Here is a 50,886-nt window from a genome sequence, read left to right as displayed (position 1 = left end):
GGACACACCTCCAGGCGTGCCATCTGCCGTGCCGTGCCGTGCGGGTCGCAGCTGTCCCACCTCAGCCGCTCGCTGTCCCCGGCGGGCCCTGCTGCGCTTGCGCGGCAGCGCGAGAAGTAGGGCACGTCTCACGGGAGCCCGCGCGCCCTCCGCTCCCGCGCAGGCGCACTCCCGCCGGGGCGCTGCGCCGCGAGGCGCAGGCGCAGAGCGGAGGTAAACACTTCCCTCCCCGCCCTCTTTCCCCCCTCCGCGCCGCTTCCCTACACAAACCCCAGTGCGCATGCGTGCTACCCCACCGCCGCTTCCCCCACCGTCCCTGCGGCCCTTCGCGCGTGCGCAGTGGGTGCGCGCTGCCGCCTCGCGCAAGCGCCCTGAGGGGGCCGCGGCCTTGCCCCTCCCGCTGCCGGCCCCGCCGAGCACGCGCAGTGCGCGCCCTCCCGCGCCCCGCGCCTGCGCAGACTGCGCGCGCCGCCCGCCCGCCTCATTCCCTGAGGAGCCTCCCGCGACCGAGCCCGTTGTTCCCGTTCCACCGGCGCCGTCCCGGCCGCCCGCGTCCCTCGCTCCCTTCCCGCCGAGGCACACGCTTCCCCTGCCCCCGCGGCGGTCCCGCGGAGCGGGGCGGCTGCGGGCGGAGCGGCGCGGACCGGTTGGGGCCGGTTCCCCGCGCAGGCGCAGCGCCCCGTAAACAGGAAGCGGCGGCGGCGGCCCCGGAGCGGCGGAGACAAAGGGGCCGCGGAGCGGGGACGGCAGGGACCCGGCTCGGCTCGGCCCGGCCCAGCGAGCGGCGGCGCTGGCGGCGGGCGGCAGGATGGTGCAGAAGGAGGGGCAGGCGGCGCTGGAGGAGCCCCAAGGCAGTCCCAACCCGGCCGGGGTGCCCGGCGCCCCCTTAGAGCCGCCGGGCGCCGCGGCAGGGCCGGTCCCGGGGGGCGAGGAGACCGACACCGAGACGGAGACCGCGCTGGGCTCCCGCCGCTTCCTCTGCGGAGTCGTCGAAGGTGAGAGCTTTCAGAGGGGGTCTCCCCTGGGAGCCAGGGCGTACGGGGGGGGGTTCGGTATCCGCGGGAGACGAGGGGTGGGCTGGTCCCAGCTGGCTTCGCTTTGCCGTCTCCTCCCCCGCCCGGAGGAGCCCGCTCGGCGGGGAGGTGGCGTGCGGCTCTTGGCCGGGACTCCGCCAGGGTGGGGAGGAGCCGCGGCTCCCGGGCGGGGCTTCTGCCCCCGGGGCTGGTGGCGGAGCGGGGAGCGCCCTTTGATGGCAGCTGTGCGGCGGGGCGAGGGCAGGCCGGGACCCAGCGCGCCCGTGGTTCCTCCGGGAGGCTGAGGCCGTGCTGCGCCTCGCTTGCTCCTACGTGTCCAAAGGGGGAAGTGGGAGAGCAGAGCTCTCTCGGCTATCTCGGCTGTGCGTGCTCTTCCTGCGCTCCAGAGGCTCACATTCAGTCCCGAGTAGGAAATAGGTGATTCCGTGGACTTCTGCTCAGTAATTAATATTAAATGCACCTTGTTCTCTAACATATTTCATAGTATCATTTTACTTGAAGAATAATCCTCTGTCTTGTAGTGTAGTTGCACCATTAAAATGTTTAAATTGTTCTTGAACTGCAGAGTAAAGGGACTTTTTGTAGTTCTCAGTAATGCATTTCTGAGAGGTCAGTTAAGGTAGGTGGTTAAAACTCAGCAGGAAAAATGGTTTATTCCCAGTATAACGGTTGGTTTTAAATTGTTTATTTCCTGCACCAATAATGATTTTCCAATAGGAAAACAAAATTATTAGCAGATGGAATGGAGAGGGGAACAGGCAGTTTATCAAAGTCAGTATCTGCACTGCTTTGCAGACTGTTTTCTGTTTGTATCTTTTTAAAAAATCGTTCAGGTTCTGTAAATATGACCATGAGAGGTGAATTGGTAGTGCTTGAATACAATCAGTGTGGAGAAAAATGCCTCCTTTCTTCTGCTAATGGCTTTCATTCTGTGAAGGTAGATACCAAATCAAGGGCTTGGGAGACACATAACAGTGAAGAAAAACACAGATTGTAGCAACATGTTTTCTCATGTTCCTGCTGATACACCTGGAACGTTTCTTGTTCATCCAGGTTTCTGTTGGAACCACTGAGAATACCATAATAAATTTTCTTGTCGTGTTAGTTACATCGTTGGTTGCCTCAGCATATATTTTGTTGCAGGTGTTCCTGAGTGTACTGTGCACAAAACAAAGCAAGAAAATGGCCTCTGCCTGAAGAAGCTGTCAAACACTGGTTAGGAGTTACCAGTCTGACAATAATATGTGTATGGGAGAAAAGAAATAGGGGAGTGTTGAGAAAAAAGGCAAACAAAAAACCACCACCAACAGAAAAACTTGTGGTGAAGGAGGTAAATGGTAGTGAGTGAAAACATCTGTCTCATTAGTGACTCAAGGGAATTCTAGAGTTAAGAGAAAAACAGGAATTAACTTCAGAAGTGTAGATAAATACTTAAATATAAAGTAGTGGCTAACACAGACTAAGGTATGGTGAGGAGAGAGTGCTGAGATGGAGAATTTGGATCTTGGTAGAAATGGCACAGGGCAATTGGCCAAACACTGGATGTGCACTCTAAGAGTGTGAAGAGTGTGTGCCACTTCCCAAACTCACTGTTTTGCCCAGTAACAAGGTCTAAGAGATTGCTGAATGCAAAGCTTTGGTGCACTGCCTCTAGGATGTCCTGACTTTTAGTGATGGAGAGCGTGGTAATGGGATGAGGTATTTTGGCTTAATCTCTTGACTTTGTATTAACCTGACACACAGTCCTGAGGGAGTAATACAAAACTAGGTCGATTTTTTTAGTTAGAGAGAAAGATCCAAGAATTGTGCTTGGCTGATGACAGTAGTAACCTAAGAAATGTGACAGATGGAAAAGTATTGCTGCAGATTAGCCAGTTCTGCTCAGCCTTATTTAATTCGTTTTTGATAACTGATTTTCTTTTTTGTTCTTTAATAGTAGGCTGTGCTCTGCTTTAGGCTTGTAGGTCTGAAACAGTAGTATTATAAATAAAGCAAAAGTGTCATGAAGAAGTTATGAGGCATAGGGGAAATTCTTTAGGTTTCAAAGGATTTCACTTCTTTTGTGAGTTCCTGAGTTTCTTCAGCGCAGCATCAGTCAGAGTTTGGAAACTGTAGTGAAAATAAGAAATTCCTTCTGGGTGAGGTAAACTGGGAGGTTTTCAGGCCTCCCAGCTCTCTCTTGTTGTTCCCTGTTGCACTGGGCAGTTGTGAGGAGGAGTAGCTGCTCAGTTTTGCCACGTTGTGGTGCCAGGCAGTTTGAGATCACTCTTAGAGAGAATAATTCTTAAACTTGAGCCTCTTGTTTTAAGCTTCTTAAAAGAGCATTGTACACTTAGCATGTAACTGAAATACAATATATAGAAAATGTCTTCAGTTGCACCAGTTTGGAGTTTTTGAAGGTAGAATAGTGAATGTGTCCTCAATAAGACTGAATATTTACAGATTTACGAGGGTGAATACCTTTGGAAATGAAGATACAGTTTACCTTTTGAACTGGTGTTGTATGGGGACTTGTGAGCTTTGTGTGTTAGTAGTATCATCCATCACTGAGTGGCCGTGCTGTTTGAAAGGAAGAGCTTATTAAATTTCATGTTATTTTAGTCTCTGGTCTTTGCAGGGGCTGCCAGCTGAAGCTTTGTTTTGAAGTGCCCACTTGTGGTTGAACTGTTTGCACGTAGGTCTAAGTGAGTTGGCTTGACTGAGAGGGCATTGAGAGTGCTTTAAACAAGTATTGTTTCTAGAATGGAAAGATTAGATTTAAAGCCAGAAGCAGTTGCAATATCCATGGAATTGTATGACTTTCAATACACTCTACAATCACTTGGGTAGATGCTTTTATATATGATTATTCACAGACATAGTATTAGCTTGTAAAATGTGGAAATGATAAAGTAGAATATCACTTTGCAACTTAATTTTCACAAAGATCCTATTAAACAGAAAAGAAATAAAATCCCAAGCATTTTGTTGACTCACTTGCACATTTTTTTTAATTACACATCAACTTCTGCAATATGTGTTTATATATTCTGCTTATATAAATCCTAGTCTGTACCACCAGTTAAGCATTTTTGAGCTGGTAAATATTTTCAAGTGTTTTCAGTGTTCACCTTAAAGTCATATCTGTTTTGTAGGTGTCTGGTGTGGTAGTTTAATTAGGTTATAACTGTTCAGTCTGCTGCTATAAAAATGCTGACTTGACTTGTCAAGGGCATATGCTCAGGAACACAGTTTGCATTCTGAAAATTAATTGCTTCAGTGGCCAAAATGATAAGACCTTAGATCATAAGAGATAAAACAAGTTATAATTGCATTTAAAATTTAGATAATTTTAGGTTATAACACTTTAGTCATGCCAACTATTTTTCTTTCCCTTTCTGCTTTGGGAAGCTTTTTGACAAATGTAGCAAAAAGAGGAAGAAAATGGTGAGTTGTAATACAAAGTTTCATGAAGCAGGCATAATCTAACTGGATAATTCTAATCTTGTTGCCCATAGGATTTTATGGAAGACCTTGGGTGATGGAGCAGAGGAAAGAACTTTTTAGAAGGCAAGTCGTTTCCTCTTACTGCAGCACATTCCTCCGGAATGTAATCATAAACTTCCACTTAAGTCTGGAAAGAATTGTTGTTCTAACCTAGAGCAACTTTCTGCCTAGTATCTGTATTCTTGGGATTTGTATTCACCTTTTTATCTTGCATATACCAAATTCGTCCAATATAATTTGTGCTTAAAGTTATTGTGACTTAATAAAATAACACAATGTTCAGCGAAGAAAAAAAAAGCAGATTGAGTAAAAGAATAACATGAAGTAAAATCCAGAATTCCTGAATTTGTAGGCTATTGGAAGGCTTTTTTCCTGTGTTTTTAGGCTTCAGAAGTGGGGACTGAATACCTACCTGTATGCTCCAAAGGATGACTACAAGCACAGGATGTTTTGGCGAGAAATGTACTCAGTGGAGGAAGCAGGTAATTGCCTTTATTTCTCCTCTGTGCTTTCTAGAAGCAGATTTCTGAATGAATTGGTTATTGCTATGTATGCTTGTGTGTGTTTAATCACAGTAGCCATTCCCAAAGGTGACTGAAAGCCTCTGTTTAATACCCTGCAGGTGTGTTTATGGGAGCTTTGGAACAAGCATGCATTTACTTCTTTTAACTATGACTGCAGATGATTTCTGAAACTGCTTTTAAGGCTTTATCTTACAGGATTTATATTTTGTCACAGAAAAGGTTGCTTAGACTTATTCCTCTGGCTCTTGAATGTCTTTTGAACATTTTTTGTAGTAGAAATTATTTGCTTTAGGAAAGGAAAAAAAGATTGATGAGCAAACAGCATGTCCTTTGATGTGATTCATTAAATCCTTGTCTCAATGAAAAGAGTACCTGTTAGAAAAACAGCTCTTGACCAATTAGTCAGAACATAAAAGATCTGTTCATGCTAGTGTGAGTTGTTTTATCCACCTATGTCATTTATGGGATTTATGATGGTTTATTAGACTGAAGGGATTATAGTTTTCCTTGGATGAGGGGAAAAATTAGACTCTCTTGAAATTAAATAATCCTTCTTGGAGGCCTCTTTGGATCAATGCAGAAAAATATAGGATACTGCAAGGTAATGTCTAATAACAGCAGAGATGATTAAATATGCTAAAAATATTTATTCTATTAATATTATAAAAAACATTTATTCATTCTATGAAAGATTCAATTGCAAGTTTGTTTCTTAAGGAAACTACTTCTGCACATGAAGTAGTAACGTGGTGATGTTACACCCCACTTTTTCATGTGCCCAAGCTTCAGTCATATGAGTGGTGTGTGAACCTCTGTCACATGGGGTGATATTACTGCAATAAATTGTTAGTATGTGTGGGAAAAGTGAGTAATAATTCTAGAACTGTTGATGTATGTACTGTGGAAACAGACTATAGCCATATTTGTCTCACAGCATTGAGATAAAGAAAACTTTTAAAATATTTATAAAAATTTTAATATGGAAAATGAGAATACAAGGACAGTTGTTGTATTCCTTTTGGCATAATTGCTGAAAAATCTTCCAAATAATTTGATGTTCTTTGCTATGTTAGTTTCAAGAAATTCCAGCAATTTATTTTTCTAATTATGATAGAAGAGTATCTGCACTTTATAATACACTTTAGATGATGCTTGAGAAATTTTTTTAATTGAGTCCTTCTGAAATATTTTAATTTGATTTCCAGAGCAGCTAATGACTCTAATATCAGCTGCACGAGAACATGAAATAGAATTCATCTATGCAATCTCACCTGGACTTGACATCACTTTCTCCAATCCCAAAGAGGTGTCCACATTGAAGCGTAAGCTGGACCAGGTAAGGATGACACAAGCTTAGCACACTTCCAGTGCTGCTTAATTTGGAAGCTCCAGTTCCTGCTCACTCTTGCAGCTTTTCACCAGCTCCTTGAACCTTTTCAGCACTGGTGTTAGTTTGGGTGTCTCTGAATGATTCCAGTGGATGTGTTCAAGTTGCATTGCAAAAGTAGCCAGTGATAACTTTGATTTTAAAAAAAGTTCTCATCTTGCATTGGATGCTGAAGGCGATTTTTGTCTAGAGAGTATTTCGGAGTCTTGAAGCCAAGATGCACTGCTAAAGCAAGAACTCTAGCCCACAGTAAATGCCTTTGCAGACCTGACATGCACATCTTTGTTCTCCTGGCTCCTCTCCTTTGTCCAAGAGCTGTTACAGAATTAGCTTTTTTCCCAGCTGTCCATCCTGTGAGATCAGCTTTGGGTGGTTAAAACTGGAACAGATTGCATGTCTTTAAAGATCTAATCTTTGAGAGAAGCAGAGCTATGGGTCAGAGGCAGGCATTCATTGTGAATAGAGCTATATCCCTGTTCCTGTAGCTGTCTCTAAGGTTAGATCTAAAAGTCCTACAGTTTGATTAAAAGAAACAATAATAATTAACAAATTAAACATTTTACTCTTGTCTCTTATATTAGGTTTCTCAGTTTGGCTGCAGATCTTTTGCACTGCTGTTTGATGATATTGATCACAACATGTGTGCAGCAGACAAAGAAGTTTTCAGTTCTTTTGCTCATGCTCAAGTCTCAATCACAAATGAAATATATCAATATCTAGGAGAACCAGACACATTCCTTTTCTGTCCTACAGGTAAAACAAGCAGAATATTTTAATTGAGCCTTAAAGGAGGGGGACTGTTACCTTACTGTTTGAAAACCTGGTTTAACATTTAATAACTGCCTTATGGAGTATTTTGGGGTTGATTAAAGAAATTGATTTACAAAGAAAAGTTTGATTATTCAGATGTATGCAAAGATTTTTCCAAATTTATAAATCTCTGAAAGGTTCAATGCCAAGCAAATAAGGCAGCTTGACAGAACAATTCAGGAAGCTTGAACTGAGAATTAGGCTAATGGAAAATTTATTTTTTCCTAACTTGAACTGAAATCTTTGCTTCTTGAATTAGCAGGTTGTTAGTTTCTAAGATTTTTTTAAAGTAGAGGTAGTCTGTGCTTATGGCTGTCACTGGTTCCTATTTTTAATAAGATTGCTCACTTCACTAGTCACCGAGTTGCTTTTTTTATCAAAAATTATTTTTAGTTTATCCTCTTACACTGTGGTTCTGTTGCAGACCTTAGCTTTAGAGATGTGTTCCAGTGTTACAGTTTTTAGATATTTGCACTTTGTAATGAGTATTGGGGTTTTCTCATTCTCTTGGATACTATCTGCTGTAACAGGCCTTGTACTTAAGGACTGATTAACTTTTTCCTAATTTTGACATTTGAACAAATTAAAATAATTCACTACCATTTGTTTCTGATATTTATGCAGAATATCATTCATAATGTCCTTTATATTTATACTTTAAACTTTCGGGCCTTACTGGATTAATTTTATAAATGTTTTTCATTTCCAAGGGTGGTATTCTCTCAATGTATTTGTGGGACAGTTGGGTATGTTGTCACACATGGGCATCCTTCTAATGACAGTGACATTGTCTTTTCCTGTGCAGAGTACTGTGGAACTTTCTGTTATCCAAATGTTGCCCAGTCTCCGTATTTACGGACTGTAGGAGAAAAACTGCTCCCTGGAATTGAAGTGTTATGGACAGGTAAAGATTGATAGCTTGTTTCTTTTATTTTGCTGGTGTTAAGTATTTTCTCATAAGTATTTTGTAAAATAAACTGTCCAGCTACTTGGGGGTTGAATCTTGGAGTATATGCAAAGCCCTCTGACCATCCTCTTTCCTGCTTAGGTCCGAAAGTTGTATCCAAAGACATTCCGGTAGAATCCATTGAAGAAGTTTCTAAGATCATCAGGAGAGCCCCAGTTATCTGGGATAACATTCATGCTAATGATTATGATCAGAAGAGGCTTTTTCTTGGGCCTTACAAGGGTCGGTCAACTGAGCTCATCCCTCGACTCAAGGGTGTTCTGACCAATCCAAACTGTGAATTTGAAGCCAATTATGTTGCCATTCACACACTTGCAACCTGGTACAAGTCTAACATGAATGGAGTGAGAAAAGATGTGGTGATGAGTAAGTATGTGTAACTGTTTGCTGGATCTCTGCTTAACCATGTAAATCATACCAATTCTCTGTAGTTTTAATGATTTTCTCTCTTCCTCACCAACTTTTTCTTATGTCACCTAGCCTTTTCTGTTCCATGAGTAAATGGCAATTGCCTGAAAGATAATGATCTTGCTTTACTGACTTCCTGGGGCATATCTGTAGCACATGGTATCAAAGAATTTCTTAGTCTGGTTATGTAATTAATGCTATTGGAAAGCAGGTTTAATGCCCAAGTTTGAAATGTGTCCATGGAGATGATTTCATTGGAATAGAAGCAGTTCACATCAGAAGATACCCTGAATGCCCCTGAGTTACTGAATGCCTTGTTATTTTAAATTAAACTAACATGATAACTTTTAAAATTTGTCTCTGTAGCTGATACTGAAGACAGCACGGTTTCAATCCAGATTAAATTGGAAAATGAGGGGAGTGATGAAGATATTGAAACAGATGTTCTCTACAGCCCACAAATGGCCCTGAAATTGGCCTTAACGGAATGGTTACAGGAATTTGGAGTGCCTCAGCAATACAGCAGTGAGTATGATTTGGTATCATTCTAAGGCTGGTAGAAAAATGGTGTTAGATGTTCAGTATTTGTGTTTAGATTAAAGATATTTTACAGGTCCTGGCAATTCATACACTTCTGTTGGAAATATTTTCTGCCTTAGTAACTGGGGAACCTTAATTAAAAAGTAAGAATGCTGGATGTTCTGTAGTGTGCTTGTAATGATCTGACTGATCAACAGAAGTGATCTTGATACATTATCTTTTGGCATTTCTGGTAGAAGGGTCCAGATCTTGCTAGTGCCAGTTCTTACAAGGCTTCAGTGGAACCTGAGAGAATAGGAAGTACAGTTGGGATTTTATTTTTTTTAAAGTGTTGTTAGATTGTTGTAAAAACTAGTCCTGATCCTGAAGACTCTGTGTTCTTCCAGTTGTTTTAAGATAGTTTTACTTTCCTAAGTTTGTCTGGATAAATCAGCTGAGTTCCTTCTGGCACTGTTCGCCTTTTTTTGTACAGTGGGAGCTTGGGATATATCTTGAGTCTAATGACCTTGGTCAGGGAGGGTGAGTTAGAGCATGTTGTCCAAGATTGTATCTGGTGAGGTTTTGAATGTCTCAATTTTCCCCAGGTTAAAGACAGTTTTGAATTTGAAATATTTAAACATCAGCTTATCATATTAAGCTTTTATTATGAGCTGTCCTTTATATTCAAATACAGCTTTACCAAGTTGTTTGATGCGGAGGGAAAAATAGTTACTTGGAGAGCTTTTTATTCTGATGGCATGGTTAAAAATAAATGTTCAATAATTTTCCTAACTTTTTCTTCATCCTGTCTTTTCTTACCAATTATGTGAAAAGGAAACTTGCAAAGCTCAAAGTCAATAGTTAGAGTTACATTGACAGAAGTGAACAGGCAAAGTACCAAAAGGAAGCTGTGCTGATGGGATGCTGTGGTAACAAAATCATCCATCACTTGCAGTAGTTGCTGATTTGAATGTTAGTTGGCAGGTACTGAAAACTAAACTTGTTTCTTTTTATTCTCAGGTAGGCAAGTGGCCCACAGTGGTGCTAAAACCTCTGTAGGGGATGTAGGGCCACTGGTGGCACCATCCTCTCTAAATGCAGCAACAGTGGTTACCACGGTGTACCAGGAGCCCATCATGAGCCAGGGTGCGGCGCTGAGCAGTGACTCACCAGCCTTGGCCAAGGAGGAGGAGAAGAAGCAATCTGATGAGGAGCCAATGGACATGGTGGTGGAGAAACAAGATGATGCAGACAAGAATGCAAACCAGATACTGACAGATATTGCTGAAGCCAAGATGGCAGAGGAGCTGAAGCCAATGGATACAGATAAGGAGAGTATAGTTGAGTCAAAGTCTCCAGAGATGTCTATGCAGGAGGACTCTGGTAGTGACATTGCACCTATGCAGACTGATGAGCAAATTAACAAAGAACATTTTGTGCCTGGGCCGAATGAAAAGCCTCTTTACGCAGTAGAACCAGTGACTTTAGAGGACTTACAGCTTCTTGCTGATTTGTTTTACCTTCCTTATGAACATGGACCCAAAGGTGCACAGATGCTGAGGGAATTCCAGTGGCTTAGAGCAAACAGCAGTGTTGTCAGCGTAAATTGCAAAGGAAAGGATGCTGAAAAAGTGAGTGCAAATCTTGTTTCTCTCCTTTTATGTCAAAATTCCAAGCAATTTTATCTGTTGTCTGTAATAGAGACTGGTGTTCTACTTAGTAGGACCTGAAGGGTAGTGTATAATGAAGCACAGGTCACAGTAATTTTCACTCCTCCAGTGGAATCTACTGTTTTAAGCCCTGTAGTGCCAAGCAGCTGTGAAGGCAGCCTAGTATCTGCATTTGACCATTGTTCTCTACTGGCCTCACTTCTAACAGCCATAGAGACTATCTGTGAGTCATTTGTGGTGTGATAGTCCCTCCTGGTAAAAAGAAGTAGTGAATTGTGTAGTTTTTCTCCGTATTTAGAGTACCACTCACTCACCTAGGAGCCTGTGTTTGATCTTGTGGATCTTTCTCATAGATAGAAGAATGGCGTAACCGAGCAGCCAAGTTTGAAGAGATGTGCAGCTTGGTGATGGGCATGTTCACTCGCCTCTCCAATTGTGCCAACAGGACAATCCTTTATGACATGTACTCCTACGTCTGGGATATCAAGAGTATTATGTCAATGGTGAAATCTTTTGTGCAGTGGTTAGGTAGGTGCATTGGGAGCCATTATAATCCCAGATAGATTATTTTTTATGTGTGTTTTTAATTAGCCCACGGGGAAAACTGAAGGATTAGGTGAATGTGTTTTCTTGGACAGAGGGTCTACTTTGACCCTGTTTTAAAGGTTTTCCTGTCTTGCTATTTGAAGCAACGCTTGCAGTGAGTTTGCTTTGCTATTAAAAGTGAAGTCTGCTGGATGCTTAAGATTGGAGACCTTGATTTTCTTCTTGGGCTAATGAAACTTGAATCTCATCTGACACGTAAGTGTTGACTTTAACTTACTCTTGACTGAATGCACACTGGACTATGCCATGTAACTCCTTGGGTGCCCCGATCTTTGATTGGAAATGACACTACGAAATGTGATCACCTCAGCCATCTGCTGTTTGCTCTGTCTTGATAACATCATTGCTGTCTTCAACAGACCTTTCAATGGGCCTGGCCATGAGGAAGGTGATCCTCCCAGCCCCTGTGCGCATGCGAGCTTTAGCATAAGGCTATTCTGGTGCAAAATCATTTCCTTTAAACACTTCCCAAATTGCTGATTTTTAAAATTTTTTTGAATCTATATTTTAGTTTTTGGTAATGGATGGAAATTGTGGAGCTCTCTGGACAGATTTAGTCTGAGACTTAAAATGATCTTGAAACAGTTTTGGTTTTTTTTTAATGTGTGGCACTTTCTTCTTCGTTTTGTTTTGTTGGTTTTTTTTCCTGAAAGATTTTTGGGGAGATCCTAAGTTGGCAAATAGCACCAGCATGGCCTGGGTAATTCTAGTCACCTCATTTCACTTTCAGGTTTCAATCCAACTGTAAGGAATATGCTGTGGAGTTGCTTGATATACACAGCAGACAGCAAAGCTGATGGTTTCAAGTCACACTTTCTGTAGCTGTCACAAACCTCACAGTGGCTAACCATTACACAACCTTGGTCTAATCCTAGTGTTTGGATTGTCTTTAAATTATATTCTTAAATACTGACAGATTTAAACAGGGACAGAGGAGACCTATTAAATCATCAACTTGGTCTATGTCCAACAGATTCCTGAGTTTTGTGCTTATTAAATATCTGATCTCTAAACTCATAGTTGATAAAGAAGAGAGCTTTTAAGATTGCCTTCTGCAAAGCACAGAGAAGAAAACCAAGTGGGAGAGGAAAACTCAGCAGCATTGTAGTATGTTAACATTTCTTGAACAACTTCATGCTGTTTTTAAAGCCTTAGTTTGTGCATTTTTAAGTGTGACACATCTCCTCCAACTTTACTGTCCTTGCTGTATGTTGACATTTAGCTAGACAAAATGCTCTCTTCTTGATAATCTGCTTACAACTCTAGGCCAAAGCTCTATAAAGGGAACAGTGGTTTTTGTAGTCTTTGAAAACATCAAGGGCCCAATGCAGACTGCATTTCAGAATTTTCAGACTGTACTAAATTCAGCTGAAATTGTTTTCAGTGTCCCTGAAAAGTTAGGTTCAAGTCTCTAAGTGCATAAAATATTTGGAGTGGTTCACAGCACAAGCCAACTCAGTGAACACCAACTCTGTTAACTTTGGCACTGTTCTGTTCCAGTACTCACACTGGTATTAGATAGTTGAAAAATTAAAGGTTTTTAATATGTACAGTTTAATAATCTTATCCTAACAGTGCTTCTGTGAGAGGGGCCATTTTTGTCTTCAGCTTGTGTTTTATCACTGGTGTAAATACAGAGTAAAGGTCCTTGATAAAATACCTCATTATATAAAGTCAAGTACATTACAAATCCAAACAAGTTAGTTTTCACAGTGGTGTGCTCAATGGTCCACTGGATGTTCACTTTTTTCACCTCTCCTCCCAAGTCCAGCTAGCATTCAGTCCCTTAAATTAGTGTGGCTGTACAGTACTATGGATTACTAATGACTTCTATTGTCTTCTTCCCCATTGTGTACAGATGGGAGAATCCTCAGCACAAGTTTCTGCTGCTATGGGATGGACAGCGCCAGATGTTCACAGCGCGTCGTCATTAATTAATTAAAATGGAAAGGTTTTGTCTGTGAGGCAGCTCAGATAGATTAGATGTACAGCAGGCATGAACTGAAGTCACATTTGCGCAGCGACTCAGGCATTAACTATGATTTTCATTTATACAGCTCTTCATTCACACAGCTCTTGACTGTAGTTATTGGAAGTGCTAGTTAAGTTGTAGTCTCAAAGGACAGACAGATACTGTCTTCCAAGTTTTTGACTAAATCTCTTTGGGAAGGATCTCTTCTTATGTGAGAATTCTAAAATGTGGGAGTGAACCAAATTTGAGTTCTGGTGTTTGGATTGTTTCTGAAATTTACCATACTTAGGATAGTTTATATTGAACCTATATTCCTAAACTCGCATCATTGTCAAACTTGGCACACTTTGGGACTCTCTGACTAGCACAACATACTTGTCTGTACTGATCTGAGACTGTTACTTGAACAGGAGGTAGATTGCTGTCCACAAAAGGAAAAGAGAATTTGCGCTGCTCCTCTTGTCAGAAAACTAGGCAGGTAGTTGAGATCTCCACTCCAGCCACCACTTGGCTTTTTTGTCTCTCCAGAGCTGTCATTTATCTTACTTGGTGAAGGCTGCACTGCCTTGCTGGCAGAACAGTGTTAAAAATCAAACAGCCAATGGAATCTTCTTTTCTAAAGCAAGTGGAAGCTAAAGCTAAGCTCTGCAGTGGGCCTGCTGCTGCTGGTTGAGCAGCAGGGTCCCTGGTGCATCCAGTATGCTTGTGGAAATTAAAATCAATATACAAAAAGCAAAGCTAGTAGTGGCCACTAAGGTGTATTACTTAAAGTGTAAATTGATTCCAGTTAACACTACTTAGCTTTTTAATGTGCCAACAGTATTGTGAAGGTGTGGCCTGGATTATGTAAATCTTGCAAGCATGCTGTTTCATACAGCTGTCCTGGCTGCCTGATCTGTTCCAGACTGTTTACATATATTGCTAGTCCTAGTTTTCTGACAAGATTAGAAACAATCAGTACTAAAATGTGACTTCAGAAAGGTCCTTTTTTTTTTCCAGGGGCTGTGATAATGGCATTTGTTTGATCTAAAATTTATGGTAGTATCTATTGAGCCACGTAGCTTCCAAGATGTCAGATTTTCATAGATTAAATGAATGTTTCTAACACAAATACCCCCCCCAAAAAAAAGTGTTCAAAATGGGTGGAAAGTCTGCATAGTTCTGCAGGGCATCATTCTTGTGCCTTCTGGTCTAGAATGAAGTGTGTAGCTGAATTGTCTCACCTGTCTGTTACAGGCAATCAAAAATTTGAAATACCCCACTTAGTGCATAAGCACAAAAGCTTTATAAATGATACATTATTACAGCCCCTCCCCTTCCCCAAGCCCTGGATTCTAGCTCAGTTAGAGAGCTTTTTCCACAAGTGTATGTTAGCTTTTTGGACATGTAAGACACCCAGGAAATCCCCCTTCTCGTAACATTCTCCGCTTGGATCTGATCTCAACAGGGTGTCGTAGTCAATCTTCAGCACAGTTCTTAAGTGGAGACCAAGAACCCTGGGCCTTTAGAGGTGGTCTAGCAGGAGAGTTCCAGGTATCAATATGACTTCACAACTGAATGACATTTTCTTTGTTTTATGAGAAACCTTTTGTTGCACATCAGAGGTCTGGAAGGATTGGTCTGCCGAAGGCTTTCTGGTCCAAAGCCCATTAGCCTTACAGCTTGGTTTAAAATAATTTTCCTCCCCTTTCTACAGTAATTTCTCAAGGAGATGCTGCCTGTCCCACGCGCATGCGAAGCGCAGCGGCTTTAGTTGTACATTTCACATTGTTTCTTTGCAGGTCGCACAGCATTTTTACCTGCGCCCGCAATTGCACAATGCGCGCATGCTTGTCTGCCAATGGGAATTCCATGAGCAAAAGGGATCGTCCTCCAAATTTTGGTTCCTCTGGAAATGATGCCGTACTGTGCTTTACTGCGAGGAATTCGATTGGCCAGTATTCCTAGCTCGCTGTTTGTACCATGTGCACATTTGTTCATGGATTTTTCAGGCGCTGTACTTTTCCCCCCTCACAGGTGCTCTGCGCGCAGCAAATTGAATCAGCGCATTGCTTTTGGGATAAAGCGTCTCCTCTGGCCAGTTAACCCTCTTCAGACCAAACCTTTCCTCCTGACATTCTGTGTTCTTAGACAGTGTAGATATGATTGGTAAAAAGTTTTTAAAGCAGTTAAGATTAACAGACTCTTAATGTGCTGTTTCAATTGCATATTTTAGAACACCAATTGGATATTTTCTATTCAAATAAGGTCTTTGCATTTGTAAAGCATACCAACCCCACCTTCTTTTGGGGTAGCAAGTAGCAAATGTTATTTTGGGAGTCTGCAGTGCACACCCAAGTGTGATGGGGTTTGTTGTTCATACAGTTATATTAAATATTTTGTTTTCACAGCGTTTGCTGCCTATTGATGGGGCAAATGACCTCTTTTTTCAACCACCTCCATTAACACCCACTTCCAAAGTGTACACCATACGACCCTACTTCCCTAAAGATGAGGTAACTGCTTTTGACACTTGTCACTTTTGCTGTTAGTGATGCACTTTCTTTCATGGCAGCAGTGATTATTGCTGAATCCCCTTTTCCCTAATGAAGCAGATGTCCTGATGTCTTGCACAAAGTACAAATGCCAGCTCACAAGAGAACTGAGGTTCAATGACATGCCTCTGGTTCAGCAATATGCTGTGCAGCACTTCGTGTACATCCACAGCTTGATTCCCAGCCTCCCACCCCCTCACCCTTTTAAATCTGTGCCTTCCTTATTTATGAAAGACAAGTTAAATTTGTCCAGCTAGTAGAAGAATTCTTGCAGCAGGGAAACATCCAGTGAATTAAGCTTAGAGGGTGGGTGTGTATGCCTGTTTCACTCAGTGGTTATTGTGCTACCTGCTGGTATTTGCAGAGCTATATAGGCAGAACATTGACACTGCATCTCAAAATGGAGCTGAAAAATGGCATCATGGTTCAGCCATTCGTACCATTTTAGTTACAGTTGGAAGCTTTTTGATCTGATTTCAAAAGAATGCTGTCATATCTGCTTTGGAGTGTTTGATACTTCAAAATCAGGAAAATTCCATTAGTCATTTTTGATTAGTGCTTTTTACCTTTTCTGTTTTCTGAATAGATCTGTAGTGTAGTTTCTTTCCTGTTAGATGGTATGGAGAATAGTGAAGTATCAGCCAATAGTTAGTCAACTCATTATGGATGCAGTTTAAACAATGTAGGGAATCATGCAGGTTGAGATCTTGTGTTGGTAGGTAGACTGAGATTAAACAGGAGTTTCTACGTTGAGTTTGCAGGATTTCAAATGAGTCTTAACTTTGAAGCCAGTCAGACATACGTGGCTGACATGAAGACTCCTTTTCCTGCCAGTTCTGGGCCAGCTCTATCCTGTGTTGTTCTCATGAGCAGTAAAGCAGCCTTTTCCAAACCTTTGTGCAGGACTCCACCTAAGCTGACTTGTTCTTTGGTAGAAAATGGAATTGATATTTCTAAACCATCTTAGCAATTAGAGGTGCAGCCAAGCATGCAGTCATAAACAGTATTTTTTCTGAGGAGTTACCCTTAAACTAAAGGAAGAAAGTCTCAAATGCAAAGCATTTTTGTTTTAAAAAAAAGGTGAAGTTTCTTATTTAAGATGTGACTACTTCAAATTTGCTCTTTTAAAGAGTTGCAGGTGAAAGCCTTTTAACATGCAGGATGTATCTGTCCTTTGCAGAGGTTGAGTTGCCTTAGTGGAGCAGCAGAGGTTTTGTGAAGGGACTTTGTAGCAATGGTGGTGGTCTTCACTGAGTGTTTCGGTATCTGACCCTCAGAATTAATCTGGTGCTGTTACAAGAGCAGGAGGTTGCCCTCCAGCCTTTCCTTCCCAGCCATCCAATTTAACTGCCATGTTTTTGAAGGCAACTTTGAGTTACTTTCAGGGAAGAGGTGGAGGGAATGCCAGCCTTTTGCATAGATGGATGCTTTTGATCTCTGGTGACTGGGTGCCTGTCAGTACTAGGTTACAGTGCAGCTGTTAATGACATACTCTCTTTTGAATGTGACTGCTGAGTTGAAATAATCTCTTTTCTCCTCTTAGGCATCTGTATATAAGATCTGCAGAGAAATGTATGCTGATGGAGCTGATCAACCCTTCCATAGTTTACCAGATTTAATTGGAGACAAGTATGTATTAGCAGCAAGTGTCCTGCAGAGGTGGTTCTGAAGGATGAAGTCCTGATAGTGTATTTCATTTGAATTTTTAGAATTGTGTGTGGGAAGAATACAAAGAGCATTTAGAGTAGATAAAATAATTTACTCTCGGGAAATTGGGACTTTGGTTTCTTAAAGAGACCGTTGACACTTACGTCTCAGTTCATGTGCTGGTTGCCTGTGGTGAGCGGTTAGAAAATAAATTTAGCTGAAGCCTCTGTATTCTGAAAGGTGTGCATCACAGTGTCTTATTTCAGATTTTGTGAAAGTATATCGTGAGAGTGTCCATAGTCTGTAGTTATCCTCTGCTTTTTTTATGACCTACTGTAGTTCTTAAAATAGAATTAACAGTTTTTGAGGTGCAGTCTCCCAGCCAAGTGCTTCAAGTTTTTCTGAAGTACATGTACAAACTTTTTAAAAGGATAAGTGATGATAGATGAAGTTTAAAAAAAATGGTGCATTAAAAATGAGCTGCAAAATTAGCTACATTGAGTGGTTTTGTTTTTTTTTTGTCTTGGATATTTAATTTAGATAGTCTGCTCTGGGTGGCAGAAAGGCACTTAAGAAAAGATGTGTAACTGGTATCAAACAATACCCAAAGGCAATTATGAAAGCAAGGAAATAATAGTAGCAGAGCAACTAAGAGCAAAAGCTGAAGAGTAGTGTGTATAGAATTAAACAGTGGAATCCTGAGGTGCAGATGTTGCTCATAGCTAAGTTTTGACAGCTGATCAGTCAGTTAGTGCTTTGTTGGAACGAATTCCATGACTGGAGGACTCAACTTCTTTGGTTGACTCTGGAGTCTCCTCTGTGGAACCTGAAGGGCATACTTAGTCAAACAGACCTTCTTTTGACTAAATTTGCATCTTCTTTCTGCAGGTTAGTTGGAGGTCTGCTCACCCTCAGCCTGGATTACTGCTTTGTCTTAGAAGATGAGGATGGCATATGTGGCTATGCTTTGGGAACAGTTGATGTAACTCCCTTCATTAAGAAATGCAAAATGTCTTGGATCCCTTTCATGCAAGAAAAATACACTAAACCAAATAGTGACAAGGAGCTGTCTGAAGCAGAGGTTGGTATAACCTGTGAGATCAGAACTATATGCTGAAGTCTTTGCAAAGTGGGTCTTTATTTTTTTGAGCTCACATGGAATTCAGTTTTTTCACCTTTCTGAAGACTTTGAGCATGTATTAAAGCATCTGATGTATCAGAAGGAGACAGTAAAATTATTCATTGCCAGTCAGATACAGCTGTGTGCTGTAATACACCCATGAGGTGTACTTGAATAGTAATCCATGCAGTAAATGTAAAGCACCTTCATCTGGAGAAAATTACATTTTGAAAGTCAAGTATTGCTCCTGCTCTGTTCTACTGCAGAATGTAGTGTTAGTTTCCCTATGCTGCAGGTAGAAATCTGAAAATCTTACCAGTTTAAGTAGGGAAAACAAATTCAAGAGCAGTTGTTTTTGGTGTGAAAATCTGAGCTGTTTGTGGAGTGTGACAGCTGTAAATGGTGCAAGGCAGCCTAAAACTGCCCATTAAAAAGGCAAAGAAATAAGTATCTGTGTGCAAACTGCTGGTTCTGTATTGGCTTGTGTTTTCTTTCACTTGAAGTATGGGTCACTGAGAAGGAGCTTTGCATGCCTCCTTTGATGGTCTGAGAAGCTTTTCTAGCCAGTGTTTTTGTGTAGGCAGTACAGACTGCAGTTCAGCAGATGAGGAACTAAGTAGCCATCAGGAGGTGTAGCTGAAAAGCCTGCTGGTTTGGGGGTACACTCCATGAGCAAAGCAGTCTCCCCTGATAAAGATGAATGAAAATTAAAAGCTGGATAATTATTAAATACCTGTTTCTAATATTCTTTTCAGAAAATAATGCTAAGCTTCCATGAAGAACAAGAAGTATTGCCAGAATCGTTCCTTGCTAACTTCCCATCTTTGATAAAGATTGATATCCACAAAAAAGTGACAGATCCAAGTGTGGCCAAGAGTATGATGGCCTGCCTGCTCTCTTCTCTAAAGGCTAATGGTAAATTTCTTGCACTTAGAATTCCTTGTTTCCTAACTACATGTCATTTCTAGGGTGCGAGGCAAACTTGGGAAGATTTGGGTAAATAATTGCAAAAGCTTTTGAACAGCTAACTTCTGCTCCTGCCTTGAAAAAGGGAGCTTTTCATTTTAGCCATTATCCTGCAAATTAGAAGATAGGCAGGACTGAGGGAGCAATTTGGCACTAAGAGCACACATCTTTGCATCTTGAACACTGCACAAGTCTATATTTTTCCTGCTGGCATTGGTAATGATGCTTTTTGTAAAGTTTGGCTGTGTGCACTGGTGAGTAATTACCAAACCTTCAGTGTGGGAAGTGCTTGGCTGTCTGCCCTGACTGTGCATCTCACACTCACACTTCCTTTATGCCACTTGGTGCCTTCCTGCAATGCTGCTTTTGGAGCCAACATCAGATATTTTTGTGTGCAGTGAAAGGTGTGCAGAGAGTTTGTTCAGACTGATGGATGCATGCAGTGTGTAGTTCCCTTAGGGGATGGTCAGCTGTGCTGCATAAATCTGAACTCTTGGCCACTATGCTCCATGTGGAATTGGATCACTGATTTACCTCATAAAATTGGTGGAAACTCTAGTAATATTTGATGTCTGTGCTTTTTATGATAACTCTTACCCTACAGTATTTTGGTTTTTTTCTTTCTTCTTCAGGCTCCCGTGGGGCTTTTTGTGAAGTGAGACCAGATGATAAAAGAATCTTGGAATTTTACAGCAAGCTGGGTTGTTTTGAAATTGCTAAAATGGAAGGATTTCCAAAGGATGTTGTTATCCTTGGAAGAAGCCTTTGAAGTGCTTGACAGTGAACTGTTCCAGTACTGTAGACCCTTAACAGCTGGGCAGGTAGTGGTGGGGATCTTCATATGGTCTAACTGCACAAAGCCAGCAATAAGCCAGCTTGGTAAAAGGGGCTATGCGAAAATCACCCATCACACATTCAGACTGTCATTTGTTGGAAGGGGATAATGCTGCTGAAAACATTGTTAAACAAAGAGAAACCCTGTCCTCTCCTGGTCCTGTGTGAAGTGCCAAGGAATCTTGCATGGGCTATAGCTTCTCAGAGGAATCCCTCTCAGTCGGTGCTGTGGTTGATGACAGTTCTCTGCGTTCAAGTGTCAACAGAAAATTGGTCTCTGGCAGAATGCCTATAAAGATTCAGGTTTTGTTCTCTGTCATAGAGCAGGATGTGCAAGTTGCAATCTGCAAGTTGCAGAAATGGAGGGGTTGCTTGTGTCAATCAGCATTTTTAAAGATAAGTAGTTACAGGTCTATTTTTTATTACCTTTATGCTTGCTGATAAAGCAATGACCCGTTGTCTCTTCTAATGACCATTGGTTCAAGCTTTTTGTTTTGTTAGGGACAAATGTGCAGTGGTCTGTGGCAGAAGTCACTCAATGACAAACTTGTAAATCTCAGTGTATATAAACCTAGATGTATGCTGACTAACTTTTTGTTTACTGGTTTTTGTAACTTTTTCTTTTGAAAAGTGAAATGGTATAGGTCCAAGACGGCACTTTTGAAAAACCGAAAACCACAATCGAGAACAAGTCTGTCCTCAGCACTGACCTTTCTTACTGTGCCTCATATCCAGGGCTAGGTACTGACCATCTTGGGAGAGGGGAGCAGATCCCAATGACCCTTCCTTCAGATTGCAGTTTGTCACTGCTCGAGGGTATCATTCTCCTGGGACTGAAACAGCAATTCACAGGATGCTTTGCTGAACCCGTTAATTTTGGTAACGTTCACATGGGATTATGGATGAAAGATGGTGAGAGGGAGAGAGAGCTGGCCCACAGCTGGGATTTGTCCTTGAAAGAGTCACCATGTTTCAAAGCCTGTTCGTACTAGTTTGATTAAATCAGGGTCTTCAAGTCCTGCACATTTGTATCAAATAACTTTTCTATAAGAAATGCCACAATAAGCACATTTTTACACATTATTTAAATGGTTATCTACTTTTAAATGTTCCAAGAGTTTAATGTTTTTACCCAGGATGGACATGCTTGGTGATGGGCTGGAACTGGTGTCGTATGGGACCTGGTATTCAGGTAGTTGGATCTTTTAATGGGAATGGTATTTTGCGGTAGTCCCAGTGTCCCAGACAGGTGATTGGACAGTGGTATGCACTTTGCAGTACTTTGTTTCTTCCACCTGCTGCCATAAGCTGTCTATATCTTACGTTTAAATTTTCCTGGGGTTTTTTCAGTGGTGCACAAAGGAAGCTTGGTTGCTCTTACAAGCCTCCAGCTGCACAGAAGTTGATTTGCAACCTGTAATGAATGGCATTAAGATTGCAGTAATGCTCTCTGCAACTTGTAAGGAGATGCTGTGTTTGGCCTTCTGGTGCAGTCATGTGCAAGATGTTTCTTTTTTTTTTTTTTTTTCTGCAGAATGTGAATGATTTTTAATGCGGTAGCGAAGTATTTAAGTTGAAACAAGTTCATTTCATTTTTAGAGAGAGGTATGGGGTTGTGCTGTGGGATTTCATTAAGTCCAAGCTGAATGCCACTAGTTTTTATACAGCTTTGAGTGCATGTTGAGTAGCTGATAACCTTGATTTACCAGGTGGGAGAGTTTTGTTTCTTCATGGATACCAGACTCAACTTACTTCATCTGGATGCATAACATTACAGCATAGGATGCTTGTGGCCTTATTTCTTGGCTTTTAAGGAGTTGCCACATTTTCTCTTCCTATGAATTTGTTATTATTATAGAAGTTAATTGTCTAAGCCTATGGAATGTCAGGCCAATACCATCATTCTAGGATTGTAAAGTGATATGTTGACATATCTTTCATGGTTATGAATTTTCATTAAGGTTGGAATGCCACTTTCATTAATCTGTTTTAGATCAACAGTATCTGTAGCAGAAAAAGACCTGTAAAACTGTATTTGAAGACCATGCGAGAAATAGAATAAAAATTGAGAAGTGAATGTAAATAAATGTGTATTTTGTGTATGGTCCAGAACCAGAAGTGGTTCAGCAATGTGCATTACATCACACTGTAAGTGTTTAATGCCCTTGGGATCAGCTGTCAGAGACTTGTGTCTGGTTTTGGTGTTGGCAGCTGTACATCCATAAAATTAAGCTTGGGAAGATAAATACTGAGATACCTAAAGCACGTAGCTTCCTGCTTAGAGTGACAGCTAATAATCAAAGGGATGGGCCAGGGGTATGAAAAGCAGCTTTTTCCTAAGGTCATTTCACAAGAGTTTGTCCACCTGCTGCATGGGTGCACTCACTGGTGATGGTTCAGAAGCTGTGCAGTGTGGAGAACAGGATAACACACAAACCAAGCAGGGAAGTTACAAGGTGAAAACTTTTCTCCTGGCCCAGTAAATGTTTAAAACGAGTAATGTGTGGCACATAGGTGACTGTTTTCTTAAAGCCTATTTCATGAGGTTTTGACAGGCTTGTCTCTGTACAACACATGTGGGCCTGGGAAAAGGGATTGGGCTCTGATGTTGCCCCAGACTCTTTTCCTTTAAGGGAGCATAATGCAGCAGTGGATGCTCCTGCCTCCATCGCCCGGGGTGGCGGCTGCAGACGGGTTAGGTAGGGTCAGTGGCTGCGCAAGGCAGCCAACACATGGGTGTGCTTGTGTAACCATTGCTGCACAAGCACTTGCTCCTTTCTGGGACCTGGTTCAGCTTTTCAGACCTTCAGTCAGGTTTTCCTTGAACCTACTCCAGCTCAAGCAAAGCAAGTGGCTGGCTAGCAGAGGTCTCTGCGGTAGGAGCAGAGCCAGGTTTGTCCCCAGAAGGCAATGTAAGCTCGTTGTTACTGGGGTTTAATTTGGCTGTTCCTCTGCAGCACCAAGCAGACTGCTTCCCTTTCTGCTTTGAAAGACCAGTCCAGCCCTCTCCTCCTTGCTGTAGATTTTGAAGTAGGATGTTGCCTTCTGTGCTCAAACGCTCCTGTGCCGCAGTCCCCAGTGTAGGGTCACGCTGCTCTTGCCCATGCTTAAAGGGATAGAGATGAAGAGCTGCCGTCCTGCTTCCATGCGTGTCACCCTCCTGTTCCCCCGATACCCCTCTTCGTACCCTCAGCCCCCTGGGGCTGGGCATGTGCCCTGTGTCTCTCCTCAGTGCTGGGCTGCTGCTGCCGCGGGCCGGGATGGTGCACAGAAGGGCGGTAGGTGAGCGGCCGGTAGCAAGGGCCGTTTTTCCGGTGTGGCGTTTCCACAGCTGCGGTGGGGTCAGTAAAAGCTGAAGGCCCAGCGTGGCCAGGAAATACCCTGATAATTGAGCTGTCCGGCGGGGCTCTGCCGCAGGACCCTTTGGTTCGGTCCCCGGGGGCGGGCACGGGGCGGAGCGGTGCGGCTCGGCTCGGCTCGGCGCTGCACGGCCCGCCCCGCTGCCAGAGCGATCCCAGCGCCGCCGCCTCATGGAGCCGCACGGGCCCGCCTGTCCCGGCAGCGTCCTCTTCGGTGAGCGGCCCGGGCCGGGGGAGCGGGGACACGGGCCAGGGGGAGCGAGAGACACGGGGGGGGTCACAGATGAATTGGGGAGGTGACGCACGAGGCGGGGGTGCGGGGACGAGAGGGACGTAAGAAAATGAGAGAGAGCTGGGGGCAGGAGAGAGACGGGGCAGAAGGAGACTTTGGTGAGTATTGGGTGGAGGCTGGATAGGCGTGTGTGGGGGCGGCTGGAGCCGGGGGCAGTGTCAGAGAGAGACCGGGGGCAGCAGAGACATTGTGGGGGAAGAAGACAGGAGAGACACGTGGGTATGGAGAGACACGTGGAGGGCATTAACCCGCCGTGGGGGAAGGACGGCGTGGAAATACACGTGGGGGGCATTATCGTGGCATGGGGGAAGGACGGTGTGGACACACACGTGTTTGGCCGCGCTCGGGAGGCAGCAGGCACACGCTGGGGATCCCGGGGCAGGTTGAGGGAGCCGCGTGGGGTTTTGGTGTTCTGGCGGCTTTAGAGGGCTGGGATTCATGGGGCGGCGGGTCGGCAGCCCCAGCTCCCGCCGGCCTCCCCCACTCCTCCGGTTGATCCCCGCGCTCCCCCGTCAGCGTGTCGTGGCGCGGGGCGTGGGGCCGGGTCCCTGCTCCGGGAGGGGTTTGGCCGGGCCAGGCGGGGCCCTGCGCTGCTCCCTGACCCGTGTGAGCCCGGGCCGGGCCGCGGCTCCGCGCCCTGCAGGAGGAGCGCAATTACAGCCCCACAGGCCTCTCAGGCACCCTCGGTACGTTCAATATATAAGCATGGCAGAAAGCCGTCCTGCCCCGTGCTGCGCTTGTGTAGGCTGATTCCTCACCCGTGGAAGTGCCGGCACTGGTATGCAGAGCTCATCTCTGTGTTTTTCCGGTCAGCCTCACATTGGTGAATCATCCTGCAATAAGTAAACGCATCCAGGGCAGTTTAGTTCCTCCCTTTAGTCGGCTGAATCCTGATCCTAAGAGCTGAGGATGTAGTTATGCATCTCCCTTGTTTTTGTAACTGTCTGAGGTTTGTAATAAAATATGTCTCAAAACTTCTCTTGAGGGACTCCAGCTCCCTGCAGCTTGGCTGGATCCTCCCCTTGGTTTGTGCCTCATCGTTCAGGTCTGGCACTCTGTGTCTGTCTCTGCTTCCAGATTCAGACTCCCATTCAAGAAAAAGTTGTGCTGGCGATGGCAAGAGCAGAGTCACTGTTCTGTCTGCTCCCTCCTGTTTCCCACAGTGGTGTGCCCTGACTGTTCTGCTCTCTGGAGGGGAACAACCTTGCCCTGCCAGTGCTTGGGAACCCTGGGTGCCCATGGGCATTGCTTCATGGCAGCCTGCTTTGGGGACACCAGATTTTGTCCCTGCATGGTGCAGAGGCAGGTGTGTGGTTTTCTGGGACCCTGGAGCCCAGGATGGCCTGGTCTGATGCTGTTCCTCACATGAGAAAATAAAGTTTTAGGATGCCATGTGCTTGCCTGGCCAGGGCTGCCCCTAAGGACCCCTTTGCCTGTAGTGAGTGTTGTTGTGTCATATTTGCTACTACTTTTTTAATCTCCTACTTCTAGGCTGTGAGCTGACTGCCAGTACCAAATCCTACACATTTCAGGTGGATGAAGAAGACAACTTTGACCACATTTTAGCATTGTCTACGGTAAGAGAAATGTTAATTACTGTGCTTGTTCTCTCTTGTAGTTGCCCATACCCTTATGCCCCTTTTCCAGGCTCATCCTCCTTTCTTGGCTGGGCTGGATCAGGGGACTCCCTTGGCTGAGGTCCCAGGACTGGCTGCTCTCAGGGCACGACACAGAGTGGTCACAACTATCCATCATACAGAGGTGCTTGTGCAAAGCCTGTGGTGGCAGGAGACTGCTGAGTAGGGGAATGCTCCAGATGGTGAAGAAAAAAAAATTTCCCTTTTATTTGACCTTGCTGGAGCTTCACACCAGATCCACCCCACCTGGGTCTCTGGCTTGTTGCTCCCCAAGCCCAGATAGGTGCAGGGCTTCATTCCTGGCTCTTCCTGGGGATGTTTTCTATCCTGGGAGCACAGAACCTGTCAGCATGGATCAGATCAGCAGAAAATGCAGCCCACATTGCCATCCCTGTAGGTGACAGAGCTGTCTCTGGGGCAGTCAGGGGACATTTGCAATGGGGTTGTTCAGTGCTCTCCCTGTCTTGTGGAGCAGCATCCCCACACCTTGCATGACATCTGAGCTGGTAGCATTGCTGTGGGTTCCTTGTCCTGTGGAGAGCTCAAGCTGTCCCATATTGTCCCTTGGGAGAGCATTTGTTCACAGTCTCCACTCCCACCCAGGTCTGCCTCACTGATGGTGCCAAGGACGAGTGCAACGTGGTGGAAGTCATTGGGCGAAACCATGAGAACCAAGAGATCGCGGTGCCTGTGGCAAACCTGAAACTGTCATGCCAGCCCTTGGTAAGAGGCTGATTTGAGGACTCAGGGGTGGATGGCTGCAGGGAACAGGATCTTGGATCTGCAGCTCACAGCAAATGCCCTGGGTACCCTTGGCCTGGCTGCAGGTGCCCTCAGATGGACATGTTTAACTGGGCCAGGTGCTGTACTGGGAACTACAGGAAGTTCTGCTTTTTGCCGCTGCCCCTAACTCAGCTCCATCTCTGCTCTTTGCAGCTGAGTCTGGACAACTTCAAGCTGCAGCCTCCAGTGACCTTTCGGCTGGCAGCAGGCTCTGGCCCAGTGCACCTGGCTGGCTGGCACAGGATCAGTAAGGACTGAGGGTGGGGGAGAGCTTGGGAGGACTGAGGGGGATAAAGGGGCTCCAGTGTCAACAACATCCAGGGAGCTGCTGGGTGCTGCCTGGCATGCATGCTGTCCCTCCTTTGTGCTGGTTCCCCAGGACCCATCTCGGAGCAGGGATTCCTTCCCTACCATAAGGCCTTGCATGGGAGAAGGGGTCTGGATATCACAAACTGTCCCCTTTTTTCATGTCTGCCTGTCACCATTCCTCTCTGAGACCTCCCTCCAGCTGGGATGCTGCTTATTTCCCACTATTAGCTGCTGTGAAAGTGCTTCAGAGCCCCTCAGGCTGCTCTGCTCCTGGGGTGTCTCGTGGGCCAGCTGTATTTGCACAGACGTGCATTGGTGAGTAACAATTACTTGTGTGTGTGTCCCAGTGCACAGGGAAGATGCTTCCTTTGAGGAGGACGATGACTTGTCTGAGGAGGATGAGGAGGATGAGGAGGACCTTCCTCCTATTATGCCAGCCAAGAAGTAGCAGGAGGAAGGAGTAACTTGTCTCCAGGCAAGGTGAGGGGCCAGGCTGCCTTGGAGGAAAGATCTGGGTGGCTGTGATACTGGTGTGGCAAGTGTGGGTGGAATGTGCTGCTCAAGTCTGCTGATCTCACCCTGGTTCTTCCCCTAGGTACTCACTGGGACTTCTCTCCCTGGATGCTTTTTACCTTGGATACCAGTTCCCACGACCTCAACATTTGCTGCCTTTTTTTTTTTTTTTTAATGCTGTTTTAACTATCTGGGGAGCAGAGGCCGCTCCCAGCACTGAAGTGTCTCCTTTCACACAGCCCTGGGAGGGTGATCCCAAAACTGGATGGATGCTGCTGGTGTATCCCCTGTCCCTGATCCCTGTTCTGGGAGCTGGGGATGGAGGAGGTGATCTTACACTGTGCCTTTTTGCTGTCCTGGACCTCTGCTCTGTGCACCCCCTTTCCCTGGCTGTGACACACTCAGTCCTGGCCCCATGTGCAGCAGATGGATGTAAAGTCGGTGTGGGACAGGCACTTTCACTGATTCTAACGTGTTTGCTTTTGCTTACTCACAGTTTGGAGGTTTTTATACTTCGAAGTATAAAAGTGGGGCCCATGCTCTGTTCTCAGCTGCAGTTATGGTGGGGTGGGAGCTCACAGCCTCTCTGATGTGGGGGAGGTTCTGGGTCAGTTTGCATTGTAAAGAACTGTTTTTACACTCAATAAAGATCTCTCAGGCATCGGGTCTGAAGGAAGGTCCCTGCTGGCTGCAGGTTCTTCCCATGCACGCTTCAGTGGGGCAAGTTTGAGCTGTGACCTTTGCTGGGGAGTTGTGTCCCCCTGGCCTGGGTACCTGGAAGGGTTTGATCCTTTCTGCACTTCAGCCAGGTGCCATTTCTCACCCATGGTGGCTGGTTCTGCCCTTACATGTTTCTCTGGCAGTTTCTCTGCAATCAGTCTTGCATTCTTGGGCCATGTCAATGCCTCTCCCAGTCCTCCTTGCCTGAGACACTGGCTCTTGTCCCTGAGAAGCACCATGGACTGTTCTGTCATGCTGGCTCTGTGGGTGCCCTGGGACAGTGAGTTTCTCAGTAGCCTGGATTCATGTAGGAAATCCAGGGTGGATCCTCAGCTCAGGCTATTTTCTAGATTATGTTTCTCTCCTCTGGAACTGCTGCAGCTCCTTTGCACCTACTCACTGTTTCTTTCTGGCCTCAAACAGACCTTGCTTAGCTCTCAGAATGAGGCTTCAAAGCCCTGAGCAGCAAAGGGAAAAGGAGTGAAGAAGAGCTGGCTCTGGGGAGATCTTCCTGTGGCATTTCAGTGCTTAAAGGGGGCTTTGTAAGAAATATGGGGATAGATGTTTTAGCAGGGCTTGTTGTGGTGGGACAAGGGATAATAATTTTAAACTAAAAGGGTTTATTAAAATCAACTATAAGGAAGAAGGGCTTTTTACCACCCTTGGAGGTGGTAAAACAATGGCACAGATCACCCAGAGAAGCGTTAGATGCCCCATCCCCAAAAACATTCAAGATCAGGTTGATCAAGTCTCTGAGCAACCTGATCTAGTTAAAGATGTCCCTGTCCATGGCAGGGGGGTTAGACTAGATGGCCTTTAAAAGTCCCAAAAAATTCCATGTCTCCAAGACCACTGGCATCCCAGCCCCGGGGAACGCGATCTCCGTTGCCTGGGGGGCACCAGCCGGCTCGGCGGAGCTGGAGCTCGGCAGCAGCGCGGGGGAGGATGCGGGGCTGCAGCCGCGGCGGGGCCAGCGCGGCACCGCCAGGGGGCAGGCGGGCTCTGCGGGCCGCTCCGGGGCACCGCGACCGCCGCTCCCGCTCCGACTGCCCGGCCCACGGCCGCCCTGCCCGGCAGGGTGCGCAGGGCATCCCGCCCTGCTGCTGCTCCTCTCCGGTGACAGGGCGGCTGTGGCTGGCAGGGCTCCTGTCCCCCCCGCCATCCCCTGTGCCCGGGGCTGGCGCTCGGTGCCCGTGCCCACGGGCGCCACAGGATCTCTCGGCAAACCCTGTGTCCCTGGGAGGTTCCTAAGTAGCGGGACGTTCCTGCAGCCGAGCTGGGTGAAGGGAGGCGGTGGCATCTCCCTGTGGGGCAGTGGATATTGGAGAGGTGTCGGTGGGCACACACACCAGTGCCCTGTGCTGATGGCACGGGAAAGGAGTCCTGGGCTTTGGATGGAGCCTTGGCTGGGACAGTGCCCAGCCCCTGCCAGGGCTGGCACCCCATCACCTTGCAGATTTCCCTGGCTATGTGCACCTGGAAGGGGTCAGCGATAATCTGTCTGCCAGACCTTGACTGTGCTTGTGCTCCGAGGAAATGCAGCCTGACTCCAGGGGAACGGGAGCCAGCCGACCATTTTTAACAAGGCACTCTTGGAGGGGAGGGTTGGGGGAGGCAGCTGCTTCCCAGCCTGATGGGGAGTGATGAGTGGAGGGAGTGGGCACTGCTCAGTCCTGGAAGGGTGATGCTGTTGCTTCACACAGTGAAAGAGGCTGTGTGGGCTAACGAGAAGGAGCATTTGGTCTCTTCAAGAGTAAAAGGAGATTATTCTTCAACAGTAAAAGGAGATTATTTCAGGCTGCTGGTGTGTGTACTGCAGGGTGTCTAGGTAGCTGGAACAGAGGCAGGCAGGACTGTTCTGCCAGGGGGCAAAGGTGGCACCATGGGGGACATAAGGGTGGTGGCAGGAGGCTTGACAAAGCTTGTGCACCCCACTGCAGGACCAGCTCAGCTCAAGACCTTGCCACGGATGCTTGCTGGTCCCCAGTGCTGCCATAGGGAATGCCATGGGAATTGGATGCACCCAACAGAGAGGGAGCAGTAGAGGGGCTGGGGTGTGCTGGTACTACCAAGCCCCTTTCTGAGTGACTTTGGGAGGTTTGCTTCCTGCTCCCCAGCAATGTCAGAGCCTTGATGTGCTCAGCTTGGGGAGAGGGAGATAAATGCTGAAATGTCAGGAGGCTGGGAGGGGGGATGCTCGCACAGCACTTAATGGGGAAGGATGGGATTACAGGGGTCACGCTAGGTGAGCAGCTTCCTTGGTGGAGCTGATGGTATCAAAGCAGGTGCCCCCGGCTGCAAATACCTTGGGCAAACAAACAGGGCTGCCTAAGAGCAGGTGGGCTCGGGCATGGCTGGGCTGGGGGGCACTCGGTGCTGGTGGGGGGCAGCAGGCTTTCTGTGCACAGGGAGTGAGGCTGGGGCTCTGGTGTGGGGCTGCCTTGCCTTCCACGGGGTGAGGGGTAATCCAGTGGTTGTGTTTCTATGTATAGACGGGAGCTCCCCATGCTGGAGACACACCTAAGGGTGTGGAGGTGCCAGTACCTGGGGAGCCGAATGATGCCCCAGTCCAGGTGGCTCTAGGATTGCTCTGGGAGTTGATTTAATCTGAGCATCCCCTCTCTGCTGCTTCAGGGCTCTGCATGCTGGTACAACTGGTGATGGATCCCTCCCTGCTCTGGCAGCAGTGGGTAACCCTGCCCCTGGCTGAGCCATGCAGCAGAGGAATGGAGCTTAATGTGGAGCTCATCCTGCATGAGGGCGGCTGTGCACCCGTGGTGCCACACACCTCAGCCCTCCCAAACCAGCCTGCTGCTCCTGGTGAGAGGCTCAGGCTGCTTGCTGCAGGGCCTGGCTCAGGTGCAGCCTCGCTGGGCTGGGGCCTGGCTGCTTCCTCCCTCTGGGTGGCTGGGCCAGGCCAGCAGCTCCCAGAGGATGCTCTGATTTCAGAGGTCAGGTCTGAGTTGCTATTTCAGGGATGGAGGAGCAGGATGGGGAGCTGCTCTGCTGAGCGTGGCCAGGAAGTGGTTTTCCTTTTGATGCCCCAGCGGGTCCTGCCCCATCAGAGTTCTGGCTGGGTTTCAACTCTTTGTGGCTTAGACCACGGCCCCAGAGCGGCTGAGCAGCACAGCTGTGACCGTGCTGTAGGTGGGGCTGGTCCCCTGCTCCATGAGCTCCCTGTTGCTGGTTCCCACGCTGGTCCAGGCTAAAGCTCTTTTTCTCTGAGTCTTGGCTGCCTGGGCTTCGAGGGAAGCAAGGGGGACACGACAGGAGATGCAGCATCCAATTAAACTGGGGTGCAGCAGCTCTGCGAAGGGGGCAAGAGCCTTGTGGCACCCTGGTGGCAGCAGGAGCCAGAAAAAGGGCCAGCAGGGCCACCTTTAGCTGGGACTGCCCTGATGTGGGTGTGATGGGTGTCCTGCTCTCTGGAGTGTTCGCTGACTGTGCCATCCCTGCTCCATCCTGCAGCAGTAGGCACGGGTACCTCTGCTAGTGCTTTAGGGAGCCAGGGCAGGCCCGGGCAGAGCTGAGGACAGATTGCAACAAGGGAGGCAGCAGCGGGGTTTGGAAGGGCCAGGCTGCCAGTAATTCCCATCCTCTTCCCATCAATATGCCTTGCAAAGGGAAATGGTGCTGGTGCACAGTGTGGGAATGGCCTTCTCTGCTGGAAAAGCTGAAGCTCAGATCTGGTGTCATCTCCTGCATGCTGGTGCTCAGACACGAGCTGGGTCCTCCCCAGGCTGCCTCAAGTTTGTTGGGAGCTTGGATGTGGGGCTGTACACCCTCTGAGTGTTCTGTGGGAGGAGAAGAGGCTCCTCCTGCTCCCAGTTCCACGGGAGATGTCTGGATTCACACCCTGGCACAGGAGTTAGCTCATGCCCAGGGTGGTGACAGGCTGTGATAATGTGATGTGGACTCGTGTCCCCAGCCCCAGTGCTGCCCAGAATGCAGGAGGGGGCCGTTTCCATGAAGCTGCTGCTGTGGCTGCTGTGGCTTTTTGTTGTGCACTAAGGGCACAGCTGGAGAAGCACGGGATAATGTTGGAGCAGGGGTTGAGTGGGTTTAAATTCACAGACACTGACACCTAAAGCAGGTGCTGAAAGTGAGTGTGTTTGGGCCGTGGCAGAGAGCAGGGCAGCCTGGGTTGAGGCTCCCTGAGCTGTCCCCACTGTCCCCTCCTGAGCCCCTGCACAGCCACCTCACAGCAGGGCAGTGCTGGCAGCTCAGCACCCTCAGGTGTCCTGCCCTCCCACCCTCGAGCTGCAATCTGATCCCTCTGCTCTGGGCTGGCACTGGCACAACTGCCACTACTGCCCACATGTCCCTGCCAGCCTGGTGGCATCCAGGGAACGGGGCCTGCATGGAGCATCTGGGCTGTGTCCCAAGGGATTTAGGATCTCTCAGTGTTTTTCTCTCAGGGATATCAGTGGCACAGCCCTGGCCTGGATGGGCAGGATTTCTCTTCTGTGGTATCCTTGTTGGTGATGTCTCTGCACAGGGCCTGGGGGACACCTCACACCACTCCCCACCTCCATTCCCTGCTCCCCTGATGGGCTCTTGGGCAGGCACAGAGCTGCAGTGCATGAGGTTTGGGGGCTGGATAGGAAGGGTTGCTGCTGATGGGCAGAGTAGAGGATGAGGAGAGCAGAGGGGACAGGGACCCTGTCTGTGGCAGGTCTGTCCTCCTAATGCCCAGCTTACAGGGGAAGGCAGCATGGTCTGGCAGTGGGGCCTGGCCATAGGGGGGTAGGAATTTAGTTCTGGAGAAAAAAATGGAAGTAGAATGTTTGGAGAGCTCTCAAACTCCATCTCAATTCCATGGGCATTTGCACCTGTGCCTAGGCTGACTCCCTGCAGCCCTGACCCACCCCTGCACATCCTGGAGATGGTGTTGGCACCATAATGGCAGCTTGGGTTGTGCATGGCATGGCCACACTCCAGGGTGGCATGAAGTCCCCTATCACAGCTGGAACTGGGGAGAAACCAATTACAGGCTGTCTCCAGGCTCTGGCTGTTGTTTTGCCTGTGACCATATGTTCCCCACCTTCCTAAAGCACAGAGGTCTGCAGGGCAGCACAGAGACCAGGCATGGCCTGGGCATGGAAGCTGGCAAGGGGCACAGTTCCCGTGCCAGTGGGGGCTGTAGGCTTGACAGAAGATGAAGGGCTGGGCATGGATAAGAACTAGCAGGGGGTTTGGGGCAGGTTTGTGTTGTGATGCTCCACAGAATTGTGGGGGGCTGCAGCCAAGCCTGGACAGCAGCAAGTACCATGTGTGCCCACCTCAGCACTCCTGTGGGGTTCGCTCCCCCTGGCCCCACTGTGTCCCCATGGCCGTGTGGGGTGCCCTGGGGCCTGGCTCCTCGGGGCCAGGGTCAGGATGAGCTGAGGCTCTGCTGGGCTGGGATGTCAAAGGGGCCATAACCCTGATGTTTTGCAAACTCCTGGGGTCAGCAGTTCAGCTGCCACTGACACAGAGGCCCAGAGACATACACGGGCATTTTGGGTGGATGCTGTAAGCAAACAAACGAAGGTAGAGTTACAGCAACGTGGAGCCCCCCCGGGCCATGCTGTTGGTTTTAGGCTTAACCCCACTGTGGGCTGGGTGTAGAAGCCCTCTTCCTAAGAGGACCCAAACCCAGCCAAATTGCCTGATGGGGCTGCCTGGGAAATGAGGAAGAAAGGAACAGCATTTTGTGTCTCTGTCTCAGCTACTCGTGATGTTGAAGGAGCCACAGACCCCATCCCACAGACAGGACAGTGACACCAGGCATTGAGTGATGGCTCCCACCTTCCTGGGTGGCCAGTGGAGCCCCTGCCTACCCAGCCTGGCTTTGACCCCCCTTTCCCAGCCCTGCCTGATGATGTGTGCCTGGAGACCCCAGCTTGGGCTGGGGCTGTGATGCTGGGGAAGTTGTGCCAGCAGGAATGCCTTGGGACCAGGTTTTGGAGGTGCTGCTTGTACAAGGGGGTCAGGAAGGGAGTGGAGCTGCCCAAGGCCCATGAGCACACACATCCTCATTCACATGCCCATGGGTGTCATGGCCATTCCTGGTCTGGCTGCTTGTTTGCTGACCCCTGTTCAATGCAGAGCAGAATTGCACAAAAATATTCAGCCTGGGGTTTAAATCCTGCAGGGTTGGAGATGTCACCTTCTCTCTGATCTGATGCCATGTGAAGTGTCCTTGCTGGGACCCTTTGGTCTTTGTTTCTGGCTTGCCTGGCTCAAGGACTCTGTGGGGATGCCTTCCTGAGCTGGGCAGCTGCAGAGCCATCCCAATTCCTCTCCTTGCAGATGGATGGGACCTGAGCACGTGCCTCCCCTGCAGTGCCCTCCACCAGGCTCTTGGTCTAGCTCAGCTCTGCCAGCTCATTACCCATGTGCCTGGCTCACCCCACGTGCTGGGTGGGGATGCCAGAGGTGAGAACAGCACCAGCCTCAACAGACCCGAATGCAGGGGATGCTTAACACCATTGAAAAATCCATGTGGGACTCCATGGACCGTCCTGGATGACAGGAGGATCCTCTGCTCTGCCTGGGAGCCAGGAGTGAAGCTGCCCCAGGCTGAGCCACCCAGGCTGCCCCTGCTGTGCTGGCAGCCCTGCTGTTGTGAGTGGTGAGCTCTCCTCCACGGGGCCCAGCCTGGATGGAAAGCAGAGCCCAGCTTTGCCTCCTCTGATCCACAGGAGCATCGCTGCCTGGGAGCCTGCACGGGACCACTTGGGGATGGTGAAGGCAACACTGACACCTGCAATTGCAGGAGAACAGACTGAAATTGTGGAAGCAAAGGCTGTGTTTCTAGAAAGCTGCTGGATAGGAGGGACAGGAGGTGGTGAGGGGCAGAGGAGTCAGCCCGATTCCCTGAAAGGAAGCTGTGAGAGCAGGCTGCTGAAGAGTCACCAGAGATGGTCCCATCATCCAGGCAGGTCCTGCACAGGGGGCTGTGACCAGAACACAGGGACAGTCTCCTGGCCCACAAAACATGCCTCAGTCTTGCTGCTAGTAATTGAATAGAGAGAAGAATTAATTGTGAGTGGGCTGTGTCTCCCCTCCCCGCTCCTCGTTTGCCCTGGGGCTGCCTTGGTGCTGTGGGTAGGGAAGACAAGGTCATTCCCATGTAACACATCCCAATGGGGTTTCGCCAAGTTCCTTCCCTTTGGGGGTGGGAGCAGGTTAATGGTGAGCAGTGGGATTGCCCCAGGCTGCTCCGTGCTGCTCAGCCATGGAGGAGCTGCTGTTGCCTCTGAAACGGCCCATTAAAGCTGGAGTGAAGGATCAGCAGGCAGGGCCGGGGGCACTGGGCCACGGGGCTGGGAAGGGTGAGGGTGGAGTGGGCTAATATCCCTCTGACTTTGCTGGGAAACCTCCACGTCTTTATTTTGGGCTGGAAAAAGTTAGTTTATGGCCAAGCATCCTCCAGGCATGGCTGTAAAACGTTACAGGATTCTGGGTTTTGTGCATTTTGGCTCTTCTTCATATGGTGTTGGAGCAGGGAGAGATGCTCAGGTACTGGGCAGTGCTTCCTGCACTTCAGTGTCCCCACCTTTGTGAGCCCCAGCCTCTGGCTAACCCTCAAGCCTGCTGCCTACACTGTCTGTCACCTTTCAGAGTCCCCCAGGCAACTGCTCTGAGCCTGTCTGAGCGCTCTGCACCTGCAGAGAGGAGCTCTCCTCGCCCTCTGGGGGCTCAGCGCTGCTGAGTGCTGCTGCAGGTACTGCTCTCCTCCATCGCTCGGGATTAGCGCTGTGCTCCTGCCTGTGTCCCGCCTGCCAGGAGCAGGGAACTCTGCCTCTCGGCCTTTCTCTGTGAGTGACAGCAACGTCCTGGCTGCTTCTCCACCTGATGGTTTCCCCTGAAACTCTCCCCTGGTAGTTCCCCCTACTTGAAAGAGGTATTCAAGGCAAAACACCTGTTGGTGTTTTGCTGGCATCCCCTCACTCCAAATTCTCCTACACTCCTCTTATGATGTGAACTCCCTGTTTGCCAGGAGCCCTTGTCTCCATTCAGCCCAGTTTGGACTGCTTGCCCCTAAAGCTGCAGTTGGTGTTGTTTTTCTTGTCTCTGCCTTTCTGAATGAAGGATGCTGGTGGAGAAGTTTAGGCTGATGCTCCTTGCTGGCTTTGATCTCTTGTGGGGAGCAGGAGCTGACACCACTGTTTGTCATCCTGCACAGGGAAAGGGGTGTATGTGGACCATTTCTGGCTAGAACTGGGCTAGACAGGGATGGTAAAGAAGCAGGCAGGAAGCTGGAAGTGGAATCTGGCTCTGTTCTGCAGATGTGCTAAAGGAGATCCTGGAACAGAGAAGGGATGGTGCTGGGGTGGCCCTGGGCTGTGGGGGTGCCGTGCTGAGCATCACAAGGCGAATGGGAAGAGCTTTCTTCAGCACCTGCTGTGCTCTCTCCAGTCCCTGCTGTATAGGGGCACAGACCCCTCCCAGGGTCTCACAGCCCCTCACCTGCTGCTCCTCCATCTCAAATCCTCTCCTGATCTGCTTCCTGTCTTATCTCAGTCTAGGCTGCTCCAGGAGCTGCCTCCACTCTCCCCAGCTGCTAGGAGGTTCTGTGTGGGTGAAGGAGGTGGGCAAAGTTTGAGGCCAAGCCTGGACCCCAGCCAGGCTGGATCAGGTGCCTCTGTGTCCTGGTTCCTCTCTCAGCTCCTCCTTCTTGGTGTTGTAGCCCTGTGGCTGCACCTTGGCACCCTCAGCTTTGTGGGGAAGGGGATGGGAGGGCTGCAGCTCACATCTCTGCTGCTAATGCTTCATCTGCAGCGTTTAACATCCCTGATGAACATGAACTCTTCTCTGAAGGAAAGCCCTTCTGTACCTGACCAGCCTAAACATGGTCCCAGTTCTGCAGAGCAGGGCAATGGAGCAGAGGGGCAGCAGGACAAGATCTGGTGGGACCATGCTGGTAAGCCTCTTCCAGGGATCACAGAACAATGGCTGCTTGGTGTGCTGGGGGCACAGCAGCTCCCCAGGCCTTTCTGCCACAAGGAGCTTTCCTCCACCATCCCCACAGCAGTTTGGCTGAGGCCCAGCTGGTCTCAGAAGCACAGGGCTGGAGTTTCTCTTCTCCCCAGGAGAGCCAGACAAGCCATTTAGCCTTGTGCCAGGGGATGGAGGGGACCCTCACCCTGTGGACCAGGGGGCTTATCTCAGATGGCCTGTGAAGGAGCTGACAGGAAGCAGATGTCCCTTGTTCTGCCTGGCACAGGGGAGAGCCTATCCAAAAAGGTTTTTTTTAGTTAAAAACAAAAGGAGGTGGGGGTGTCACTCTTGATGCAAACGCAGGTGGGCTGGGAAGCACCAAGGAAAGAAGGCAAATGCCTCTGTGCAGGCCCCCCTCTTCCCTGCAAGGAGCAGACTGTGGCCATGATCCAAGGCAGCAGCAGAGGTGGGGTGAGCCCAGCAGCCGTGATGCTGCCTGTCCCTGGCTGCTGTCACCGACCTGCTCGTTCCTTTTCCCTTCCCAAAGGTGGGCTGGGATGGGGGCTGTGGAGGCTCTGGCTGTAGGCCTGAGGATGGCTGACAGGAGCGTCGTCTGTCATCCCCTGTCAGCAAAGTGTGGCCACCCCTGCGTGATCCCACACTGGCTGGATTTTACAGCCATGACTGGCACTTGAGCCTGTTTGCTGAGGGCAGGGGGCACAAGGGACTGTCAGCTTGCAGCTGCCTCTGACCCCGTACAGGACTCCATAAATCTCCCAATTTAAGGCAGTCTGGGCTGTTCTGGAAATGGTGCTACTGAGAGGACTGTGGTGTGCAGGGTAACATGTGCCTGCCTGATCCCCTGCCCACCAGGGATAAAGTAGAGGTGGCCACTGGTGAAGGAGAGCAGCATCTGGGAAGTAGACTGAATTCCTTGATTTTTTAATATATAAAAAAGTACAGATTGCCTGAATTTAGAGCATCAGGAGTGTCTGGTGTTTCCTGCTCTGGTTTTGCCTGGTTTTCCTTAGGCAGTGCAGAGAGGTGAATAGGAAGAACCACCTCACCTGTGCTGTGGTGCATCAACAGTTCACACAGCTCAGCCTGGAGGGTTTTTCTCCTGACCATGTGCTGTACTGATGAGCTGAGTGTGTGAATGTGTCGTGCCCTTGGAAACCAGCTCCTGCTTCTGCTGAGCACCTTCAGTGCCTGTTCCTGGTCCTCCTAAATGCTTCCAATTAAATGCTGGTTTGACCCAAGTCTTCTTCCTACACATAGGAAACCTCCTAGAAACATCTTTTTGCACCAAAAAAAAGGGAAGGAAAATGAACAATGAACTGAATTTTGGGGTAATTTTGGCCAGCACAAGGCAGTTGATCATCCTGTGCCGTACTGGGTTTTTTAATACTGATGCAGGGACTATTTTCTCCTTGGGCCCTGTGGGGTCAGCCTAGTGACGGGGCAGTGCCCAGGCTTCCCTGCCTGCCTGCAGTTCCCCTAAGCAGTGAGGATGCTGAGCAAGATCAGGTGAGAACCCTGGGGGATCCATCCCCAGAAGTGACAGCAGGCAGAGTTTTGGGGAGACACATTGTGTAGCGGGGAGAGGTGTTGGTGCACTTGTGTCTAGGGCTGTTGGGGAAGCAGCCTGAGCAAGGGGGAAAATGCACAGGCTGAGTGTCAGCGTGCATGTGTGAGAGAGAACTGTGGCTGCAGCTGGTGTGATCGTGTGTGAGGCAGAGGGTTGTATTTTGTGGGTAGGGGTAAGCAAAGCAAAGCGAGGATGGCTGTGCTGGGGGGTTCAGAGTGTGAGGGGTGCGAGTGAGAAGGAGGGCACCTCAGGGGGAAGGCTGCACACATGTGCCAGCTGTGTGTGTGTGAAAGGGACTGTGTGTGAGAAAGGGACTGTGTGTGAGAAAGGGACTGTATGCAGGCTGCGTGTGTGCCTGTGCGCTTGTGCGTGTGCAGGAGGGCTGCATAGGCTTGTGGGGGGCTGTGTGCGTGTGCGGGGCTCTGTGTGTGTGCGGGGCTCTCTGTGAGTGCGGGCGGGCCGTGCACGCGTGTGTGTGAGTGTGGCTGTGCTTGTGCGGCGGGGCAGCCGCCGCGCTGTCACTCAGGGGCGGCTGACAGGAGCAGCCTCTCCAGCGGCGGCAGATAGCGCTGATTGCTGATTCGAGGAAGCAAAATAGCAATTGTAATTATGGGCTCTGATAAGATAAAGGAGGGCGCGGGGAGCGCGGGGACAGGCAGCGGGGCACGGCCGGCAAATTAGCAGCTGTCACTCAGCGCCGAGCAGGCGGCGCCGGCCCCGGCCCCGGCCAGGTACCGGCCCCGGGGGCCGCCCGCCGCAGCCCCGCCGCAGCCCCCGCCCCGGTGCGCAACAGGTGGCGGGGCCGGGAGGGCCGGGGCTCGCCGGAACAATGCAGCCCTCGGCGGCCCTGCCCGGGCTGCGGGGCTGAGCCCCGTCCCGCCGCCGCCCGGCCCCATGGCCCCGCAGCGCCGGCCCTGAGGGCGCCCGCCCGCTCTACAAGGTAAGCGCCCGGCGGGGATGCTCGCGGGGAAATCGGGGGCGTCCCGCTCCCCAGCCCGGTTGCGGAATTTGCTCAGCCTCACTCCTTCTCGAAACTCCGGCCCCCTCCATCCCCCTCCTCCGGTAATCCTTTTAATGTCTGGCACGTCCCGGGAGGGCTCGCCCGCCCGCTCCCAATCCACAACGCGCCCGCGGAGCGGCGAACCCCCAGCGGGGGGAACCGCGTCCCCGACCCACCCTCCGAGCCCTTAAACCCCGTTTTACGGATGGGGAAACTGAGGCACGGGCTGGGGAGGGAGTCCCGCCGACCACTGGCCGCGGAGCCCGGCCCTTAGTGGCAGCCCCAAGCCCCGGCGACACCTGGCCCGCCGCTCGCTTCGCTTCGGCAGGTACCGCCGGCACCGGGAGGGGAGCGGGGTCCGGCCGGGCTTCCCCCGTGGCGGCTGCCGCCCCCCGGCCGCGCCCGCCCCCGCCGTCGGGGCTGCGGGTCGGCTTCGGCTCCCGCGGCGGCAGCGGGGCCGCGGAGCGGGCGGGGGGCTGCCCGCGGCAGGGAGCGCCCCGGGGGCTGGCCGGGCGGAGGGGCCGCCGGCCTTTCCCCTCTGTAGCCGCTTGTGCCCTCCTTTCTTTGGGGCTCGGACGTGCCGGCAGAGCGAGAGGAACCGAGGAGCTGAGCCAGCGCCGCGCCCCCCGGGCGCTCCCCGCCGCCGGGCCCCGGGCCCCGCATCGGCGCCGCGATGGACCCCTGCTCTTCGCTCTTCAGCTACGTGTGAGTAGCGGCAGCCACAGCCCTCCCGCCCCGCGCCCGCAGCCCCCCCGGCTCACACCTCTCTCCCGCTTCTCCCCCTGCCAGGTTAATGCACTTGTTCGTCCTCTGCCTGCAAGCCCAGGTAAGCGCCCGCCGGGCTGCCCGGCTTTGTTCGCCCCGCGGGGATGGGGGTGCCCCGCCGCCGCCGAGCGGCTGGGCAGGGAGGGAGACAGGGAAGAGGAGCAGTTTAAAACCCAGGAGACAAAAGTTGCCTGGCTGTAAAAAACCGGAGCCGAGGGGTCCCCACCCTTCCCGGGATGCAAAATAAGGTGCGGGGGACTCCGGCTGCGAGGCAGAGAGTACCGAGATTTCAAGGAGATACGCAGGGTTATCTTAAAGTAGCTTTAATTCCTGTCCCCCCGACCTCTAATTACACTGCGGATACCCCCGTCCCTCTGCTCCGTTTTTTGCCCCCCCTATATTGCTTCATCCAAAAAAAAATAAAGCAGAATTTAAAAAAGGAAAAGAAACCCTGTAAAAGCCCTTAGTAAAAAGCGCAGGTTTTGATTCAGCTTAAAAGTGTCAGACTTTAGCATCGCTGGTTTGTGTCGGCAGAGACAGAAGTGACATGAATAGATTAAACGTCCCGGGCAGAGCTTGTGCAACACCCGCATACCAGCAGGCACGCGTCGCTGGGAGCGGTGCGCCTCCAAAGCGGGGTGAAGCCCCCCTTCCCCCTGAGATTACAGGTGCAGAAGCTTTGTTTAAAATGATCTTCTAAGCTACTTTAAAAAATTATTGTTATTTTCCTGGAAGCTTGGGGGAGAAAAAAAAATGGACTTTCCAGCTGAAAAGTGAAGGGAGCGGGGCACTGGGATTGTGCAGTTGTATAAAAACATAGCTGTAATATTTTGGAGTATGAGATGGAGACCAAATAGCAGCATGGCTAATGACCTCTCCTCCACATGGTACCCTCATCAGAGCTGGGGAGAGAATCCTGCTGCATTATCCAAAACCCTTCTATAGGAAACACACATGCACAGGCAGAAGCAGAGGGAGAGAGATGACATTGTCAAGGGGAGATATCTCTATAAAGCTGGCTTTGGGAGAGCAGCGGCTTTTGCTTTTATTGTGGTTTTCTGTTGTTGTTTAAGACAGGAGGAAATCTTCCCATTTGACGTGGGGGTGGTGGGGGGTAGCCCCAGCCTTCTGATGTTGAAAGGAGCGATCTCCTAACATTTGCTCAGAATACATCTTTATAAATGTCAGGGAGCAGCGAAACTTTCCAGACTTAAAAGAGGGATTTGAGACGAGGGGGGAAAAAGACTTCTGTGCCAGCTCGCGAGCCGGGGCTGAGGGGGGAGCAGGTTTGGCCGCTCGTGAAAATCATTTAAAGCCCAGGAGCAGCAGTGTCGGGTCTGGAGAGGATGGGCTCAGGACTAAAGGGCTTGGTGTGCTGGGGCCAGGGATGACCCCGTGCTGGCTGCAAACAGCTGAGAGGGGATGAGAGCTGTGTTTGCATGGGTAGCATGTTGATATCTTGGGCTCTTATACCACTAAATACCTGTGCTGGGCTATGGTTTTCTTGTAATTCTTATGCCTCATAATTCCATAATCTCTGTGAACTTTGTGTTTGAAGAGCTTAGTAAGTGGGGTACTTGGGAGCAAATAGAGAGCCTGAGACCCAGAGGACAGGCAGCTGTTGAAGCTGTTGGGGTGTGTGCCCGGGGCAGCTGGAGCCGTAGTGTGCTCCTGCAGAGGTGTGGGATGAAAGCATCAGCTCCTTGAGAGGACAACACAGTGCTGTCCTCTATGTCCCACCTTGATCCCCTCCAGCTCCCAGCCTTGATGCCCATCTCAAGGTACCCCAGTCCCAGTCAGGACCCACCGAGTCCTGGAGGGGCCTCTGGGGTCACCAAGCCCTGTTCTACTCCCGCGCTACCAGCACCGCTGCTTAGGGCATGTCTGGAGAGGGCACAGCTCTGTACAGGGCTCTGGTCACTGTGTCCCCGAGCTTAATGCTCCTTCTCCGGGAGAGACTTTGATGGCACAGGAGGCAGCGCCGCGGTCCTGGCTCCTGGCCTCCCGTAAAGCCCAGCTGGAGGCCAGCGATCTCAGCTCAGCCCGCTTGCCCCGCTGAGGAGTAGAGATTATAATGGTGTGTTGTATATTTTTTAATTTCCTAAAGGTAACTGTTCAGTCCCCACCTAATTTTACACAGCATGTGAGGGAGCAGAGCCTGGTGACAGATCAGCTCAGCCGGCGGCTTGTCCGGACCTACCAGCTGTACAGCCGGACCAGCGGGAAACATGTGCAGATCTTGGACAACAAGAAAATCAATGCGATGGCAGAGGATGGGGATGTGCACGGTAAGGACACGCGATGGGGGGAGCTGGGGAGGTGTTCTCAGCCCAGCGTGGCGATTGATGATTTCCGTCCTGTTTGTTAGCCAGAAATCGTTAAATCATTCAGCTTGTGGGGGCTTGTAAGAGGAGAACATAGGGGTCAGTGATCAGCAGCTGTGTGATTCAAGGTGAGGGCATGTTCCCTGTGCCCGGGGAGGGGACCAGTTCTTGAAGGATAGGCTCTGCTTCTTTCCCTTTAATTCTCAGTTTGCACCTGACTCAGAGGGCTTGGGGCTGTGGCATCCTGAGCATCATAAGGCATTTTATCCCAGCTCTTTGCAGGGATGGGAATCCCTGAGACTTTCTTTTGAAACAGAAATGTAAAGTAAATTTGAAAAAGCAGAGGCAGGGTGGAGAAAGGGAATGACTTCTTTGGAAGCCTTCCCTGATCTAGGCCTGTCTAAAGTGGCATTTTCCTGTCCCATCCCTTCCTTCTCAAAACAAATCACGGGGAAAGGGTCAGCGAGGCAGTCAGCTGCAGGCAGAGATGCTGCGGTGTCTCCAGAGACAAAGCAGGGACTCTGCAAGCGTGAGAGCCTGCGTTCTGCCGCTGCCCCTCTGCATCACCCTGCACCCCCTCCCCAAAACCTCCACCCTCTCTGGGGCAAGGGGAGCAGTTCCTCTGCTGGGGGCTCTCGAGGCCCAGATACTTTGATCGTGTGAGCTCCTGATGTGCTGGGCTGGTCAGATGCAGCGCCGGGGTCAGTGGGTCCGGCTGCGGGAGGCCTGGTGCTGCACCCGGGGCAGGGAAGGGCCTGTGGTCCTGTGCGCTGCACACAGGTATCACAACTGATCCTCTTTGCTATCAGCTGCATTTTCCCTTTCTTCCTTGGCTAGATTAGTAGAAATATTCTTTTCTTTGCCTTTCTGGTTTTTGGGGGCTATTTCTTCATTTTGCTTTGGCTGAAAATTTCATGCTGGGCATTATCAGTGCAAGCGCAGTGCAGGTTCCATGTGATGTTCCATACATCCAGAGTTAATCTTGCAAATGAATTATTCCCATCGTGGAGCAGCTCTAACTTGAAAGGGCAGTAGCTAATTTCTGAAGCAAAAAAAAAAAGAAAATCCCATCTTGTTTTAGACCTCTAACGCCTGGATTTTAGAAACCAGTTAGTGCATATTTAAATAACAACCAGGTTTAAATACGGCCAGAAGGAGGGGACTGGTGGTGGCTTGAAAAACTCTATTAAAATGTAATAAAAAAAGGTTAAGCATTTGAAGAGCTAAAGAGGAAAATGAAGACTGATCTAAACCAGAAAGAGAACAAGCAGTTTTTCAGATGTAAAGTTTTAAAAGAGTTGCAAGTCTGTAAATGTTAAAATAGAGGTTCAGGATTGTTCTGTATGAATCTCTAGGGAGGCCCCCATGTCTGGAAGAACTATTAAAACGCTTCTTACTTTCACCTTTTTTAACATTTCCTGAATACTTTCTCCTCTTCGCAGTCCAGTTGGGGGATCAAGTGTGTCTCGCTGCATTTTTTCAGCATTTACGTAGCCACTTTCCCTTCAAAGTTTGAGCATGAAACATAATTTTACTGGGATAAATCTGTCACTTAAATGAAAGAATAGAGTTGAAAACGTTAAGCCTCCCCCCTTCCCCAAAAGAGGAAGGGGAAAAAAAAAAGGAATCCCCCCAAATGTTATTTAGAAATCCACTTTTGTAGCAAAGATCCCCCCTCCCCAAGCCCTTCTTTCTGCTTTATTCTTTTTTTTTTTTTTGGTCTCATTTTTGGGGGTGGGCGTGTAAAAGGGGTTGATTTATTTTTGCAGATGACCCCTTTCCCCACGCTGACATTTTTACAGCCGACTTAACATCGAGTCCGGTGTTTTCAGTTATTTGTCTTAATTGTCAATATTTGATTGACTTTTTTTAATTCTAAGGGAAGGCAGGAGGCTGGTGCAGCCCAGCTCGTCCCTCCCAGGCTGTGCTTGCCACCAAGAAAACCACTGCCAGCTGCAGCTGGGACTCGACCCCACGAGTGGCTGGAGATACCAGCACAGCTCTCTGCCCGCTTGCTGATTTTTGTCTGTGCCCAGGGTTTTCTGTGGGTTGGGGCTGGAGTTTGCAGGGTTCACAGGTTGCCTGCAAGGGTCTAGGGGTGCAAGTCCCAGGGGCCAGGTTGTCTTCATCCTCTGTGGATAAGGGGTCTGGAGCGACACATGGGCTGGGCTCGTGCAGGCCAGCAAACCCGTCTGGTGGCTGTAAATCACAGCTGCCCTTTGGGGAAAAAAAAAAAAAAAAGAAAAGTCCAAAAGAGAAGCAATGTGCATCTTTAAAGCAGGGTTTTGTGCTCACTGGGGCCAAGGCCTCCCCACTCCCTCCCTCTATCCCTCTTCATGCCTCCCTTCCTCCCTCCCTCCCTCCCAGCTCTTTCTATCTCTCAGAGAGAAAAATCAATTCTCCTCAAACCTTTTACTGCCTCCAAGATCAATTCCACCCCTTTCCCCAATATAGATAAATAGGGGGTCACTGTCTCAGTGCTTTGTTTGCAGAGTGCCATCGCTCCCGTGGGTGGTTTTGGGGATGCTAGGTGCTTGTCAGGCTCTGGGCATTGATCAGCACAGCCTGGAGTTCACTCTGCCCAAATTTCTTGTCTCTGAGTTCAATCTGTGCCTGTCTAGGAGTAGGGGGGTGTGAGTGCATGGTAGCCTGGGGACAAGAGATGCTGCAGGGTGATATTGACAGGAGGGGGTGCAGGGAGGGGATGCCTGCATGCCCATCAAGCTTGGCCTGTCTAACAGCACCAAATCAGTTGGCCCCAGCAAATTTGGGGATGACCTTTCCATTGGTCAGCTTAGCAGCTGCCAGTACTGCCTGCTTGCTGTCCCCACCCTTGGTGCCATTGACCTCAGTAGCATCTGTCATAAGATGCAGAGTTGAGGCACTGCAGAGACAGAAAGGCATTTGCCCCTAGCCCAGGGTGTGATTTAGGCTCAGTTTAACTTGTGTGTGCACCTACAGCCTCCTTCTGCCGTTCAAAGCATCCTCCTGCAGAGCCTCCCATTCCAGGGCCACATCACTGCCCTCGCTGGGGCTCGCTGGAGGCTGAGCATCCTGGGGTAGAGATGTGCAAGCTGCAGTGAGCTGCAGTCCTGAGAAACTGAGCAGCCCTTGTGCAGGAATCAGAGAGGATAAATAAGGCATCAATGGACTTAAAGCCCAAAATAAGAGTGTAGGCTTGGAGCCTTTGTGGTCTGTCCTCTGATTGCCTTGCTGGATAGCACTTACAGTACTTGGGCTGATGCTGGACAAGTCACAGCTGGCTTTTCAGCATCGTGGGGGATTCTTGGGTGCTTGGCACAGCACAGACCTTTTGAGGTGCAAACAGGTAGCCACCATTCCCAGTGGGGCTTGCTCTGGGGACAGCAGCTGCAGGAGCGGGAAGAAGGATGTCCTGTCCCCATCCTCCCCCCTCCCTGGGAATGGATGGGCTCTGGGGCTTGGCTTCCCAGGGTGAAGGCAGGGAGGGAAGGTGACAGGTCTATTTATAGGCGGCCCATCGACCCAGCAATTTGCATAGCTCCTTCGGAAGTGGATCGATGCCTCCATTAAAAAACTGAGCCCAAATCAATACGCCCTCTCGACTCGTGCAAAGGTGAAAGGCATTAAAAGGGTGCCTGTACCCTTCACGCCTCCCCTGCCAGCTGCAAAGTCACTGCTCCTCCTGCAGCCCTGGCCTGGCAGAGGGACACGGAGCCGTGTCCCCTGGGCTGGGACATCTGGCAGCACACTGTGTGCTTCCAGAAGGTGCTGTCTGGCTCTTGCCCACAGGCACACCCAGACTTGCCTCAGTTTCAGGGCAGCTGCCTTGTTCTCTGCCAACCCTGCCCACTGCCCTGCATCCATCTGGGGCACCTCTGTGACACCTGAACCACTGAGCCCTGTGGAGCTGGGTAAAACGGAGCTACTCCCCATCCAGCACAGCTCAAGGTGGCAAAGGGACACGTCCAGGGTCGTGCAGGGACAGAGGGGCAAGTTAAGGGGGAGGAGGGACAGGCTGGATCTTTACCTCATGTGCTGATTTTGGGGCTCTCTGGCCCAGCTGCCAGAGATCAGGTGCTTGCAGTGCCCATCATCAGGCTGCATTGCTGGGGTCTCCTTACCTGTGCCAGCCCTATCCCACAGCCCCTCTGACCTCCCTCCCTCCCTCTCTCCCCAGCCAAGCTCATCGTGGAGACAGACACCTTTGGGAGCCGCGTGCGCATCAAGGGGGCAGCCACAGGTTTCTACATCTGCATGAACAAGAAGGGGAAGCTGATTGGCAAGGTAGGGTGCAGAGGTATGGGCAGGGCAGGGGACATGAGTGGGGACTGCCCTGAGAGGAGCTCTGCCTTTTGGAGCAGGGGAAAAGCCATCCTGCAGCCTAAGGGGGAGCAAGAGAGGTGGGCGGGTGCCGTGTGGGGCACATTCCTTCTATCTCTCGGAACAAATAGGCGGATTGCTGCTCTATTCTCCACGATTACATGGTACAAGTGCCAGGAATGTTAAGATGCTCCATGGGGCTGGCCCCAAGGCCAGACCCCACCACCCGCTGGTTTGTCATGCAGCTTCTGTGCCTTGATGCCCCTTCCCGTGGTGGGGGAGCTGGACATGCAAAATCCCTCCAGACCAGTGATTATCTGCAAGGATTTTCCACGGCAGCTGCTTCCCGGGGGCTGCCCCATGTGGGTCCTTCTCTAGTCCTGCTACTGCCCATCATGGGGGGAGCTCAGTTCCTGGCTACCCCCTGCTCCCCCCATCATCTGTGGGCACCATCGCCACTGACCTTGTGTCACTCCTGCTGCCACTCAATGCTCCTTGATGCCCCTCTTCTGTTAAAGACCCAGGAGGACAGGATGGGTGGGTGAATTGGGATGGAGAGTTTGCTTATGGTTACATCCATAAGCACAGATAGGGAGGCTAAAGTTCCCTTGGGAATGTGGGGGAAGTTAAGGCTAGGGTGTTCCTCCATGGATGTGGTGGAAGTTAAGGCTGGGACCAGCTGGACTGGTACAAAAGCAGCAGCGAGCGGTGTTTGTGTCACGATGCCTTCTCCCTGCAGCTTGTTAGGGAAAAGCACATTTTGGGCAATTCTGACTTGTGGGAGAAGTGAGCCTTTGGTTGCCTCCGAGTTCTGCAGCCAGCATTCAGCGCAGGGTGGGCAGTGAGAAGCAGCCCTCTGAGAAAGTGCCCATTGCTTAAATCTCTGCTCCTGTCCCCTTGTCAGAGCAACGGCAAAGGCAAGGACTGCGTCTTCACGGAGATCGTGCTGGAGAACAACTACACGGCACTGCAGAACGCCAAGTACGAGGGCTGGTACATGGCCTTCACCCGCAAGGGCCGCCCCCGCAAGGGCTCCAAGACCCGGCAGCACCAGCGCGAGGTGCATTTCATGAAGAGGCTTCCCAAGGGCCACCAGACCACCGAGCCCCACAGACGCTTTGAGTTCCTCAACTACCCCTTCAACCGGAGAAGTAAAAGGACTAGAAACTCCAGAGCGGGCCCTTGATGTGCCTGCGCCGCCTCCTCTGCCTGCACCTCTCCTGGAGGATGCTCCTCTGAGCTTGGTGGACTATATGTAGAGACTTTCCCATATGGGTATTAAAGAAAACAAAAAAAAAAAAAAAGGGAGGGGGGAGGATAAAAAAGATTACCCACTCTAGTTGTTGGTACTTTTGGGGGGGGGTGTTTGGTTTTTACAAAAAAAAAAGAAAAAAAACAAAGAAGAAAAAAATGAGAGAGGCTCTATTTTTGTACTCCAGCTTTAAAAGTAATGAAACATTCAAAGACTGGTGAAGGGAGAAGAGCCCTTCACTTAGAAATGTTCTAGTCTGTTTGGGGTTGCGCTTTATTTTGTAATTTTTTTTTTTTTTTTGTAGCTCTAGAGGGAAAGGAGTTAAAAAATCATGTTTAAAACAAACAAGCAAAAAACCATAGAAATCCAAATCTGGAAGCAATGTGCTACTTAAATGAACTGAGCTAATGCTGTGCTTGCTGGAGAAGATGGAGAAGCTGGAAAGCAGCAAAGAGGAGGGGATGTATTTTGGAGGTGGTTGGAGGCCTCCTCGGTGGTTTTGGCAGCCTGGGTGATGTGGGGACACTGCCAGTGGGGGCTGACTGTGACGCCTGGGGTGAGGACCACTGGATGCTCTCTTTCCTTGGATGTGCCCACTTCTCTGGCTGAGCAAGGGGTTGCTGGAAGTTGCATCTTTCTGAGAATGCTGCTGGCTTCACAACTCTCAACTTACTTTTTTTCTCAGGAGGGGACAGGGGTGATGGATTCCCCAGAGAAAGTCCTGAACTGACTTGGTACCTCTTACCCACGGGAGCATCTTTGGCATTTGGTTTGTTTTAAAGTACTAAGGTACAGCTGCTGTGGAGCGGGCTGATAACTGGTATTATTTTTTTCCCCATGTGGAAAATGTGAACTACTCACCAAAAATTGATATTTTTTTCTGTCTATATTTTTTTATGAGATGCAAGTTTTCATCCATAGAATTAAACTAAGTTTACAAATTATTCTGGAGCCATTTCAGGCTGTTTTGTTGTGATATTCAGTATCTTGTCATAATAGTTGGTGCTTCCCTTGCCAACCATCTCCTATAGGTCTCTGATCAGAAATACTACCCCCCAGGAAAGGAGGGGGTTTCTTTCAAAATTTGTGTTGACAGAAGCCCAATTTTATATTTAGAAGGAAAAAAAAACCCAAACCAAAGGAAACATTTAATCTCTTGAGTGAACATCCTCAGCCAGCCCTGCTCTGCACATGCTGCCCTGGGACTGTGACTCTCTCCAAAGGGTTAAACCAATTATTCTTCACGGGGAGGGCAAACAAAGACACTGGATAGGAGCCAGAACCAGGGGTGACTTTTCATCCAATCTTTTTTGATTGTTTGAGGTTTTTCCTGTTTCCTTGAGGATTTTTGTTTTGTTTCGCTTGTGTACAAATTGAATATGAAATGATTGAAATATTTATTTAATATGTGCATTAAAAGTTTGTATTAGTCTAACTGAGCCTGATGCTTTCCAGGGTGGGGCTGGGGCTGGACAGACACTGGAGAGGGATGACAGAGGATGGCAGTGAGGTGCAGGATGGGGCTGAGCCTGCTGGTTGGTGCAATTCCCTTCCCAAGGGAACAGCTCTGGAAAATGGGAGACTGCCCCAAGATTGTAGAGCCAGATGAGTCTTGTGGAAATTGTGGTTTTCCTTGCAGCAAATTCCAGATTTAATGTGCAGGTGCCACCTTCTTGAGGTGTGGGAGCAAGGCCCACTGCAGGCTGAATGGGGACAGAGTAACTGAGCCTTGGCCATTGCTTCCAAGGATGGGGCGAAACTTTCCAAGAGAAAGCTGCTATTTGCTCCTCTCTTTTGCTGTGCAAAATGGGCTGTTGCATCCCCTCCTGCAGAGAATGCTCAACTCTGCTGCAGTGCTGGGTCTTGCCTACAGGAGCTGATCAGGGATTCAGATATGGAGTGGTTCTAAGGTGTGGAAGCATGCCAGAATAAAACTGTGGGATGTGTTAAACTGCCCGAGTGTGGCAGCCCTGCGAGGTGCATCTCAGCATCGCCGGTGCCAGCCCTGGGTTTGTTGCAATGCTCATGGGGTGCCTGTGGCATCCCTGAGTGCTCAGGCTGGAGCTGATCTGTGGGTGTGAGGCTGAGCCTTGCCCTGGCTGGCACAGCAGCTCGGGCTGAGCTGGCAGCATTTGTCAATAATTTCAAGGAGGCAAAAGAAGGGGCTGGACTCTTGGCCTTGCCCTGCACCTGAGCATCGCTGCTGCAGCAGGGAGACAGGGATGTTGCTTGAGCCACAGGACAGCATGGATGGCTTTTGTCTGACGGTTCCAGGAGGGACCCGAGGGCTGCAGAAGCCTGAGGATGACAGTGGGGGCAGACTTTGTTGTGGTTTACAGACGGCAGGAATTAAAAGTGAATTGCTCCTGGTCTTTCCCCAGGCAGAGATGGTGTTTGATAGTCCTTAATGGTTGCTTTTCTTCCTTTAATTTGTCTAACTGCTTTTCCTAATGGCTTTGTGAACACGAGTGAATTGGTGCCAGGTGCCTGCTGCAGGTACGGGCAGCAGAGGCACAGGACTGGCCCCGTGTCTCCTGACTTGTTACAAATACCCCGGCTATGGTAGGGAAGGGCATGGTGTGGGTGCTCAGCCTCCAGCAAGGCTGTTCCCCCATCCCTGCCATCCTGGG

General features: G+C 49.3%; 3 protein-coding genes across 5 annotated transcripts; all 3 read left to right on the top strand.

The window, feature by feature from the left end:
• Nucleotides 1–465: 465 nt before the first annotated feature.
• Nucleotides 466–22,565, top strand: OGA (O-GlcNAcase). The gene is made up of 16 exons (XM_064716283.1): nucleotides 466–995; nucleotides 4,532–4,583; nucleotides 4,905–5,002; nucleotides 6,250–6,380; nucleotides 7,013–7,184; nucleotides 8,047–8,145; nucleotides 8,290–8,574; nucleotides 8,983–9,141; nucleotides 10,156–10,766; nucleotides 11,159–11,333; nucleotides 14,831–14,916; nucleotides 15,774–15,878; nucleotides 17,461–17,546; nucleotides 18,453–18,645; nucleotides 19,440–19,599; nucleotides 20,283–22,565. Exons 1-16 carry the CDS (start codon nucleotides 809–811, stop codon nucleotides 20,417–20,419), a joined length of 2,736 nt encoding a protein of 911 aa, XP_064572353.1. The 5' UTR covers nucleotides 466–808; the 3' UTR covers nucleotides 20,420–22,565.
• Nucleotides 22,566–23,903: 1,338 nt separating this feature from the next.
• Nucleotides 23,904–28,057, top strand: NPM3 (nucleophosmin/nucleoplasmin 3). The gene is made up of 6 exons (XM_064716755.1): nucleotides 23,904–24,057; nucleotides 25,627–25,712; nucleotides 26,376–26,495; nucleotides 26,709–26,802; nucleotides 27,212–27,344; nucleotides 27,460–28,057. Exons 1-5 carry the CDS (start codon nucleotides 24,015–24,017, stop codon nucleotides 27,310–27,312), a joined length of 444 nt encoding a protein of 147 aa, XP_064572825.1. The 5' UTR covers nucleotides 23,904–24,014; the 3' UTR covers nucleotides 27,313–27,344; nucleotides 27,460–28,057.
• Nucleotides 28,058–39,417: 11,360 nt separating this feature from the next.
• Nucleotides 39,418–49,674, top strand: FGF8 (fibroblast growth factor 8). 3 transcript variants are annotated; one of them, XM_064716613.1, is made up of 6 exons: nucleotides 39,418–39,553; nucleotides 40,201–40,318; nucleotides 40,403–40,439; nucleotides 42,519–42,666; nucleotides 46,862–46,968; nucleotides 47,909–49,674. In XM_064716613.1, the coding sequence occupies exons 2-6, from the start codon at nucleotides 40,287–40,289 to the stop codon at nucleotides 48,188–48,190; spliced, it is 606 nt and encodes a 201-aa protein (XP_064572683.1). In that variant the 5' UTR covers nucleotides 39,418–39,553; nucleotides 40,201–40,286; the 3' UTR covers nucleotides 48,191–49,674. The 3 variants fall into 3 exon arrangements, with proteins under 3 accessions (XP_064572683.1, XP_064572681.1, XP_064572682.1); XM_064716611.1 differs by having other exon boundaries at nucleotides 42,486–42,666; XM_064716612.1 differs by lacking the exon at nucleotides 39,418–39,553 and adding an exon at nucleotides 39,641–39,941 and having other exon boundaries at nucleotides 42,486–42,666.
• The last annotated feature ends 1,212 nt before the right edge of the window (nucleotides 49,675–50,886 follow it).

This window comes from Zonotrichia leucophrys, chromosome 6 (assembly GCF_028769735.1).
Source record: "Zonotrichia leucophrys gambelii isolate GWCS_2022_RI chromosome 6, RI_Zleu_2.0, whole genome shotgun sequence".
NCBI classification, from domain to species: Eukaryota; Metazoa; Chordata; class Aves; order Passeriformes; family Passerellidae; genus Zonotrichia; species Zonotrichia leucophrys.
The sequence above is the reverse complement of the archived record's forward strand: the minus strand, read 5'-3'. Positions and strand labels throughout refer to the sequence as shown.

Excerpts from the sequence above, each read along its gene's own strand:
- NPM3 (XM_064716755.1), top strand. The coding sequence starts at position 24,015 with ATGGAGCCGCACGGGCCCGCCTGTCCCGGCAGCGTCCTCTTCG. Across the intron at positions 25,713-26,375 it reads ACATTTTAGCATTGTCTACG|GTCTGCCTCACTGATGGTGC; the intron begins GTAAGAGAAATG and ends ACTCCCACCCAG. Across the intron at positions 26,803-27,211 it reads GGCTGGCTGGCACAGGATCA|TGCACAGGGAAGATGCTTCC; the intron begins GTAAGGACTGAG and ends TGTGTGTCCCAG.
- OGA (XM_064716283.1), top strand. The coding sequence starts at position 809 with ATGGTGCAGAAGGAGGGGCAGGCGGCGCTGGAGGAGCCCCAAGGCAGT. Across the intron at positions 4,584-4,904 it reads AGGAAAGAACTTTTTAGAAG|GCTTCAGAAGTGGGGACTGA; the intron begins GCAAGTCGTTTC and ends CTGTGTTTTTAG. Across the intron at positions 11,334-14,830 it reads ATCTTTTGTGCAGTGGTTAG|GGTGTCGTAGTCAATCTTCA; the intron begins GTAGGTGCATTG and ends TGATCTCAACAG.
- FGF8 (XM_064716611.1), top strand. The coding sequence starts at position 40,287 with ATGGACCCCTGCTCTTCGCTCTTCAGCTACGT. Across the intron at positions 40,319-40,402 it reads TCTTCGCTCTTCAGCTACGT|GTTAATGCACTTGTTCGTCC; the intron begins GTGAGTAGCGGC and ends TCCCCCTGCCAG. Across the intron at positions 46,969-47,908 it reads AGGGGAAGCTGATTGGCAAG|AGCAACGGCAAAGGCAAGGA; the intron begins GTAGGGTGCAGA and ends TCCCCTTGTCAG.